This window comes from Pistacia vera, unplaced genomic scaffold (genome assembly GCF_008641045.1).
Source record: "Pistacia vera cultivar Batoury unplaced genomic scaffold, PisVer_v2 Contig555, whole genome shotgun sequence".
In the NCBI taxonomy this organism is placed as follows: Eukaryota; Viridiplantae; Streptophyta; class Magnoliopsida; order Sapindales; family Anacardiaceae; genus Pistacia; species Pistacia vera.
In genome coordinates, this window is record NW_022196396.1 from 18,859 (window position 1) to 90,947 (window position 72,089).

General features: G+C 34.4%; 3 protein-coding genes and 1 pseudogene across 3 annotated transcripts in view; 3 read left to right on the forward strand and 1 right to left on the reverse strand.

The window, feature by feature from the left end:
- Nucleotides 1-24,943: 24,943 nt before the first annotated feature.
- On the reverse strand, nt 24,944-26,443 carry LOC116108150 (zinc finger CCCH domain-containing protein 20-like). Its single transcript, XM_031394426.1, has one exon. The coding sequence runs from the start codon at nt 26,438-26,440 to the stop codon at nt 25,280-25,282; it is 1,161 nt and encodes a 386-aa protein (XP_031250286.1). The 5' UTR covers nt 26,441-26,443; the 3' UTR covers nt 24,944-25,279.
- Nucleotides 26,444-36,256: 9,813 nt separating this feature from the next.
- On the forward strand, nt 36,257-38,361 carry LOC116108155 (transcription factor RAX2-like). The gene is made up of 4 exons (XM_031394431.1): nt 36,257-36,296; nt 36,376-36,526; nt 37,326-37,455; nt 37,585-38,361. Exons 2-4 carry the CDS (start codon nt 36,391-36,393, stop codon nt 38,219-38,221), a joined length of 903 nt encoding a protein of 300 aa, XP_031250291.1. The 5' UTR covers nt 36,257-36,296; nt 36,376-36,390; the 3' UTR covers nt 38,222-38,361.
- A 6,096-nt stretch (nt 38,362-44,457) lies between these two features.
- Nucleotides 44,458-52,153, forward strand: LOC116108133 (annotated as a pseudogene).
- Nucleotides 52,154-69,860: 17,707 nt separating this feature from the next.
- LOC116108166 (clathrin interactor EPSIN 1) overlaps nt 69,861-72,089 on the forward strand; it is a 5,367-nt gene continuing 3,138 nt past the window's right edge. Inside the window, exons 1-8 of the mRNA XM_031394437.1 lie at nt 69,861-69,903; nt 70,006-70,056; nt 70,156-70,207; nt 70,982-71,061; nt 71,156-71,234; nt 71,366-71,449; nt 71,567-71,712; nt 71,823-72,050. Of these exons, the coding sequence (XP_031250297.1) occupies nt 70,016-70,056; nt 70,156-70,207; nt 70,982-71,061; nt 71,156-71,234; nt 71,366-71,449; nt 71,567-71,712; nt 71,823-72,050 (710 nt within the window). The 5' untranslated portion in view covers nt 69,861-69,903; nt 70,006-70,015. The remainder of the gene's footprint in view (nt 69,904-70,005; nt 70,057-70,155; nt 70,208-70,981; nt 71,062-71,155; nt 71,235-71,365; nt 71,450-71,566; nt 71,713-71,822; nt 72,051-72,089) is intronic.

Sequence of the window (72,089 nt, forward strand, 5' to 3'; positions counted from 1 at the left end):
CTACACCCCTAACCTAGGTATTTTCTCATCCTTTTGGTCGCCAGTGGTAGGTGCTTTCTAAATGTAGCGGCTGCCATGGCACACCCACGCCCTCCTTGGTCCACGAAGAGGCCACATCGACTACACACAGTGGTGCGGTGGGCCACCCACAACCTAAATGACATCTTCGATCTTCACCCTTGTGGTACTTTATGGTTCATTTGTCAGGATGACTCAAATATGATGCCTATGTGAAGATGCATCGAAGATGTCATTCTTTGATGAGGAAATCCCACAAAAACAACTTTGCTCTTGTATGATGGGGATGCTTAGAATAAGGTCAATGGTGTAGAAATTAGTATGCTTGTCATGGGTTGATTTGAATTTGTTTGGAGGTATCTAGAGACTTTGGTGTGTTACACTGCCTAGATGGTGTTAATGAATATAGAAGTTTTGATATGTAATCACTTTCAAGTTAGGTTTTTCTAATGCATAATTGTAATGCAAAGTTTTGTTTCAGTCTTATGGTGTATCTTTTAAAGGAATTAAGAAGGAAGACAAAAGGGACCAGAAACAAATTTTGTTATTCTTTATTTTTGAGCATGTGTTAGAGAGGTATAAGTCCAAGGATCTAATTATGGTGAATGAAAAATTCTATCTTTAGCGATGGATGTTCATTTTCTTAGAAGAATGTTATGTTGTGTTGGTGTGTGTTCCACTAATTTTTCTTTCATAAAAAGTGTTTGTTATGCTTCAATGATTGGCGTTCATTCTAAGCTATTCGATTTGTAAATTTCTTGTTGGATGTTATGCTTTTTTGCGCCAAAATCTTGATTAGGGGATGATTTAAGCATCCTGTATTAGTTTAGCTATTAAAATACTCCAAGTCCACCCATACCGCATAGGGTAGCGTGCAGGTCAAATTTTGGACCGTTTTGGGCCCATACCGTTGTACCTGCACTCATTTGGAACACCTATCGGCCCGTATGTCAAGTCAATACCAGCCCTCAAACCCTTCTCCCCATGATTAGTATCAGTTGCTGGAACATTAGAGGTCTTAACTAGCCTATTAAGCAACAAAAAAAAAAAAAAAAGTTAGGGTCCTCATTAAAGATAAGAAGCTACATATGTGTTGTGTTGAAAACTCGTTTTGCAAGATCGAATGTGAAGCGTTTTTTATGGCGTTTAGTAGATGGGAGTAGGTTTCTAATGGTGAATATGAGTTGTGGAGTTGTCATATTGCTATTAGCTGGGACCCTTCAGTTTAGTGTAGGTGACTGTGGGATGACAAATCAGGTTATCCATTGCTCCATTAGGTAGATTACTGATAGGGATAGTTTCTTCTCTCTTTTGTTATGCGATAATGATTACTTAAAAGGTGGGAGTTATGGGAGTGTTTGAAGGCTCACAAGATTACCACACAGGGGTAGCCCCTAGGGATTCTGGGAGATTTTAATGGACTCTATTTCTTAGTAAGAGCTTAGGGAGCTCATCTGTTGTTCTTCAAGGATGTTTGATTTTCGGAATTGTTGAAGACTTAGAGGTGAGGATTTGAGTCAAGTTGGTATTATGTTTTCATGGAGTGGAAAACCTCATGGCAATAATTGGGTCCTTAAAAGCTTGATAGGGTATGAGTAATTCTTCCTTTGTGAGAAGGTTTCCAAGGGTAGGACTTTTTTAGCCACAAGGTTAGTGACCGTAAGCCCCTTTAATCTTTCTCTAAGAATTGCTCTTTGAAGGCCCGTCCTTTTAAATCTTCAACTATCTAGTGCATAAACTTAAGGTTGGATGGTGTAAAAGAGTTAGGATGTTTGTCATGTGGGGGTGCAAATGTGTTTGTTGTCAGTAAGTTGAAATCCTTAAGCCTTTTTTAGAAATGTCAATAGGAAGCAAGGTCATCTTAGTAGAAAGTGGAGATTCTTAGAAGGGAGGTTGAGATGTTACAGCTTTTGACATGACCCCATAATTGTGAGCTTGGTCAGCATGAGGTTGGTGTTTGTTGGCGCCTCAGAATGACCTACTTGGATGAAGAAAGATTCATTAAATAGATATCTAAAGTGCACTGATTAAGTACGAGTGAACAGACTCTAACTTTTTTCAAAGGTCTCTTCAACCTCTCAGAGAGTTAAAGAATTGCCAAAATTCTCTCTGGCCCAAGTGATTGAGAATAAGGATTTGGTCAACGCCTTTGGTATTTCTACCAGAATCTTCCAAGTACAGGCCCTTTGTTGTTTGTTTGGAGAACAATTATGACATTTTCCCTTGCAGAATTTCAGAAGAGCACCATGCTTGTATGATACAAACTGTCACTACGGATGAAGTTCGAGGTTATCTTTTCGATTGAGGATGATAAAGTCCGCGTCCTAGTGGGTTCTCAGCAAAGTTTTTCAAGGATTCCTGGGATACAGTTAGGCCTGAGATTTAGATGGCAATCATTGATTTTTTTTAGGTATGGAAGGATGCTAAAGGAAGTTAATGCTACCGTTATTGCTTTGGTTCCGAAAAAGATGTCCGTTAACTATTTTTGATTTCCATCCCATCTCATGCTGCAATGTTGTGTATAAGTACACTTGAAAATTAGTTAATAGAATCAAAGACAGTCTGGGGATATTATTGACAAGACGTAATCTGTGTTGTTCCAGGTAGGAGAGTTAGTGACAATATGCTACTGGCCCAAGGAATTTTTCATGACTACCATAGGGTATTGGTCACATAGATGTGCTTTAAGGTAGACATTCACAATGTTATGTAGTGTTGATTGAGGTTTCCTTATTCACACTCTGAGCTTGTTTGGGTTTCCTCGTGGCATGGTGGATTGGATCCGTGAGCGTGTCACTTCGTCGACTTTCTTGGTGTCTATCAATGGAGAGATCATGGGTTCTTCCAAGGAAAAGAGGTTTGAGACAGGGTGATCTCTATCACCCTATTTGTGCACTATGTCATGCAAGTGCTATCTTCCGTAGTGGTAAGAAAATTGATGAGAACCTAGGTTTTCAATTCCACTATAGATGCAAGAGTCAAGAAATTAGCCACCTTTGTTTGTGCGGATGACCTCTTCGTGTTTTGCATGGTGATATTGTTTCAGCCAGAGTTATCCATGATGCCTTAAGTGACTTTGTTGGGTTCCCTAATATGATGAAAAGTGTCATGTTTTCTTGTAATGTGGGACTAATATTAAGATGACAATCAGAATATTAGGGTTTCAATGAAGGGCAGCTCCCAATTCATTACTAGGGATTCCTTTGATTACTCGCGACTTTGCATGTTGATTGTCTCTCCCTTATTGATAGAGTTAAAAAAAAAAAAGCTCAAGTCTTGGACTAATTGTGTCTTCGTATGCTAGTCACCTTCAATTGGTTATCTCGGGTGTAGCCTTTGATAGGAACTTACCAATAACTCAACAAAATCGGCTTGCCAAGGGAGAGTGCCCAAGCCTTAAACTACATGCCTACCCTTTTCCTTTTCAATGTGGGATCCTAACATCCCACGCTTCGAGACCCACGCTCGTTGGTCTTCTTTCTAAAGAGTGCCCGCCCTCATCAGCTATCCGCCCTCATCGACCTTATAGCCCTCCTTGGGTCTTACTTCGCCTAGAAGTCTGTCAGGCCCTAAAAGCCTATCAGCAACTCTCTCTCGACCCCTCGGGGGACCCACTAGGGCCTGTGTATGGGCTCCACGTCAGCCTCTTTACCCCATGGGTGACTTCACGAATCCCCTTTCTTTGGGGCAGCAGCTCGGGCCCAAGGTCAGCCTACCACGCGTCCGCAGGATCATACTCTGATGCCAATTGATAGGGGCCCACTCCAATAACTCAACAATTTAGGCTAGGCCATAGGTCTTTCATGGGCTTAGGTAAACTCTCCTTAGAAAACCGGCTTGCCAAAGGAGGGTGCTCAAGCTTTATAACCCATATACCTACCCTTTTCCCTTTCAATGTAGGATCCTAACATTCCAGCTAGACTTTTGAGGCGAGTCCAAGCAAAACAAAGATTGAATTCCTTTAGCGGACCAATTCTCGAGAGTTTACCGCTGTTCCATCCCCATGCTTCGAGACCCAACGCCCTCGTTGGTCTTCTTTCCAAAGACGCTCGCTCATACGACTTTTGCTGCCCTCCTTTTGGGTTTTACTTTGCTAGAAGCCTGTCATCAACTCTCCTTCTCGACCCTCGGGGGGCCCACTAGGCCCTGTTGCGTGGGCTTCACTAGGCCCTGCTGCGGGCTCCACGTTGGCCCCTTTACCCCTGGGGGACTTTGCGGATCCCCTTTCCTTGGGGTAGCAGCCCAAGCAAGTTAGTTTGCCACGCGTCCGCAGGATTAGGGTGTTCAAAAAAATGCAAAAACCGAACCGAACCGCTAACCGAACCGGTAACCGAACCGAAAAAACGGTTAACCGAAAAAACGTTCGGTTATGGTTCGAAAAATCAAAAAACCGAATTTTTGGTTCGGTTACCGGTTTGGGAAAAATTAGAAACGGTTAACCGAAAACCAGTTTTCTAAACCGGTTATATATATATATATATATATATTATATATATAATATATATATATATATATAAAATAACCTAAACTAAAATAAATCCCTAATTCATTCAATCTAAAATCCCAACCCAAAATTTTTTTCTTAGTTTCCAATGTATTGTCTATATTTGCAATTTAATTTAGGACCAAAAAAAAAAAAAAAGTTTTATAAAAAAAAAAAGGGAAAACCGGTTCAAAACCGGTTAACCGCTTTTTTTAAAACGGTTAACCGGTTTTTCGGTTAACCGAAAAACCGGTTTTCCCCAAAACCGGTTCGATTTCGGTTCGAAAATTTTTCCGAACCGAAAATCCGGTTCGGTTTTTTGAACACCCCTACGCAGGATCATGCTCTGATACCAATTGATAGGAACCCACTCCAATAACTCAACAATTTGGGCTGGGCCATAGGTCTTTCATGGGCTTGGGTAAAACTCTCCTTGAAAAACCGGCTTGCCAAGGGAGGGTGCTCAAGCCTTTATAACCTACATGCCCACCCTTTTCCTTTTCAATGTGGGATCTTAACATTCCCCCACGCTTCGAAACTCAACGCCCTCGTTGGTCTTCTTTCCAGAGAGCACCCGCCCTCATCGGCCTTTACTGACCTCCTTTTCGGTCTTACTTCGCCTAGAAGCCTATTAGCAACTATCCTTCTCGACCCCTCGAGAGGCCCACAAGGCCCTCCTGCATGGGCTCCACATCAGCCTCTTTACCCCTTGGGTGACTTTGCGAATCCTCTTTCCTTGGGGTAGTAACCTGGGCCTAAGTTCAGCCTACCACGCGTCCGCAAGATCATGCTTTGATACCAATTGATAGGAACCCACTCTAATAACTCAAAAAATTTGGACTGGGTCATTCATGGGCTTAGGTAGAACTCTCCTTGAAAAACTGACTTACCAAGGGAAAGTGTCCAAGCCTTTATAACCCACATGCCCACCATTTTCCTTTTCAATGTGAAATCCTAACATTCTCCATGCAAGTCTACTGAACTTCTATATTCATTCTCCCTAGTTTAGTTACTAAAGCCATGGAAAAACTGATGAGAGCCTTCCTCTAGACGGGTAATGATATGGGAAATGGTAAGGTCAAAGTGGCTTGGAATGATGTTTGTATGCCTAAGGCTGAGGGTGGTCTGGGGATTCGCCCACTCAAAAATTGGAATCAGTCTCCCATGGCCTATCACCTATGGAGCATTGTGTCTGGTCAGCACTAGCTATAGGTATATGGATCCATACGATACGATCACGGGATAGGAACTTTTGGAGTGTAAAGATTTCTTGGGTGCCAGTTGGTGCTAGCATAAAATTCTTAGGTTAAGGGAGAAGATGAGAAGGCGTGTTGAGTTTGCCATTGGTAGTTGGCAGTCCACATCTCTTTGGTATGATCCAGACATTCTTTGGGTACTCTTGACAAGATCATTCCAAGCAGGACAGTTTATGCCTCAAGATTGGGGCATAATGCCAAAGTAAGTGAGATCTTTATTAATGGTCAATGGATATGGCCTGAGGTTATTCAAGAATGCTTCCCCTAAGTGGTGGAAAATACTCCTGGGGTTCCTTCTAACACTATTAATGATGAAATTTTTTGAAAAACTAAAGATGGTAAAAGAGTCAAGTTTGGTTAGTCAAGCTTCTGTGGACTTGTCCTGGGAAGTTGCCAGGTGCCTTGGTTCCATCTCACATGGTACGGTGGATGTATCCCTCATCATTTGTTCATTCATTGGCTTGCCATCAAACGTAAGCTTGTTACTCACGATAGGATGGATTTGTGAAGGGCCCCTATGAACTTGAAATGTGTCTTATGGATTCTCATGACCACCTTTTTTTCGAGTGTTTTCGAGTGTAGTTTCTCAAAAGCAATTTGGAAAATGGCTTAGACTAAAGGAAAGTTCTCAGCGTCGATTAGAGGGTGGGACACCATAGTCCTTTGATGTGCTAATTCCTTCAGAGGAAAAGTATTAGGACTATCATTTGTCGTCTTCTCCTTGCGGTTGTGGGCTACTGTGTGTGGCAAGAAAAGAACGCTCACTTCTTCCACGGGTTAGGGGAAGCATTGGTTTTGGGTGGGCCAACGGGTTGTTGGGATTGTTAGACTTGGATTGATGAGTTTGCTTATGAAGGACAATTCTAAAGTGCGTAAAACGCTGGAAGAGTCGGAAATCCCTATGTCTTGCTTAGGGTGGGGTAGGGTTGGCCAATGTTTGTGAGTGTTATGGGGTTTGGTGGTGTTTGTGGAGGGCCTGTTTTAGGCCTTGTTTCTGTGGGTGGGGTTGTCCGTGTGGTTGAGGTGGGGATGTGGAGATGGGTAGTGTTCAGCTGGTGGTGCGATCTTTTCTGGCCTTGTGATGGGTTTGGGCGGTTTCTATTGTTCAGGCATGGATGGTTTGTCCTTGTGATTGGGTCTGTTTTGTGCGTAGTGATCTTGTTGTGTGATTAAGGCTTTGGTGCCTGGATGTTTTTGATTTTGGGGACCCTTTTCTTGGCTGCTCTTGGATGGGCTGCTATGTGCTGTTGGAGCAGTCTTAATTCCCTCCTGCTATGTTTCGTGCACTGCTGCTCCAATTGCAAAAGCTTTGGGTTGTTTGGTGAGGTCTGGGAGATTTTAATGTGACTCTTATTCTTAGTAAGAGCTTAGGGAGCTCATCTGTTGTCTCTCAAGGATGTTTGATTTTCGGAATTGTGTTGAAGACTTAGAGGTTGAGGATTTGAGTCAAGTTGGTATTATGTTTCATGGAGTGGAAAACCTCATGGCAATAATTGGGTCCTTAAAAAGCTTGATAGGGTATGAGTAATTCTTCCTTGTGAGAAGGTTTCCAAGGGTAAGACTTTTTTAGCCACAAGGTCTTAGTGACCGTAAGCCCTCTGTTCTTCTTTCTCTAAGAATTGCTCTTTGAAGGCCCGTCCTTTTAAATTCTTCAACTATCTAGTGCATAAACTTAAGTTTCTGGATGGTGTAAAAAGAGTTAGGATGTTTGTCATGTGGGGGTGCAAATGTGTTCTGTTGTCAGTAAGTTGAAATCCTTAAAGCCTTTTTTAGAAATGTCAATAGGAACAAGGTCTCTTAGTAAAAGTGGAGATTCTTAGAAGGGAGGTTGAGATGTTACAGCTTTTGACCATGACCCTCTAATTGTGAGCTTGGTCAGCATGAGGTTGTGTTTTTTGTGGCCCTCAGAATGACCTACTTGGATGAAGAAAGATTCATTAAATAGATATCTAAGTGCACTGATTAAGTACGAGTGAACGAACTCTAACTTTTTTCAAAGGTCTCTTCAATCCTCTCAGAGAGAGTAAAAGAATTGCCAAAATTCTCTCTGGCTCAAGTGATTGAGAATAAGGATTTGGCTAACGCCTTGTGGTTTTCTACCAGAATCTTCCAAGTACAGGCCCCTTTGTTGTTTGTTTGGAGAACAATATGACATTTTCCCTTGCAGAATTTCAGAAGAGCACCATGCTTGTATGATACAACCTGTCACTACGGATGAAGTTTCGAGGTTATCTTTTCGATTGAGGATGATAAAGTCCTGCGTCCTAGTGGGTTCTCAGCAAAGTTTTTCAAGGATTCCTGGGATACAGTTAGGCCTGAGATTTAGATGGCAATCATTGATTTTTTTTAGGTATGGAAGGATGCAAAGGAAGTTAATGCTACCGTTATTGCTTGGTTCCGAAAAAAGATGTCCGTTAACTATTTTTGATTTCCATCCCATCTCATGCTGCAATGTTGTGTATAAGTACACTTGAAAATTCTAGTTATAGAATCAAAGAAGACTCTGGAGGATATTATTGACAAGACGTAATCTGTTGTGTTCCAGGTAGGAGAGTTAGTGACAATATGCTACTGGCCCAAGGAATTTTCATGACACCATAGGCCTATTGGTCCACATAGATGTGCTTTAAGGTAGACATTCACAATGTTATGATAGTGTTGATTGAGGTTTCCTTATTCACACTCTGAGCTTGTTTGGGTTTCCTCGTGGCATGGTGGATTGGATCCGTGAGCGTGTCACTTCGTCGACTTTCTTGTGTCTATCAATGGAGAGATCATGGGTTCTTCCAAGGAAAAAAGGTTTGAGACAGGGTGATCCTCTATCACCCTATTTGTGCACTATGTCATGCAAGTGCTACTTCAGTATTGTGTAAGAAAATTGATGAGAACCGAGTTTTCAATTCCATCATAGATGCAAGAGTCAAGAATTAGCCACCTTTGTTTTGCGGATGACCTCTTCGTGTTTTGCCATGGTGATATTGTTTCAGCCAGAGTTATCCATGATGCCTTAAGTGACTTTGTTGGGTTCCCTAATTGATGAAAAGTGTCATGTTTTCTTGTAATGTGGAGACTAATATTAAGATGACAATTCAGAATATTATGGTTTCAATAAGGGCCTCCCAATTCATTACCTAGGAGTCCTTTGATTACTCGCGACTTTGCCATGTTGATTGTCTCTCCCTTATTGATAGAGTTAAAAAAAAAAAGCTCAGTCTTGGACTAACGTTTGTCTCTCGTATGCTAGTCACCTTCAATTGGTTTATCTCGGTGTTAGCCTTTGATAGGAACTTACTCCAATAACTCAACAAAATCGGCTTGCCAAGGAGAGTGCCCAAGCCTTTTAACCTACATGCCTACCCTTTTCCTTTTCAATGTGGGATCCTAACTTCCCCCACGCTTCGAGACCCAACGCTCTCGTTGGTCTCTTTTCTAAAGAGTGCCCGCCCTCATCACTATCCCGCCCTCATCGCCTTTACTGCCCTCCCTTTGGGTCTTACTTCGCCTAGAAGTCTGTCAGGCCCTAAAAGCCTATCAGCAACTCTCCTTCTCGACCCCTCGGGACCCACGGCCCTGTTGTATGGCTCCACGTCAGCCCTTTACCCCATGGGTGACTTCACGAATCCCCTTTCTTTGGGGCAGCAGCTCGCCCAAGTCGCCTACCACGCGTCCGCAGGATCATACTCTGATGCCAATTGATAGGGGCCCCACTCCAATAACTCAACAATTTAGGCTAGGCCATAGGTCTTTCATGGGCTTAGGTAAACTCTCCTAGAAAACCGGCTTGCCAAAGGAGGGTGCTCGCCTTTATAACCCATATACCTACCCTTTTCCCTTTCAATGTAGGATCCTAACATTCCAGCTAGACTTTTGAGTCGAGTCCAAAGCAAAACAAAAGATTGAATTCCTTTAGCGGACCAATTCTAGAGTTTACCGCTGTTCCATCCCCATGCTTCGAGACCCAACGCCCTCGTTGGTCTTCTTTCCAGAGCGCTCGCCCTCATCGACTTTTGCTGCCCTCCTTTGGGGTTTTACTTTGCCTAGAAGCCTGTCATCAACTCTCCTTCTCGACCCCTCGGGGGGCCCACTAGGCCCTGTTGCGTGGGCTTCACTAGGCCCTGCTGCGTGGGCTCCACGTTGGCCCCTTTACCCCTTGGGTGACTTTGGCGATCCCCTTTCCTTGGGTACAGCCCAAGCCCATTTAGTTTGCCACGCTGCCCGCAGGATTAGGGGTGTTCAAAAAAATGCAAAAACCGAACCGAACCGCTACCGAACCGGTAACCGACCGAAAAACCGGTTAACCGAAAAAACGTTCGGTTAGGGTTCGAAAAATTCAAAAAACCGAATTTTCGGTTCGGTTACCGGTTTGGGAAAAATTAGAAACGGTTAACCGAAAACCAGTTTTCTAAACCGGTTTATATTATATATATATATATATATTATATATTATAATATATATATAAAAAACCTAAACTAAAATAAATCCCTAATTCATTCAATCTAAAATCCCAACCCAATTTTTTTCTTAGTTTCCAAGTGTATTGGGTACGTGAATTTTGGTGGTGTACTTGTACAAAGAACAGGAGCAAGCCTCAGTTGCTCTAATACTCCCATTGCAAGTCACTTCACTTCCCCAGTAGCAACAAGTTGAAGTTGTTAATAAATTCTATTTGAATGAAAATCTGAAACTGAGAATTGCATTTAAGTGAAGTTCAGATGTTTGTTAGGGAATAAAGCAAATGGGCCCTTTTTTTGTTATGAAAAAATTACAAAAACACTTTCAAATGTTATGTTGATCATTTCCGTTTGAGTGTTTGTAAACACAAAGAGTCACCCATAAATGTTTGTATTTCATTACTTTGTGATACACTGGTTTTGTGGATATTGTGTGTGTTGGGAAACGAAAGAGAAGGATGAAAGCTAACTTTTTGCATAATCTTGAAAAACTAGTCGTGTAGGATGAAAGCTTGTCAAAGAAGCTTGCAGCAATCATAAACTCTGATGTAGTCCCTCCAATTTCCAATGAAAAAATGTCACATTTCTATCTCTTTTTTTGGCAAGTCACCTTTTCATCTTTTTTTTAATTTTTTTTTTTTGACAGTCACCTTTTCATCTTCATTGTTGACCAATGTTTTAAAAGATTGGTCAACAAGTCAACAAATTTTAAAAGATTTGTTTTAATTTATTTATATCATGTTGCTCTACCCTTTTTAATTTATTTAATGTCATACCTAATTAGATTTTAAGAGTATCTGCTGTAATATATATTTTAATTTTGGGACTAATTATGGGATATGTGCATATTGTAGCCAACAAAGCAATTAATTAGAAATTTTTATGCAAAAAGAAGAATAAAAAATATAAATTAGATTATTAGTATGTACATCAACATGTCTCAGTAAATAATAATCAGAACTAAAAGTATTTTCCTAATTTTGTTATCTTTTTTCCTTAATAAGAAATAAAGACCCAATCAAATGTAAAAATAAATAAATAAATGAAAAAGACAATTTTGACTTAAACAAACCTCACAAGTAGTCAAGGACTCAAGGGGCATAAAATGAATTGAACACACTACACCCCTAAACCTAGGTATTTTCTCATCCTTTTGGTCGCCAGTGTAGGTGCTTTCTAAATTGTAGCGGCTGCCATGGCCACAACCACGCCCTCCTTGGTTCCACGAAGAGGCCACATCGACTACCACATCGTGGTGCGGTGGCCACCCACAACCTTAAATGACATCTTCGATCTTCACCCTTGTGGTACTTTATGGTTCATTTTGTCAGGATGACTCAAATAATGATGCCTATGTGAAGATGCATCGAAGATGTCATTCTTTGATGAGGAAATCCCACAAAAACAACTTTGCTCTTGTATGATGGGGATGCTAGAATAAGGTCAATGGTGTAGAAATCTAGTATGCTCTGTCATGGTGTTTGATTTCTGAATTTGGTTTGGATGGTATCTAGAGACTTTGGTGTGTTACACTGCCTAGATGGTGTCGATGAATATAGAAGTTTTGATATGTAATCACTTTCAAGTTAGGTTTTTTCTAATGCATAATTGTAATGCAAAGTTTTGTTTCATGTCTTACTGTGTTATCTTTTAAAGGAATTAAGAAGGAAGCAAAAAGGGACCATGAAACAAATTTTGTTTATTCTTCTATTTTTGAGCATGTGTTAGAGAGGTAATAAGTCCAAGGATCTAATTATGGTGAATGAAAAATTCCTATCTTTAGCGATGGATGTTCATTTTTCTTAGAAGAATGTTATGTTGTGTTGGTGTGTGTTCCACTAATTTTTCTTTCATAAAAAGTGTTTGTTATGCTTCAATGATTGGCGTTCCACTTCTTAAGCTATTCGATTTGTAAATTTCTTGTTGGATGTTATGCTTTTTTGCGCCAACATCTTGATTAGGGGATGATTTAAGCATCCTGTATTAGTTTAGCTATTAAAATACTCCAAGTCCACCCATACCCGCATAGGGTAGCGTGCAGGTCAAATATTTTGGACCCGTTTTGGGCCCATACCTGTTGTACCTGCACTCATTTGGACCCAACCTATCGGCCCGTATTGTCAAGTCTAATACCAGCCCTCAAACCCTCTCTCCCATCCATGATTAGTATCAGTTGCTGGAACATTAGAGGTCTTAACTAGCCTATTAAGCAAAAAAAAAAAAAAAAAAGATTAGGGTCCTCATTAAAGATAAGAAGCTTACATTATGTGTTGTGTTGAAAACTCGTTTTGCAAGATCGAATGTGAAGCATGTTTTTTATGGCGTTTTTAGTATATGGGAGTAGGTTTCTAATGGTGAATATGAGTTGTGGAGTTGTCATATTGCTATTAGCTGGGACCCTTCAGTGTTTAGTGTAGGTGACTGTGGGATGACAAATCAGGTTATCCATTGCTCCATTAGGTAGATTACTGATAGGGATAGTTTCTTCTCCTCTTTTGTTTATGTTGATAATGATTACTTTTAAGGCGTGAGTTACGGGAGTGTTTGAAGGCTCACAAGATTACCGCAGGGGGTAGCCCCTAGGTTATCCTGGGAGATTTTAATGTGACTCTTAATCTTAGTAAGAGCTTAAGGAGCTCATCTGTTGTCTCTTCAAGGATGTTTTATTTTCGAAATTGTGTTGAAGACTTAGAGGTTGAGGATTTGAGTCAAGTTGGTATTATGTTTTCATGGAGTGGAAAACCTCATGGCAATAATTGGGTCCTTAAAAAGCTTGATAGGGTAATGAGTAATTCTTCCTTTGTGAGAAGGTTTCCAAGGGTAAGGACTTTTTTTAGCCACAAGGTCTTAGTGACCGTAAGCCCTCTGTTACTTCTTTCTCTAAGAATTGCTCTTTGAAGGCCCGTCCTTTTAAATTCTTCAACTATCTAGTGCATAAACTTAAGTTTCTGGATGGTGTAAAAAAGAGTTAGGATGTTTGTCATGTGGGGGTGCAAATGTGTTCTGTTGTCAGTAAGTTGAAATCCTTAAAGCCTTTTTTTAGAAATGTCAATAGGAAGCAAGGTCATCTTAGTAGAAAAGTGGAGATTCTTAGAAGGGAGGTTGAGATGTTACAGCTTTTGACCATGACCCTCATAATTGTGAGCTTGGTCAGCATGAGGTTGTGTTTTTGTTGGCCCTCAGAATGACCTACTTGGATGAAGAAAGATTCATTAAATAGATATCTAAAGTGCACTGATTAAGTACGAGTGAACAGAACTCTAACTTTTTTTCAAAGGTCTCTTCAATCCTCTCAGAGAGTTAAAAGAATTGCCAAAATTCTCTCTGGCTCAAGTGATTGAGAATAAGGATTTGGCTAACGCCTTTGTGTATTTCTACCAGAATCTTCCAAGTACAGGCCCCTTTGTTGTTTGTTTGGAGAACAATTATGACATTTTCCCTTGCAGAATTTCAGAAGAGCACCATGCTTGTATGATACAACCTGTCACTACGGATGAAGTTTCGAGGTTATCTTTTCGATTGAGGATGATAAAGTCCTGCGTCCTAGTGGGTTCTCAGCAAAGTTTTTCAAGGATTCCTGGGATACAGTTAGGCCTGAGATTTAGATGGCAATCATTGATTTTTTTTAGGTATGGAAGGATGCTAAAGGAAGTTAATGCTACCGTTATTGCTTTGGTTCCGAAAAAAGATGTCCCGTTAACTATTTTTGATTTCCATCCCATCTCATGCTGCAATGTTGTGTATAAGTACACTTGAAAATTCTAGTTAATAGAATCAAAGACAGTCTGGAGGATATTATTGACAAGACGTAATCTGTGTTGTTCCAGGTAGGAGAGTTAGTGACAATATGCTACTGGCCCAAGGAATTTTTCATGACTACCATAGGCCTATTGGTCCACATAGATGTGCTTTTAAGGTAGACATTCACAATGTTATGATAGTGTTGATTGAGGTTTCCTTATTCACACTCTGAGCTTGTTTGGGTTTCCTCGTGGCATGGTGGATTGGATCCGTGAGCGTGTCACTTCGTCGACTTTCTTGGTGTCTATCAATGGAGAGATCATGGGTTCTTCCAAGGAAAAAGAGGTTTGAGACAGGGTGATCCTCTATCACCCTATTTGTGCACTATTGTCATGCAAGTGCTATCTTCAGTATTGTGTAAGAAAATTGATGAGAACCTAGGTTTTCAATTCCACTATAGATGCAAGAGTCAAGAAATTAGCCACCTTTGTTTTGCGGATGACCTCTTCGTGTTTTGCCATGGTGATATTGTTTCAGCCAGAGTTATCCATGATGCCTTAAGTGACTTTGTTGGGTTCCCTAATATGATGAAAAGTGTCATGTTTTCTTGTAATGTGGAGACTAATATTAAGATGACAATTCAGAATATTATGGGTTTCAATGAAGGGCAGCTCCCAATTCATTACCTAGGGATTCCTTTGATTACCTCGCGACTTTGCCATGTTGATTGTCTCTCCCTTATTGATAGAGTTAAAAAAAAAAAAGCTCAAGTCTTGGACTAATCTGTGTCTCTCGTATGCTAGTCACCTTCAATTGGTTATCTCGGTGTTAGCCTTTGATAGGAACTTACTCCAATAACTCAACAAAATCGGCTTGCCAAGGGAGAGTGCCCAAGCCTTTATAACCTACATGCCTACCCTTTTCCTTTTCAATGTGGGATCCTAACATTCCCCCACGCTTCGAGACCCAACGCTCTCGTTGGTCTTCTTTCTAAAGAGTGCCCGCCCTCATCAGCTATCCCGCCCTCATCGACCTTTACTGCCCTCCCTTTGGGTCTTACTTCGCCTAGAAGTCTGTCAGGCCCTAAAAGCCTATCAGCAACTCTCCTTCTCGACCCCTCGGGGGACCCACTAGGCCCTGTTGTATGGGCTCCACGTCAGCCTCTTTACCCCATGGGTGACTTCACGAATCCCCTTTCTTTGGGGCAGCAGCTCGGGCCCAAGGTCAGCCTACCACGCGTCCGCAGGATCATACTCTGATGCCAATTGATAGGGGCCCACTCCAATAACTCAACAATTTAGGCTAGGCCATAGGTCTTTCATGGGCTTAGGTAGAACTCTCCTTAGAAAACCGGCTTGCCAAAGGAGGGTGCTCAAGCCTTTATAACCCATATACCTACCCTTTTCCCTTTCAATGTAGGATCCTAACATTCCAGCTAGACTTTTGAGTCGAGTCCAAAGCAAAACAAAAGATTGAATTCCTTTAGCGGACCAATTCTCGAGAGTTTACCGCTGTTCCATCCCCCATGCTTCGAGACCCAACGCCCTCGTTGGTCTTCTTTCCAAAGAGCGCTCGCCCTCATCGACTTTTGCTGCCCTCCTTTTGGGTTTTACTTTGCCTAGAAGCCTGTCATCAACTCTCCTTCTCGACCCCTCGGGGGGCCCACTAGGCCCTGTTGCGTGGGCTTCACTAGGCCCTGCTGCGTGGGCTCCACGTTGGCCCCTTTACCCCTTGGGTGACTTTGCGGATCCCCTTTCCTTGGGGTAGCAGCCCAAGCCCAAGGTTAGTTTGCCACGCGTCCGCAGGATTAGGGGTGTTCAAAAAAATGCAAAAACCGAACCGAACCGCTAACCGAACCGGTAACCGAACCGAAAAACCGGTTAACCGAAAAAACGGTTCGGTTATGGTTCGAAAAATTCAAAAAACCGAATTTTCGGTTCGGTTACCGGTTTGGGAAAAATTAGAAACGGTTAACCGAAAACCAGTTTTCTAAACCGGTTTATATCTTATATATATATATAATATATATATATATATATATATAATATAAAAATAACTAAACAAATAAATCCCTAATTCATTCAATCTAAAATCCCAACCCAAATTTTTTCTTAGTTTCCAATGTATTGTCTATATTTGCAATTTAATTTAGGACCAAAAAAAAAAAAAAAGTTTTATAAAAAAAAAAGGGAAACCGTTCAAAACCGTTAACCGCTTTTTTTAAAACGGTTACCGGTTTTTCGGTTAACCGAAAAACCGGTTTTCCCCAAAACCGGTTCGATTTCGGTTCGAAAATTTTTCCGAACCGAAAATCCGGTTCGGTTTTTTGAACACCCTACCAGGATCAGCTCTGATACCATTGATAGGAACCACTCCAATAACTCAACAATTTGGGCTGGGCCATAGGTCTTTCATGGTCTGGGAAAACTCTCCTTGAAAAACCGGCTTGCCAAGGGAGGGTGCTCAAGCCTTTATAACCTACATCCCACCCTTTTCCTTTTCAATGTGGGACTTAACATTCCCCCACGCTTCGAAACTCAACCCCTGTTGGTCTTCTTTCCAGAGAGCACCCCGCCTCATCGGCCTTTACTGACCCTTTTCGGTCTTACTTCGCCTAGAAGCCTATTAGCAACTATCCTTCTCGACCCCTCGAGAGGCCCACAAGCCCTCCTGCATGGCTCCACATCAGCCTCTTTACCCCTTGGGTGACTTTGCGAATCCTCTTTCCTTGGGTAGTAACCTGGGCCTAAGTTCAGCCTACCACGCGTCCGCAAGATCATGCTTTGATACCAATTAATAGGAACCCACTCTAATAACCAAAAATTTGGACTGGGTCATCATGGGCTTAGGTAGAACCTCCTTGAAAAACTGACTTACCAAGGGAAGTGTCCAAGCCTTTATAACCCACATGCCCACCATTTCCTTTTCAATGTGAAATCCTAACATTCTCCATGCAAGTCTACTGAACTTCTATATTCATTCTCCCTAGTTTAGTTACTAAAGCCATGGAAAAACGGATGAGAGCCTTCCTCTAGACGGTAATGATATGGGAAATGGTAAGTCAAAGTGGCTTGGAATGATGTTTGTATGCCTAAGCTGAGGGTGGTCGGGGATTCGCCCACTCAAAATTGGAATCAGTCTCCCATGGCCTATCACCTATGGAGCATGTGTGCTGGTCAGCACTAGCTATAGGTATATGGATCCTACGATACGATCACGGGATAGGAACTTTTGGAGTGTAAAGATTTCTTGGGTGCCAGTTGGTGCTAGCATAATTCTAGGTTAAGGAGAAGATGAAGGCGTGTTGAGTTTGCCATTGGAGTTGGCAGTCCACATCTCTTTGGTATGATCCAGACATTCTTTGGGTACTCTTGCAAATCATTCCAGCAGGACAGTTTATGCCTCAAGATTGGGGCATAATGCCAAGTAAGTAGATCTTTATTATGGTCAATGGATATGGCCTGAGGTTATTCAAGAATGCTTCCCCTAAGTGGTGGAAAATACTCCGGTTCCTTCTAACACTTTAATGATGAAATTTTTTGAAAAACTAAAGATGGTAAAAGAGTCAAGTTTGTTATCAAGCTTCTGTGGACTTGTCCTGGGAAGTTGCCAGGTGCCTTGGTTCCATCTCACATGGTACGGTGGATGTATCCCTCACATTTGTTCATTCATTGGCTTCCATCAAACGTAAGCTTGTTACTCACGATAGGATTGTTGTGAAGGGCCCCTATAACTTGAAATGTGTCTTATGATTCTCATGACCACCTTTTTTCGAGTGTTTTCGAGTGTAGTTTCTCAAAAGCAATTTGGAAAATGGCTTGACTAAAGGAAAGTTCTCAGCGTCGATTAGAGGGTGGACACCATAGTCCTTTGATGTGCTAATTCCTTCAGAGGAAAAGTTTAGGACTATCATTTGTCGCTTCTCCTTGCGGTTGTGGCTACTGGTGTGGGCAAGAAAAGACCGCTCACTTCTTCCACGGGTTAGGGGAAGCATTGGTTTTGGGTGGGCCAACGGGTTGTTGGATTGTAGACTTGGATTGATGATTTGCTTATGAAGGACAATTCTAAAGTGCGTAAAACGCTGGAAGAGTCGGAAATCCCTATGTCTTGCTTAGGTGGGGTAGGGTTGGCCAATGTTTGTGAGTGTTATGGTTTTGGTGTTTGTGGAGGCCGTTTTAGGCCTTGTTTCTGTGGGTGGGTTTGTCCGTGTGGTTGAGGTGGGGATGGGAGATGGGTAGTGTTCAGCTGGTGGTGCGATCTTTTTTGGCCTTGTGATGGGTTTGGGCGGTTTCTATTGTTCAGGCATGGATGGTTTGTCCTTGTGATTGGGTCTATTTTGTGCGTAGTGATCTTGTTGTGTGATTAAGGCTTTGGTGCCTGGATGTTTTTGATTTTGGGGACCCTTTTCGTGGCTGCTCTTGGATGGGCTGCTATGTGCTGTTGGAGCAGTCTTAATTCCCTCCTGCTATGTTTCGTGCACTGCTGCTCCAATTGCAAAAGCTTTGGGTTGTTTGGTGAGGAGCTGTTGCATGGCCTGGTTTAGTGTTTTGATTGGTCCTTATGGAGGTTCAACTGGGTGGGAGTTGGGGTTACTACAGATGTAGGATAAGGTTGTTTTTGCTTGCCGTTTGCTGATTTTTGAGTTGTTCAGTGTCCTGCTGCGGTTTTCCTTTGTAGTTTTATTGATTGTGTTTTGGTCTTTTTGCCAAGTTATTTGAGCTTGTTTTGTGCTGGTTTGGAAAGTACAGGTTTTCCTTTTGTGTCTGCCTCAATCAGTAATATGTGCTGTGTTTTTGAGGATTGTTTATCCGGGTTACTTTGGGTTTTCTTTTGTTTTGAATGGACACTTTATGTAGGGTTCAGCCCTTTTATTGTATTATTTATTCTTTTATATAATCAAAAATAATAAATTAATAAAATTAATAGAGATAGTGAAATACGTATTCTGATTGAACATGGAAACGGGAAAGTCATAGAGAGCTCTTTCATTTCTGACACGAAAGTCAAGGCAGAAGCCCAAGAGATGCAACTAATCTATCAGAATGGGCCTATAAAGCCACACAAATAAAGCAAATAGTCAACTAAAACTTATCCGGTCGTTGTCAAAATGCTAATTCTGGGTGTCATGTCCCAGACACTTCACCCAAAAACACGGTCCGAGGAGATCCACTTGCCACCAACTTTACAAATCAACAATCATTTACTATAAAGAAACTAATATAATATTCTATTTTTTTTATTAGGACAACCTAAAGATTATTTAAGGTTATCAAGATATTAAATTAATTCAATTTGCACTATGTGATATTCCATCGGACAAGCATGTGAAGTGTATTTTCATGCTTATCTAAAACCAATTATGCCTAATATTTATGAAAAGACTATCCAACTAAAAAATAAAGTGCCCATTTATATTCACCATCTTTCATCAAACAAAGACAATAAAAAAGAAAAAGAAAAGTGTAGTGCATGAAACACTTGGACGTTACATCTTCCAACTTTTCCTTCTTCTTTTTCCTTTTATTATTATTATTTTTTTTATATATATAACATCACATTTATATAAGGTTAGTTTAATTTTACAGGACAAAAAAAAAAAAAAAAACTTTTTTGATGCTATGCTTATTATGTATAAAAAGATAAAACCAAAAATTGAAACAATTTTTATTGTAATAAAAATACTAATTTTTTTTGTGTGTTCTAAAAGACACTTGAAATAATCTATTAAAATATTATAAAATAAATTATCTTATGAAGCATTTAGTTCCTTCTAAAACATCGTTGATCTCTTATACAATTGACCATTAGCATAATAAAAAAATATATATATTGAGTAAAACTTCTTTATAGTGATACCCTATATAAGAATAAATTATACATAATCCTATAAAATTCTAATCCTAATTTAGAATAGTTATAGATCAAACTCTACATTGTAATATATTATAATTTTTTTAATTCTCACCTAAAGTAAAGTTGTCTCCACCTAGTAATAATTATTTGTATATTACAAAACATATATATTATATTATATTAAAGGTTTAAGATGAAATAAAATAATTATCTAAAGTTATTTAGGACAATGATTTATGCTTTATAATTGTTATCACATATTTTAACTTGCGAGTATGTAATAACTCGCTAACATGGACACATTCTTGTTAAAGCTAAAATCTTTTTAGCTTCTCAAGCACGTTTAGAGTTTTATGGCACGAAATTTTTTGTATCTCTATACTACCATCTTCAAGATTATTTCCTTTATCTTCTTGTCTTATTGTAGCAATGATTTTCTCTTTAGTTAAAGCATACATGATTTGTTGCTCATTTGGATGATTGAATGAAAAAAATAATATCCATTTGATTAGTGCAGTGAAGTTGTCGAATCTGATAACTCAATTCCGCAATAACTCTTTTATTCTCTTATCCACCTCATTTGTAACTTGCAATTCATTGACATTGAGGGTCCTAATTTTGCAGTGCTTAAAACCATTGGCAATTGTTTGTGGTTTTACATCAATTGACCATTGGCAATTGTTTGTGGTTTTACATCAATTAACCATGCATCAACTGCATTTACAGTTCCATCAATGACACTTATCTTTGCTGGTTCTAAGACACGATATTCTATTTGTTTTAAAAGTAGGCAATTGAAGTACTTAATTGAAATCTTGATCCTACTAAAATATGAATTGAAATCCTAATACTATATTACTAAAACATGACACAAAATAAGAAATAAAAAACCAACAATGGGTTGGTCGAGTGATAAAGGCTTAGGGCCAAGAGGTTTGCTCCTCCTGTGGTCTCAGATTCGAATCACAAGAACGGTTGCTAATATTATTGATCATAGACTGTGGGACTTACCCTGTTTTGAAAGTCTTGTTCTGGGACGGGATACTAGTCGAGGTACATGTAAGCTGGCCCAAACACCACCGATAATAAAAAAAAAAAAGGAAATCAAAACAATAATTTTAATTTTTGTAATTACACATCTATTAAATTATAACTTCTTCATAATAATAAAATTAGTTGATCTTACTATTATGACTATATCGAAGTTTTACTCTGTATATATTTAAGATATTTCTTATAAAATATCTATATTTGAGATATTTTCCGTAAAATATCTATATTTTAGATATTTCCCATATAATATTAGAAAATCTAAGCAAGATTTGATATGGTTGAGTTGGCAATGATATTGTTAAACCGAAGAAAATACGAATCTGAGGTTACATATACAATGAGAGGTTGATAAAAGTCGTCTCTATTTTATGACCCATAAAAGGTTCCCTCTGTCAAATTGAGGACCGCTCATACTGGAACAAGCATACGAGTAATGCATATAAGAATTCCTATTGGATAATGATGAAGAAGCATGAGTCAAAATAAAGAAAGTTAGAAACAAATATATAAAACAACAAAAACAGTAAAAGCGAGGTCAAAATCATGGGGATCTCGAGAGAGAAAGGGACAGCCATAGCCATATCCATCTTTATCTTAACTTGTCAAGTCACATATGGGATTTACTTAGCACCTGCACCTCACTGTGACACCAACCACGTGTTTTGGTTTTTTTATTTTTTATTTTTTATTTTTTTTGGTGGTTTTGTCACGTGACATCTCACACGTGTTGTTCGTACAGATTTTATTATTTGCGACGCCGCTCACTTTTTTGTTGCATGGATAGTTGGCTCTATTTTTTGTCTGGTTGTGCCCCAACTCCGAGAACCGGAAGTGGTGCAACTGCTCGCCATCAGACATTCAGAATTCTTTTAGTTTCTACAGTAAATGAGTCTGGCATATTCGCATGAGTTAATTGAGTTGTTTTATGAATTTGGTAGCAGTACTCTTATTAAATCAGTAATTATATTAATTAATTATTAAATATATTTGCCTGGAGTGGCACCCATGGGTGCTCCTCAATAAATGAAGAAAAACAAAAATCAGTTATATATATTTATTAGGTAATAAATAATTTTTCTCTTTTTTATTGTCATGATTATTAATAACGGATAATCATTAGGGGGCATTTGGTTCAGGAATTTTAGATTACTAAAAATGTTGGATTACTGGAAAAATAGATTATTAGGAATCTTTAAGAAAATATGTTTGGTTAGTTAGTGGGTATGTTATATTAATATGTTTGGTTATGCGGAATAAATTGATGGGTATGTTATTTAAATTACTAAATTGTCCTCCTTTTAAATATTAATATAATATTATTTTTATTATTAATTTTTGAATAATTTCTTTTAACCTCCAATATTTCAGATTTAGCTAAAATACCCCCGCTTATATAAAACTTTAATTTATGACGAAATCACCCCCACCTCCTGCTGCCACCGCAAACCACCGCCGAAGTCCCTAAAAAAGAAGAAAATTATGTGGGAGGCTCCAGGAGGCTTCGATATGGCCGTTTCCGGCCATATTGATGGCCGAAAATGACCATATCAGGCCAGATCTAGCCAGAAATGGCCAAATCTGGCCGTTAACGGCCATGGACCTGGCCGTTAACGACCAGATCTATTCCTGCCAGATCTGGTCCAGACCTGGCCGTTAGCGGCCAGATCCATCGATCTGGCCTCATATGGCCGAAAACAGCCATAGCGAAGCCTTCCACATAATTTTCTTCTTTTTTAGAGACTCCAGCGATTTTCCGATGGTGGTCCGTGGTGGTTGGCCTATTGTCGGCGGTGGTGGCTGGGTGGCAGTGGTGATCTGTAAATAATTTTAAATATAAGGGCATTATTGTCTAAAATTTTAATTAAACAAGGGTAAAATTGAAATAAGATATTAATGTAAATTTGTTTTAAAGTAGGGGTATTATTGTCCAAAATTTTTATTAATAAGGGATAAAATTGTAACAAAAAAAGATAACCCTGATAATCTCAGAATACCTAAAAAAATGAAGGTAATCAGATTACCTCAGATATTACCAATAGTAACTACTATTGGTATTTGAAGATTACCGTATCTTATATTACTTGATAACCAAACATGGTAATCAAGTAATATAAGATGACATTACCCCAGTAATCCCAGTTAACCCCTAACCAAACGCCCCCTTAGAGGTTTACGCAAAAAACTAATTGAGGTGCACCCGAAAACCCAAAAAATAAAATGCTTAACATATATTTCAGAGTCCAAGTGAAGGTTTTATTGTCAAACCATTACATATTTCGCTCTTTGATTTGATCCCTTTATTAATACACATTTCTCCATCCATAACTCTAGCAATAGTGTTTGACAGGTTCAGTGCCATTTTTAGGACTATGTTGATTGAATAGTTTCCATTTAGTGAAGGAAATTTATAATTTGTCGCATGTTCCCCTAATTCTGTCAAAATTAATTCATGCTTTTATTTATGAAGCCCATGCCAATTGTAAACAGAGATGCAAATAATAGAAAATATGGAACTATTAAATTAAGGACAAATGTATAGGGTAACCGATTTAAACTAATTATAATTACAACGTGTTTTATTATAAATTATATATAAGATAACAAAAATAAAACACAATATAATGTATAATTATGCTCCATTTGTTTTAATATTTTTATACTATTCTATTCCTATAATTCTGAAAATACATATTTGTTTCTGACAATTTTATTCTATTTTATTCAATTACTTTTAAACCATTTGTTAATTTAACATAACACCTTCAAAAAAAAGTTAAAAATTGACAAAAACACCAACATCCACCCACATTTGCCAAATTCTGACTACCACCATAAGAATGTGACCAGAATCTAGTAATAATGATATATTACCAATTGGATCTAACTAGTAGTACACCGATATAGCTTTTTTCGATCAGATCCACCATAGATCTGACTAGAAAATGTCAGATCTACTACCAAAGATATGACTGTTTATGACCAAATCTTTGGCTGTAACTAATCATCGACGGCGACTAAGATGTAGCCGTCATGGATTTGACCGAGAAAGGCCATCTTGACCAACGATTGACCAGATCCAATCAATCGAATATAGATACAGTGACTCCGACCACCTTCTGATGGTGATAACCAACTGACGATATTTAATAAGTGTGTGGATGTGTTTTTTATAATTTTCAATGTTTTTATTAAAGGGTGTTTAGTAAATTAACAAATTTTAAAAAATATTTTTGTTAATTTTTAAATCTTACCTCGTTATTTCCACCAAACTCTTATTTTTTCAAAAATATTTATTAAAAATACTAACACCCTATTTATAACTTATTGCTTAATTAGTAAAGTGGCCTAAATACTTAATATCGGACAAAAAATAAATATATATATTAAATTTTAATACGTAAAGAGTACCATTATCATTGAAAGAATCATAAACGTACCATTTGAGAAATGAGGTCCCACTCCCAGTCATGGATAGGAAAAGGATATCAATGTATCCAAACAAAACCCCACAACAAACCCACCGTCAAAGATATGAGAACTTTAGTGATGAATATTGATGATTATAATAAGGCCGATTTGACGCACACTCACTGAAACAATTTTGAAGAGCACGCCACCACAGAATCTCTCGCTACTCCCAGTAACTTTTAGGCCTAGTGCTTCAGCAACAACTTAAAAATGAACCAAATCTTGGAACTACCGTCTCCTCTGTCGGCCGCTTTCATTCCCTATCCCTCTACTCAATTCTTTCTAAATTCTAATGTAATAAAAAACTCCATCTCCAACAGTTCCGAGATTTTTAAACGGTCCGGTCCCTACACCGTATCCAATCTCCTCAAGACTTTCACATCAAGTGTTTATCAACTACACTTAGTCAACAACAAGTGGCAACAAGTAGATAAACTAAACTAAAACATTTATCTATTTTTTTTTGTTTTTTTTTTTTTTTTACGGGCTTATCTGTTTAAACCCACGTCACATACATGATAACATTGGATTAATTTCTTTAAAGAAGATTATGCAGATTAACACGCTGATATTCTTCAGGATTTGCAGAAATGGAAATCATATTTACATTAATTAAGGATAAACATACAATCGACAATATTTTTCCGAGAAAATTAGACATAATGTCCAAAGAAAATACAATTCAAAGATGAAATAATAAAACAAACCGCCATCCGTTCTTCGGCAGCCTGACAAATCCTTCCCTGTACAAAAGTTGCAATCTTTCTTAACCAAAATTAAAAGCACCACAAAATGGAGAATTAACATCCTCTCAAGCTGTCAGGATATTTACACAGCAATATCCAAAATCCAACTGCATATTCACAAAGACAGAAGAACAAAGGCCGCCGATTATCACGATTTCCGAAATTAGCCAACAAAAATTCAATCAAAACGGAAATGAATCTATACAGATTCACTTCACCAGTTCCGATATCCACCCAACATCAGGAGCTGACGAGGCCGAGTCAACTCGATCAAGAGAATTATCCTTACTCAGTTTAGCATAAATCTTTGCCCTCAAGTCTCTTCCAGATTCGACCCTTTCCATGGATGGCTCTTCTTGGCAGGGACTTTCCCAGAGATCGAATTGACTGGGTCCGGAACGAACCCGGGTCTGGGTCGGAGTTGAAGGAAGGCTATAAAAACCGGGTTTAAGCATTGAACCACGGGGCGACAAGTAACCGGGACCCATTTGTAAACCCCAAGCAGAAGCTTTACCCATTTTAACCTTCCCAATCTGCAAGCCTCGCATGGAACCCACGACTTCACTCACAGAGTTAAACGATCCGTCATAACTCGGCGAGGTTGGTGGCGAGTCAGAAGGCGGAGAAACAGGAGGCGATGTCAAAATAGAAGTCGGTGAAGAAACAAACGAGCCACCACCATACGAGTCAAAATCAAAACGGCGGCGAATAGGAGACCCATAATCAAAATCAGTCGACACATTTGGATTCCCCTTGGGGCTCTGCTGTGGCAAAACACGAAGCTGTTCGGGTGTATGAGCAAAGAAACAAACGCGGCGGGAGCAACCCGAACCATCCTTGCATGGCTGAGTCCGATACCTGGCTGGGTGGAGCCAGCACTCGAACACTCCATGAGCAAATTCGCAAGAGTCGCCTTTTTTGCACCCGCCTTTGCGATAGTCGGGACATGCCGTACCCGAATAGTGGTACTTTCTCGGGTCACGTCTCCTGGCCTTCTCTCCCGGATGGGCGTACGGACACTCTGTCCAGTCATGTGACCTGCCACGTGCGCACCTCCGTACTTTGAATTCGTACATGCGAAAGAAATCGCACGAATACGCATCCACCGGCAAGTCCAAGTCATCACTCAATGAGTCCGACTCTTTGGTAGAAATGAACTCGTTTGACGGCAGGTACCGGTGGAAAGCCATCAGAGAATCCAGACCATTTTCATTGCCGTTGAAGTTGACGGAAGGGTTGATGCCGTGGTAGGAAGGAGACAGGATAGCCGCCGGATCATCATATGGGTCCCATGGGGGAATTTGGATGGTGGGATTTGGTCTAGTGGGGACTTCGCCGATCATCATCATCTTTGGACATTTACAAAACATAGGCTGATCTCGGCAATATAAACTACTTCTTTAACCGTGGTTGGGTTTAAAATAACTATAGTTAGGTTGCATAATCTACCTTCGGTTAAAAATTTGGATATAAGAATAGCGTTGTTTGCCAGTTTGACAATATTTGGTCACAGCCAAATGGTTTCCGTTGATTTCAATCATAAGACTTTGGTGGTGGGTTTTACCATTTGTGTGAGTGGGTCCAATTTTTAAATAAAGATTGTCTGAGGCTCTGAGCTAAGGAAATTTTGGTCCTCAAGATTTCTTGAAATTACCAGTGGGTCCTCAAATATTTAGAAGTGACTTTTAAATTTTAATTTAGAGTAAATGACGTATCCCCACCCAAGATTTGATGAAATCCTAAGTTGGTATTTTAAGTTACATTTATTCCAATTTTTTACCCTGAAAATAATACTGTTTGCAATTTTTAGGGTATAGAGGATGCAATTATCATAATGTCATTGAATACCATCAAGACATTTTAAAAAAATATAAAAATGATCAGACGGTCTCTATTCTGGTAAGGTGAAAGTATCCGTTCAGTCCTCAGTTTTTCGAAAGAACATATAATCCAAAATTTAAGAATAGTGACATTTACCACCTTATCCTAAAATTTGTGTCTAAAATCAATAAAATCATCTTAACGCACTTTTGATTTGATCTTATTAATGTGACTTGTTAAGTTTTTAGCATGGGGAAAAGTAATAAATTAAAGAGTAAACGACATATTCCCACCTAAGGTTTGACAAAATCTCAAGTTAATATCCCTGGTTACATTTATTCCAGATTTTTATCCTTAAATTGACAGAAACATGTTTGATATAACGTTAAAGGGGTAAATTAGTCATTTTATATGGATGACGCACATTAACAGATCACTGTCTTTAACAGTCCTTCGATACACATTAGCAGACGGCGTCTCTAACATTTTTTACCCTTTTTTCAGTGATTCTTCTACCCAAAATCACTCTTATCACCACCATTGGAACCCCCATCTTCCCCTCTATAAAACCTTACCCTTCACAACCCCTCATCACTCGCCAATCGCCGGTCACGACATGCAACTAGTTTTTACTGGTTTTTGGCCGTTTTGAACGGTAACAACCCTAACCACCGCCACCATTTGACTCCTCACACCGTCTCCTATAAAATCCCTAACCTTCTCAGCCACGATAGCTCATGTTTGTCGTCCACCACTTCACCAAAAAATGGTTGATGAACATGAACTCTCAGCCCGCGAATGATGACTAAACGATTACTGGAGACATAGGGGTTCTATAGAGTTAGAGACGCTGGTTGCAGTGGTAGTGTCCAATTGGATTTTTTACGTCGGAATCAACCATAATCTAGCAAAGAATAGAGAAACCCTAATCCTAACGACACTAGCAATTAGAGGGGCCAATGAGTTGGGAACCAAAGAGGTTTTGGATGAAAAATTTCAAGAAAGGTGATGGAGGTGACCAAGGGGTTCGACGCTGTCGAAAACAGCCCAGATCGAGCAAAAATTGAGAAGGTGTGTAGTGATTGAGGGTGTTATTGAGATAATTTGAAAATAAAATGGTAAAATAATTTTACTAATTTAGGGGGTTAAAATATAATTTATCAATTTAGGGTCAGACAATTAGTAGTTTAGTACTGTCTCTCTCAGACGGCTTGGAGATGTAAGGATATGTTGGGTAATTATCACATCTCGTGAGAAAATAGGTGAAAATATCGTTGATTTTTATGTAATAAAAACTTATCATCTAAGGAGAATTGATACATACCGACCAACTGAAATGATTAAATGCGCTTTATCATTTTAAAGTAGCATCAAATATCAAGCCGAATAGCCGATAATCTTAATCAGATAACACTGTTAATATTTAATGGCTAACCAACAAAATACGTAAATATAAAATGTTATGAAGTTATAAGTGGATAATTATAAGGAATGTTTATAGTGTAGTAATAATGTTTATTTATTAATATATAAATAAAATTGATAAAAGAGATTTTTAGAATAATTCGAATGTTATGAGTAAGTCTTACCTTCATTGTTATTTTATTATTCTCTAATTGTTTTTTAATATTATTAGTAAGACGTACAAAGATAAGGTAATGTTTTATTTAAAAAAAAAAATAATGACTTAAGCTCGGTTGTATATCTAACCCTCATTTATCAAGAACATTGCTCATTTATACAGTCGAGTTTAATGTGATGATTACTTAGCAAAATGTCTACTTATATGCAGAATTCTCCTTAATTCTATCAAAAAATCTAATAGTGTTAAGACATGTGGAGATATTTTGACTAAATTGATGATTGCTCACACTTTCTAAACTTTAATTATTGTTTGATTTTAATTGGTGACTAATACCTTATTATGATTGGTGATTGATTTTAGCACAACAACATTTACTCACGGTAATTGTTTCCTTCATCGGGCAAAGGAATTCTGATGAAATCTTTCCAAAAATTTTCGTCTTTTTTTTTTTCTATTGGATATACTTTATATTGCTAAAGAAGCTTTTAATGTAAGAATTAAATAATTCACATCTGGACATTAATTTATACATGTCATTAAACAAATAAACGTGAAAAGAGAAAAGATAGCTCACGAAATTTTGTGGAAGACACGAGAATCTAACAAGAAAAATGAGAAATATGAAAATCTAGGGGGTGACATAAAGGTCAGTCTGATGGCAGCGAGTGGCAACCATGCACAAGAAACTTGTGATTTGGTTTCATAGGTTTAAGCCAACTGTGGTAAACTATTTGCTTATCGAGAACCACTTGGCAGTTTCTGCGGCGGGGCTACAGGCTACAGGCCAGCCTCGGTGCATTTTAGCAATTCTCTATTTTATTCTTGTCAGTAAGTTGTAAAAGCACGACGAGTTAAACTGTAATATTTGAGTAAACAGTTGCAGCATTTAAAGCTAAAAAACAGGGAAAGTTTGTGATATCTACAGCTTTAAATTAAGCTGACCGAAGTCTGAAGTCTGAACGACGGTATTAACCATTTATTAAGTCTCAGACGTTAGAGTCTATGCCTATGACTCCTTTATCTTTCGTTTACGTTGTGGTAATCCTTTGCTTCTTCAGTAATTATTATACCTATCTTTGGCGCTACTGAACCCTGGTCCTAATGTTATCCATCCCAGATCGTACGCCACCACTTAGACTTTATACATTTGGATAAAGTCTTTTTTTTTTTTTTTTTGGTTAAATAATGGATATGGACAGTTTTGGTTTTTCCTTATTTCACATCAAACTGGTTGTGTAAATTAAAAAGAAAATTAAATTTATTTTCCAGTTTAAAAAAGACAAATCAAACTTTTACGGTTTTACTTATTCCATATCCCGAAACATTAGTTGAAAAATATGTATAAACTAATTTAAATACTTTGATGATAAAAAAGAAAAAGAAAATTTATTATTTGGAGAGAAATATCACATAAATTCAATTGGGCGTAAGATTTATTTAAAATTAGACTTACAAAAAATAATAATAAGTAAAACTTAAACAAGAAAACAAAGTGTATTTGTGTCTGGTAATGGTAGAGCAGAAACATAGACAGTAGCTGTTATGATTTTGGGGCCAAGGTGTCTGATCCGGGGGCATGTATGTGGTGGTGATATGGTACTACAACTACAATATTAATGGTGCCATCATATTGGACAAGTAGCATGGGACCTAAGTCATTTTCATCGTGGCTGCTACATTCTCCTACACCTCTTCTCTTCATATCCTTATTGTGCGGCCCAACACCACAATATCGGACCCACTTAACCATTTCATTTCCAGTCTTAAGGATTGGGACCAGACTATAATAAATTTAAGGTTAGCTATACCAACATAGAAAGAATTCAAATATATATATTATATAGAGGATAAAAAAGAAAAATAGAGTAACATTTGATTAATTATATAAAAGAAATTAAATTCATAACCTAAACTTGAAATTTCTTCTTCTTCCTTTTAATTTTTAAAAGCTATCAAGAATTCAATGATCAGACTATAATATATTTTTGTAAATAATTGATTTTTAATTTTAAAAACAGAAGAAGGGAATTTTAGGTAAAAGTGAGTTTTATATACGAGTCATGACTGTGTGAGTATATGTACAAAAGATAATAGTGGATTATTAATAGGAAAAACGAGAACATGATAAGTTTTGCCACGTCATAAGTTAAGAAAAAAGGTTTTTGTTTGTTGTTTCATAAAATCCAAGTTTTACAAGCAAAAACTCTACCAAAATACTAGTTCATAACTCAATTTAACAACTTTTTCTAACAACTCTAACGTGATAATAAAGTTGACACTACCATATCAACTAACGATTTTGACTAAATATGAATAGTCATTTTTTAGAGACGAACGATCGTTCATTCATTAAGAATTGTTGATCCTTCGTGAAGAACAATCGTTCTTATGAAAAAATGATCGTTCGTTACTAAAAAATGACTGTTTATATCTAATTAAAGTCATTTAATGCCTTGAATATGGTGGAAGCCAACTCAATTATCACATTGAGTTGTGAGATTAGGTTTTCATGTCGGTATTACTCAAAACCCTAAACCACACGCTCCAATTCTTCAAAAAATCAACTTTGAAAAAGATTGATAAGAGATGGATTGGTTTAACTCTGGTCCAGATAATGATTCAATTCCGGTCCAATAACATCTGTGGATGGGGCCTTTGGGCAGTCACTTCTGTCAAATTGACATTTCACTAGAGAGTTACAAAGGTACACCTAAACCGCTATCTTCTTGCTTTGATTTCCTATCTCTTCTCAAATTTTATTCATTGAATTCGACTAAATTATTGTTCACTCACTTTTGACTCCATGAATGATTTTGCTAAATTATTGCCTGGAGTTGGGCCCTAGTGCGCTAATTCCTACCGTTTATACTGCAAACAAATTGTACTACCACTGAGGGGTGTGACCTAATTAACCTCTAATGCAATGTTTCCTGCGTTGTCACTTCAATTTGTTTGTACTCCTTTGTTGAATCAATAATGTTTATATAATTGAGATTTCAACTATTGATTTTTTTTTTTTTTTCTTTTGATGATGGAGGTATCCGCACCAATTTACGTCTCTCAACTAATTTTCAAGACCCTGAAACTATCGATCAGGTATGAACTTCAGTGACTATCTTTATTAACAATCGTGAGGACTCGAATTCGAGAGACCATGTTAGATCATTCTCTTGCTCTTTTACCTCTAAGGGGACTTGAACTCCTTTGTTGAATAAATAATGTTTATATAATTGGGATTTCAACTATTGGTATCTTTTTTTTTTTTCTTTTGATGACGGAGGTATCCACACCAGCTTATGCGCATTTCAACTAATCTTCGGGACCCTGAAACTACCGGTTAGGTACAAGCTCCAGTGACCACCCCTATTAGTAACCGTGGGGACTCGAACTCGGAAGATCATGTTAGATCATTCTCTTGTTTTTTTATCCCCAAGGGGACTCAAACTTTGGACACTATGTTAGATTATTCTCTTACTCTTTTACTATCAATGTGACTCGAATTCGGGAGATCATGTTAGATCCTCCTTTACTCTTTTACTATTAAATCACCCAGAGATGGTTAATTATTAATATCACTCGATGTAATTATTAATACGGTGTTGTTATCTCATCAACTATAATAGTTAAGATACTAATTTTATAAGTCATACAAATAATGAATGAAAAAAAAAAAAATTAGAATAATTGAATTTGAAAATCATATAACTGTCGTCGTGTAAAATACGGTATAAAAAACACATTTAGGTGTATTTAGAAAACGGATTATGTAAAATTTTGTAGAGCTCCACTGGCATTTAAATTTTAAAGCTGTTTATGACGTATTGTAAAAACAATTAGGTATTAATTTGGGCCTCCAAACAAAAGATATACTGTTGCGCTCTAGTTGGGCTCTGGTTGGGCCATGCAACTGGCCTTGCCAATCCTATTAGCCTTTAGGTTGTGACTCCGTTTTAGGTTTTCATTTTGCCTAATCCCATTCATTGTCTATACATACACAAAAATAAATAAATAAAAAATTACACATCTTAAGTGATGTAATATTCACATGCCTTATCATATCACTTGTTACAGAGTCCATCATCTACACAACTGTGTAACTATATTACAACCTCTTTATAATAATACTTTATATAGTCAACAAAAATTTAAATCATAACTTAAAATAGTTATAAACAGAAATAATATTTATATTGTAATAAGTTATAATTTTTCTTATTCTCGTCTTAAAAAAGTTACCTCCACATAGTTACTTGATAATGTGACTGATTAATAAGGTAATTTTACCTCTTACAACCGTTTTGTACTTGTATTTTTATATTTATTCATTTATTTGTAGAATTTATTATTATTTCCTTTTAAAGTATCATAAAATAACATATTTCTCCCTCAGGTATCTAAAATAACAATTTATGTTTTATAGTCATTATTTTATTAATGTTTCCATCATCTAACTAGTACTTTATACTTAATATGTTATTTATGATATCTAAGGGGGGACACTGCTATTTATTGATAACTCAGGGGAAATTAAAAAGTCTTACATGTGTGTGCTGAAATTAGAGAAACATTTTATATGCAGGGCCAGAGCCAGTATTGGGGATGGGCCAATGCCATCCGTAAAATTATGAAAACCCATGTAATTTATAAAATTACAATTACACCCTAAATAGTGTTTATATATATTTTTAAATTATTTAATCCAATAATCATGTCCAAACACAAAATAAATAAGATAGTTAGATTATGAATAAATAAAGCCCATGTTATAGAAATTTAATTCAACTCATTGCATGGGAAAAAATTATAGAGCATAAAAATTTGCCCCTCCTAACTTGAATTCCTGACTCCGCCTCTACTTATATGAGTTACTCAGTTTTGTGACATGGTAAGACTGTCCAATAAAATAAATAAATATATTATTAGTTTTCAAAACCACCTCTTATAATGATAGTTATTGATAATCGATAACATATAGTTACTAAAAAATCATGATGATGGTTGAATAAAAGAGAAAATGTTACAATATGTCAATATTTATTAATGATCTTACTACATCATAAAGTAGATAATAAACTGTTTTGGATAACTTTTCTCCATAACTAAGAAATGAAAACATAAAATGAATAAGTCTTCGTATGAAGTACACATTGTATATGCTAGAAGAAAAAAATTCAGTTTTTTTTTTTTTTTTTTTGAAAAAACCCTAACCTACTCATAATGGCTCAGGTCACCCAAGAGCCTATATTTGGGAATTTGCACCCGGACTCAAAAGTAAAAACTAAAAAGCTGACAATGTTAACAATAAGGGTATATTTAGTCGTATTGAAAGTTAGATAACATGAAAGTTGAGTTGAATTCAAAGGGTAAAAATGTATATCATGTCCTTTCATGTCATATCACCCAACATTTAGCAATATGGTGTTGAAGGTAAAACAATTAGCAAGCTCGAATAAGTCTTCATATGAACATTACACATTATATATACTAGAAGAAAATAAGTTCAGTTTTTTTTTTTTTAATTTTTTTTTAAAGCCCTAACCGACTCATAATGGGTTAGGTCATCCAAGAGCCTATATTTGGGAATTTGCTGCCAGACTCAAAAGCAAAAAGCTGACAATGTTAACAATAATGGGTATATTTAGTCGTATTGAAAGTTGGATAAGATGCAAATTGAGTTGATTTCAAAGGGTAAATCAGTAAATCTATACATATCATATCATATCATATCATATCACCGAACATTTATAAGTAGAATTTGAGTTTGATAGAGAGTTGTATCCATTTTGAGTTGTTAATGCTGCGAAAAAGACATTATTCTCTCCGTCAGACTCCATATATTCCAGCCTTTGAAAAACATTTTGCATCATTTAGTTTGGGAATTGAGATTAAAGAAACCAAAAAGAAGCTCAAAGAGGGACCTTTCTTTGTTTGGGTATCAACGGTCATGAACCAGCCAGCACACTTCAACTACTTTACTATGAACTTGGTCAATGCTTTTGCATGCATGCCCACTTTGTTACTTTGATCAAATCCCACTATCTCTACTTTCCAGTTTCCTCTCCATGTGGATTTTCACTCTTAAAAAAAAACCTTCATTCAGATGAAAAATGCCAACTCCAATTACTCCTTCAATGATCCTACAGATCACACACACAGACGCCATTCTCGTGGCCCATTTTGACAATCTGAACCCTTCGGTTTTTTAATTTCCGAAAACATAAAAAACATTTCGAACAAGATTCACAGCATTTTCAAAAGGAGAAAGCAAAATACGTGGGTCATGGCCGGTCTTCTGAGTTAAAAAAGAACCCGGTATTATTACAATAATTACTCTAAATTCAATATAATCAACACAATTATTGTTACAGTATCTGCAATTTAAATGACATTTAAAAAAAAAGAAAAAAGAAAAAAGAAATAGCGACAAAAATGGAAAGAGTTAGCAAATAGACTGAACCAATTGTCATATCAATACGACCTGTTTTTAAGTCGTATATATATACAATTTGTGTTTTTCATATTGAACATGATAATGTTATGTTGACAGTTGTATCCTACTATACCATAATTTGAAAACAAATGGGACTTACATCCATATCATTTTGCCTTTTCATCAAAATGCCTAAACCGTTTTAAGCTCCTGTCTTGCTTCAAATTATTAATACGTATATTACAATAATTTTAACGGTGAAAGATCTATTAAATTATAGATCAGTCCCTTTTATTAGTTTACAGGACCGACAATTAACTTAGTAGGAACTTGAGAGATGGATGATTAATTTGTGGAGTAAACGACAAATTCATGTCAGAGGTTTAGCGAAATCCCAAGTTGATATCCCTAGTTGTATTTATTCCAGATTTTCACTCTTAAACTAATATCGTTAGTGGCTATTGGAGGTGATCGGAAACGATAAGTGAGGTCAACAAGTGAATGAAAGTGATTTTGGACTTCAAAGTTGGTTGATAAAAGCCAAAATCTGTTGGCTTGGAAGCTACTAACTTGAACCCTTTTTTTGCTAATATAAGCCAATTTTTTGCAGAAGAAGGCGTCGGTGCACTTTAGCGTGCTAACGGGCGTTGTAATGAAAAATTGAGAATCTGTTAAAATAAAGGAAATAATGTTATTTTAAAGGTGAGAATATAGAATAAATGCAATATAAGATATTAACTTGGGATTTTGCAAAACCTTAGTGAGAATATGTCATTTGCTCTTAATTTGTGTGTGAAGCCATTTGACATTAATTATTTTAATCTTTTAAGAATCAAGGGTGATCTGAAGAGAAGTCAGACATTATGTTTGGTATTATTGAAACATAAGATTAGCATCATCAGTGGCTGCTAATTAAACAACATATTTTCTAACCATCATTAACTTTATGTCAATTATAAAGAAAAGAGGTTTTATATACATACCTTTGTGTCCATTTAATCATGCTTGAACAAAGAAATAAAAATTGGACCCTCCTCAAGTCATCCCAAACATTTATTCCTTCATCCCCACGTATTTCAAGTTCAGCCGTGCGATTTGCATACTTTGACAATCAGTTGGGTTACTGAAAGGTAATACTAATTTTATAATCTGATCAAACATAAAGTCAGTACATCACGTGGTGTGATTTATTGACCAGGTCCTACTATCTTAACACACAAGGAAGAAGCCCAACAAAAATTAAAAAAAAAATAAAAAATAAAAAATAAAAAATAAAAAAATAAAAGGAAAAGGCTTTTGTTTATACTTTATATATAGAGAGAGGTCATCGAAAGTCAAGCACTCAAGCTTAAAAAGGCGCCATCAATATATAAACCCTTAACCAGAACAGGTACCCACTGTTTTTGTTTTTTTTACTTCATTCAAACGTTTGCGTGTTAAGATTTTCTTTGTGGGTTCTTTGTTTCAAGTGAGCAAGAGCAGCCATGGGAAGAGCTCCATGTTGTGACAAAGCAAACGTGAAAAGAGGACCATGGTCTCCTGAAGAAGATGCTACTCTCAAACGCTACGTTGAGAATCATGGCACTGGTGGTAACTGGATTGCTTTGCCTCAGAAAGCAGGTCTCTCTCTCTCTCTCTCTCTCTCTCTCTCTCTCACTCACACACTCACACTAACAGGCAAACAAACTTATCTCACGAAATGAGAGTTCAAGTCCTTGTTTTCAACTCAAGAAATGAAGATTTCTTATTTTTTATTTGTGGTTTTAAGCAAAAGAATCGATCCATGGATCTATTACTCATTCGGCACTGATAATTTTTTTTCCTTTATATATATATTTTGTTATTCTTCTTTAATTTCTATATATATCTGATGAAGGTTTTATGAGTTAGGCTTTTAGTTTCTTTAATTTTTTCACAACTTGACAGCAGTACAAGAACGAGAGAGCCAGTGTTTTTCATATTCTTTTTTTTCTTTCCCATTTTCTCTTCAAGTTTTTCCAGATTCCTGTAGCTTTTCTGCTAATTCTTATATGGACTGCAAAGTAATTTTCTTTACCCTTTTGAATTTGTACTATACATTGATTTCATAAGAAATGTAGACAGGCAACTGGAGTTTGTCTTCTTGTTTCTGATTTTTGTTCCAGGACCAGTTTCAAGTCCGTACATCATTGATCGCTAATTGTATATATTATACAAATATACATAGCTGGTGTTTCCATAAGCCAAGTTATTGATTGGTTTATATCGTAAAATTTCATAGAAAAAGAGGTTATTTTCCTGAAAATATTCACTTTTATATATACCTGTAATTATGCATTAAATGTCAATGCTAATTATTTCTATAAACAAATATTCATCGGCTTAATGGTTTCTAGTTTCCACTTCTTCAGTCTCATCTTAATCTTTTTTCGTGTGACAGGCCTTAAACGATGTGGCAAGAGTTGCCGTTTACGGTGGCTTAATTACCTCAGGCCTGACATCAAACATGGGAATTTCACTGCAGATGAAGATCAGATTATATGTACTCTTTATAGTCAAATGGGAAGCAGGTAGATTTATTTTCTGTTACTTAATTAGCCTTGATTTTTTCTCGTAAAGTATAGTAAGTATATTATTTATATAGATATAAAGTTTGATTTTTCAACAAATAATTATGTCCCACTTGTGATTTTTGTTAGGTGGTCGATCATAGCTTCTCATCTACCTGGAAGAACTGACAATGACGTGAAAAATTATTGGAATACCAAGCTAAAGAAGAAGCTACTTGCAGGAAAAATAAGCCTCATCACAAACAGGAGTAACAAGTTCCCAACTAGCAATCCCACTGCTTCTGCTTTTCTTGACTCAACACCTTCATTGCCTTCTGTACCAAAACCTGAACCCTATGATACCGAATTTTCAGCTTCACAAACTCAGATTTCTTCACCACTATACCCAGTGTTAGGTGATAATGGCTATGGAATGACTGTCAATACTCAAAGCATAAGTACTTTAGACCCAAACCATCATCAGTTTGGTTGCATTTCTGAATTTGGTGGTACAAGCTTGAAGAACAGTCCCATTGTTACATCATCTTCTCAAGAGGGTTCATGTGCTTCAGAATCGAATTCTCTTGCCATGGACAACAGCGGTTACATGGATTTCAGCTTTGGAGTTCCTCATGAGTTTGTGAGTAATGGGTTTTGGTTTCAACAGAAAGCTGGTCATGATCATCATCATGAAGTGCCTCTAGTCTGGTATCCAAACTTAGATGATTCTTCATATGCTGACATAAAGCCACGAGGACTGAATCAAAGTGTTATTAACCAATATTGAAAGTGAGAGACAGCTAATTAATATAATGTAGAGAGACTTTCTTCTCAACATTCAAATCATGCATGTTTGTATGCATGGTTTATATATGACATTAATTCAAGAGAAAGATATATGGAATTTTTAGTTATTGTGATCATGAATTTAAACCTTATCTTGGCTATGTATTAAGATATAATGTAAATTAAATCCATGTCAAGGAAAATGAGTAGAAAATTAATATTTAAGCAAATAACAATCACTGGATAACACTGATAGTAAAAGAGCAAAGAGGTTCAACATGAGTTATCGAATTCGAGTCTTTTCTGACACTAATAGAGATGACCATTAAAGAGATTTATTGAATCGTTCGCTTAAAGGTTTTGGGGATTAATTAAGGTGCACACAAACTGATTGGAAAGTTTTAATCACTAAAAAAAAAGAAAAAAAAATAGCAACTATAATATATTGATTATGTGGAATATATATAATGGTCATTATCAGTGTGGGTTAATTTCTGAAGAAAATTTGGTTTTACTTTTTCTGAATGGAGATTTGAATTCGAGTGAGGACTGAGGAAAAGGTGGCATCAGCATGTCTGCCTGTTCATTGTTTGTCAGTGGTCACGAAAGTTGCATGAGGCTCACGGTCATGGATGGCTTTTTCAAACCTCCACTATATATATATATATAAATAATAAATTACTCAAAACGTCTCCTTCAAACATTAACCACCAAAGATTCTCTCTCTCACCGCCTAATATTATTTATTTGAATTTGTATCTTAAATTCTGAAAATTGGGATAACGAAATAATATTGAGAATTATTTATCAACGTTGACTGAGAATAAAGTAACCTTTAAATAGCATCACATTTACAATACAAAATTTATTTTTTCCCTTTTTATTTTCTAAAACAATTGTTTCAAAAACACCTAAAACACTCCAATTCTAAACGCTTTTAATTTAAAAATAAATAACCAGTAAACGCTGTGAACAATCATATTCAATTGGGGTTCATTTTTTTTTTAATATTAAGTAAGCCATGCTAAGTGATAACTACCTCTAAGTGGTTGAGCTGTTTGATGAGGATTTTTAAGTGTATTATTCAACAGATCTTGAGTTCAAATCTCTTATTGGGTGTTAATAGGGATAGCCAATCGAACTCTTATTCGACCGGTAATTCTAAGATTTCGGAGAATTAGTTGATCAGGTATACGTAAGCTAGTTTAGACTTTGGATACCCCCGGTTATTAAAAAAAAAAAAAAAAAAAAAGTACGCTATGCTTTAGGCGGCCTAAGATTGATGATGGTCATGGGTATTATATTCCTAAGCTTTAAGAATTGAAGAAACTTCTTCAAGAATTCAAAGGTGAAATTGGAGCTAGGTTTGTTTACATTAACCGGAAAGCCACTTAAGATGGCCTGGCAAGACATTATTTTGTTGTTTCTTCTGTCTGGACCTTGGACTTCTGACATTGATTCATAATGCATTTCATCGACTTCTTGGTGGCATTACTTGGACATGAATATTCCCTTCTTAATTAATTAGCTCTATTTAACAAGACAACCATATCAACTCTATGAGATAAGCCACTATTTAGGTCACTATTCCCACGGGCACTTAATACCCTTTCACACATGAATTATTTTACTCTGAAGAGACGAATAATTCCCAGAATAGACAAATTAAACGAAGAGATAGACTAGTTAAAACCCTAAGTTTGTCAGCTAATAAATATTTAATGATATTACCAACAAAGAGTAAATTCAATTGATATTTATTTATATGATTATTTTATTGGTATACTAATAAATTTGAATTTGTCTAAACGGTCTACGTTATTTAAAAAATAGACAGCTTGCTCCAAGTCAATTAAATGATAATCTTTATAATATATATGGATACTCTTAGAGAAATATTATATGCAGAGACAGAGCCAATGGCCAGGATGGGTCAATGCCATCGTTAAATTATTGAAAACCCATGTAATTTATAAAATTACAATTACACCCTAAATAGTGTTATATATATATTTTTAAATTATTTAATCCAATAATCATGTCCAAAAACAAAATAAATAAGATAGTTAGATTATGAATAAATAAGGCCCATGTTATAGAAATTTAATTCAACTCATTGCATGGGAAAAAATTATAGAGCATGAAAACTTGCCCCCTAATTGAATTCCTGACTCCGATCGACTTATATGAGGTCTCATTTTGTACAGTAAGACTGTCCAATAAAATAAATAATATATTAGTTTTCAAAACACCTCTTATAATGATAGTTATTGATAATGATAACTATAGTTACTCAAAAATCCTGATGATGGTTGAATAAAAGAGAAAATGTTACAAATATGTGACAATATATTTAATGATTCACTACATCAATAAAGTGAGATAATAAGACTGTTTTGGAGAACTTTTCCCATAAACTAAGAAATGAAAACAATGTGGTGTCGAAAGTAAAATGAATAAGTCTTCGTATGAAAAGTACACATTGTATATATAGAAGAAAATAATTCAGTTTTTTTTTTTTTTTTTTTATTTAAAAAAAAAAAACCCTAACCAATCATAAGGGTTGGTCACAAGAGCCTATACTGGGAATTTGCACCCGACTCAAAAGTAAAAAGCTGACAATACAATAAGGTGTATTTAGTCGTATTGAAAGTTAGATAACATGAAGTGAGTTGATTCAAAGGGTAAATGCATTTAAAAAAAAAAAAACCTAAACAATCAAATGGTAGGTCACCCAAGAGCCTATACTTGGGAATTTGCACCCGGACTCAAAAGTAAAAAAGCTGACAATGTTAACAATAAGGTGTATTTAGTCGTATTGAAAGTTAGATAACATGAAGTTGAGTTGAATTCAAAGGGTAAATGCATATCATATCCTTTCATGTCATATCACCCAAAATTTAGCAATATGGGTGTGAAAGTAAAATAATTAGAAAGCTCGGATAAGTCTTCATATGAACATTACACTTTATATACTAGAACAAAATAAGTTCAGTTTTTTTTTTTTTTTAAATTTTTTTTTAAACCCTAACCGACTCATAATGGGTTAGGTCATCCAAGAGCCTATATTTGGGAATTTGCAGCCAGACTCAAAAGTAAAAAGCTGACAATGTTAACAATAATGGGTATATTTAGTCGTATTGAAAGTTGGATAAGATGCAAATTGAGTTGATTCAAAGGGTAAACCAGTAATATGTATATCATATCACCCAACATTATAAATAGAATTTGAGTTTGATAGGAGTTGTATCCATTTTGAGTTGTTATGCTGCAAAAAAGACATTATTCTCTCCATCAGACTCCATATATTCCAGCCTTTGAAAAAACATTTGCATCATTTGTTTGGGAATTGAGATTAAAGAAACAAAAGAAGCTCAAAGAGGGACCTTTCTTGTGTTGGGTATCAACGGTCATGAACCAGCAGCACTTCAACTACTTTACTATGAAATTGGGCAATGTTTGCATGCATGCCCACTTTGTTACTTTGATCAAATCCCAATCTCTACTTTCACGTTTCCTCTCCATGTGGATTTTCACTCTTAAAAAAAACCTCATTCAGCTGAAAAATGCCAACTCAATTACTCCCTCAATGATCCTCAGATCACACACACAGACGCCATTCTCTGGCCCATTTTGACAATCTGAACCCTTCGGGTTTTAATTTCCGAAAACATAAAAAACATTTCGAACAAGATTCACAGCATTTTCAAAAGGAGAAAGAAAAATACGTGGGCCATGGCGGTCTTCTGAGTAAAAAGAAAACCAGTATTATTACAATAATTACTCTAAATTCAATAATCAACAACAATTATTGTTACAGTATCTGCAATTTAAATGACATTTAAAAAAAAGAAAAAGAAAAAAGAAATAGCGACAAAAATGGAAAGAGTTAGCAAATAGACTGAACCAATTGTATATCAATACGACCTGTTTTTAGTCGTATATATACAATTTGTGTTCATATTGAACATGATAATGTTATGTTGACAGTTGTATCCTACTATACATAATTTGAAAACAAATGGGACTCATCCATGTCATTTTGCCTTTTCATCACAATGCCTAAACCGTTTTAAGCTCCTGTCTTGCTTCAAATTATTAATACGTATATTACATAAATTTAACGGTGAAAGATCATTAAATTATTGATCAGTCCCTTTATTTTACAGGACCGACAATTACTTAGGAGAATTGACGAGAGGATGATTAATTTGTGGAGTAAACGACAAATCATGTCAGAGGTTTAGCGAAATCCAAGTTGATATCCTAGTTGATTTATTCAGATTTCACTCTTAAACTAACACGTTAGTGCTTTGGAGGTGATCGGAAACGATAAGTGAGGTCAACAAGTGAAGAAAGTGATTTTGGACTTCAAAATTGTTGATAAAAGCCAAAATCTGTGAGCTTGGAAGTTGCTAACTTGAACCTTTTTTTGCTATATAAGCAATATTTTGTCAAAGAAGCTCGGTGCACTTTAGGGTGCTAACGTGCGTTACAATAAAAATTGAAATCTGTTAAAATAAAGGAAAAACGTTATTTAAGAGTAGAAATCTAGAAAAATGCAATGGATATCAATTGGGATTTTGCTAAAACCTTTGTGAGAATAAGTTTGCTCTTAATTTGTGTGTGAAGCCATTTGACTAATTATTTAATCTTTTAGAATCAAGGGTGATCTGAAGAGAAGTCAGACATATGTTTGGTATTATTGAAAACATAGATTAGCATCATCAGTGGCTGCTAATTAAACAAAATATTTTCTAACCATCATTAACTTTTGTCATATAAAGAAAAGAGGTTTTATATACATACCTTGTGTCCTTAATCATGCTTGAACAAAGAAATAAAAATTGGACCCTCCTCAAGTCATCCCAAACATTATTCCTTCATCCCCAGTATTCAAGTTCAGCCGTGCGATTTGCATACTTTGACAATCAGTTGGGTTACGAAAGGTATACTAATTTTATAATCTGAACAAACATAAAGTCAACATCACCTGTGTGGATTTATTGACCAGGTCCTACTATCTTAACACACAAGGAAGAAGCCCAACAAAATAAAAAAAATAAAAATAAAAATAAAAATAAAAATAAAATAAAAGGAAAAGGCTTTTGTTTATATATATAGAGAGAGGTCATCGAAAGTCAAGCACTCAAGCTTAAAAAGGCGCCATCAATATATAAACCCTTAACCAGAACAGGGACCCACTGTTTGTTTTTTTTTACTTCATTAAACTTTGCGTGTGTAAGATTTTCTTTGTGGGTTCTTGTTTCAAGTGAGCAAGAGCAGCCATGGGAAGAGCTCCATGTTGTGACAAAGCAACGTGAAGAGGGACCATGGTCTCCTGAAGAAGATGCTACTCAAACGCTACGTTGAGAATATGGCACTGGTGGTAACTGGATTGCTTTGCTCAGAAAGCAGGTTCTCTCTCTCTCTCTCTCTCTACCCACTCACACACTCACACTAACAGGCAAACAAACTTATCTCACGAAATGAGAGTTCAAGTCCTTGTTTTCAACTCAAGAAATGAAGATTTCTTATTTTATTTGTGGTTTTAAGCAAAAGAATCGATCCATGGATCTATATTCGGCACTGATAATTTTTTTCTTTATATATATTTTTATTCTTCTTTTAATTTCTATATATATCTGATGAGGTTTTAGAGTTAGGCTTTAGTTTCTTAATTTTTTCACAACTTGACAGCAGTACAAGAACGAGAGAGCCAGTGTTTTTCATATTTTTTTTTTCTTTCCCATTTTCTCTTCAAGTTTTTCCAGATTCCGTAGCTTTTTGCTAATTCTTATATGGACTGCAAAGTAATTTTCTTTACCCTTTTGAATTTGTACTATACATTGATTTCATAAGAAATGTAGACAGGCACTGGAGTTTGTTCTTGTTTCTGATTTTGTTCCAGGACCAGTTTCAAGTCCGTACATCATTGATCGCTAATTGATATATTATACAAATATACATAGCTGGGTTTCCATAAGCCAGTTATGTGAGTTTATCGTAAAATTTCATAGAAAAAGAGGTTATTTTCCTGAAATATTCACTTTATATATAACCTGTAATATGCATTAAATGTCAATGCTAATTATTTCTATAAACAAATTCATCGGCTTAATGGTTTCAGTTTCCACTTCTTCAGTATTTCTTAATCTTTTTTCGTGTGACAGGCCTTAAACGAGTTGGCAAGAGTTGCCGTTTACGGTGGCTTAATACCTCAGGCCTGACACAAACATGGGAATTTCACTGCAGATGAAGATCAGATTATATGTACTCTTTATAGTCAAATGGGAAGCAGGTAGATTTATTTTCGTTAATTAATAGCCTTGATTTTTTCTCGTAAGTATGTAAGTATATTATTATATAGATATAAAGTTTGATTTTTCAACAAATAATTATGTCCCCATGTGATTTTTGTTAGGTGGTCGATCATAGCTTCTCATACTATTTCTTTTTTTCTTTTGATGACGGAGGTATCCGCATCAGCTTAAGCGCATCTCAACTAATATTCAGGACCCTGGAACTACCGGTTGGGTACGAGCTCTAGTGGTCATCCCTATTAGTAATCGTGGGGACTCGAACTCGAAAGACTATGTTAGATCATTCTCTTGCTTTTTTATCCCCAATGAGACTCAAACTTAGGAGACCATGTTAGATCATTCTCTTACACTTTTACTATCAAGGTGACTCGAATTCGAAAAACCATATTAAATTCTCCTTTGTTCTTTTACTATCAGGCCACCCAATGGTGATTAATTATTAATATCAGTCGATGTAATTATTAATACAGTGTTGTTATCTCATCAACTATAACAGTTAAGATACTAATTTTATAAGTCATACAAATAATGAATGAAAAAAAAAAAAATTAGAATAATTGAATTTGAAAATCATATAACTGTCGTCATGTAAAATATGGTATAAATAACACATATAGGTGTATTTAGAAAACGGATTATGTAAATTTTGTCGAGCTCCACTGGCATTTAAATTTTAAAGCTGTTTATGAGGTATTAATTTGGGCCTTCAAAACAAAAGATATACCGTTGCGCTCTAGTTGGGCCATGCAACTGGCCTTTCCAATCCTATTAGCCTTTAGGTTGTGACTCCGTTTTAGGTTTTCATTTTGCCTAACCGCATTCATTGTCTATACATACATAAAAATAAATAAATAAAAAATTACACATCTTAAGTGATGTAATATTTACATGCCTTATCATATCACTTGTTACACAATCGCATCATTTACACAACTGTATAACTACGGTCAGTGGCGGATCCAGGATTTTTGTCGAGGAGGGGCTCCGCGGCTCGGCCATTATTTGCTAAATAATTAGTAAAAACTTTAAAAAATCACCAAACCTTAATAAAAAAAAAAAATAATACAATATTAAGAACCTGAGAAAAAAGAATATACATTAACACAATATTTTCTTACTTGAATAAATCTATGAGAAGCAAAATTTTGAGTAAAAGTGTTGAGTAAACCTTGAACAAAACCTTCTTTTAATATTTTTATTTTTGGCTTTCAAATATTATAATATAAATTTTCATAGCGTTGATCAAACATAGCCTAATTAAATTAAAATCAACCAAAACTTAAATCAAGTTAACGTTACGTTGACTTTTAATATGAATTAATAAAAGAGGAGAACTTTTTTTAGTATAAACATAGATAGTAACTCAAATTTCTTTAATAATTTTGAACAACTGAACAGTGACGTTTAAAATGCAGGAAAGTGGTGGGTGAAGGGTGAAGAATAACGTCCTTTAAAATACAATTAAGGTTTTAATTTGAGAAAGTAGGTTCATTCTTAAACAGAAAATACAAAATAAACTCACAAGATTAATATTTTTTTCTCTCAAATTAGAATAAAAGACCTCAAAAAGAAAAAAAAAATGATTCAATTCTTAAATAAACTAAATTGAAATGAATAATACACATACCTAAAATCTATAAAATAGAAAACGGAGCTAATTATGACACCTTGAGTAGTGAAAATTTAATAATTTTAGTCTCCAAAATTTTTAAGAGAGAATAACATGAGAAAGAGAGAGATAGTAAAGAATTTGTAGATAAAATCATAAAAAACAGGTAAAGCTGTGTAGAAAAATACTAGAGAGAGTTTTAAACTTTTAATGTGATGTGGGCTTGGAATATATATATATTAATAATAAGTTTTTTTGTAGACCTAGATATGCAGTATGTATAATAGTTCTTATTTTTAAAAAATCTAAAAGTGGGTCTGGTATATATGTTAATTAACAATTTTCTATGGCCTGTATATTAATAATTTTTTTTTCAAATCCGAGGGTAGGCCTGGAGAGGCTTAATCCGCCCCTGACTACAGTACAACCTCTTTATAGTGATATTATATATAGGAATAATTTCTATATAGTCAACAAAAATTTCAGTCATAATTTGAGATAGTTATAAATAAAAATAAACTTCATATTGTAATAAGTTATAATTTTTTTAATTCTCGTCTTAATAAAGTTGCCTCCACATAGTTACTTGGTAATGTGATTGATTAATAAGGTAATTTTACCACTTACAACCGTTTTGTACTTGTATTTTTATATTTATTCATTTTTTTGGAGAATTTATTATTGTCTCCTTTTAAAGTATCATAAAATAACACATTTCTCCCTTAGGTATCTAAAATAACAATATATGTTTTATAGTCATTATTTTATTAATGTTTCCATCCTCTAACTAGTACTTTATACTTAATATGTTATTTATGATATCTAAGGGGGGACATTGTTATTTATTGATAAATCAGGGGAAATTAAAAAATCTTACATGTATGTGCTGAAATTAGAGAAACGTGAGACAGCAAAAACCAAATAGAAGAGTGAAACAAAAAGTTAAACTCATTACATTTACTATTCTATTCATTTTTTGTCACATCACTTTGTACGGAGATCTTTGTAAGTGTAGCATTACTCTTAGAGAAATATTTATATGCAGAGACAGAGCCAACATTGGCCAGGATGGGTCAATGCCATCCGTAAAATTATGAAAACCCATGTAATTTATAAAATTACAATTACACCCTAAATAGTGTTTATATATATATTTTTAAATTATTTAATCCAATAATCATGTCCAAAAACAAAATAAATAAGATAGTTAGATTATGAATAAATAAGGCCCATGTTATAGAAATTTAATTCAACTCATTGCATGGGAAAAAATTATAGAGCATGAAAACTTGCCCCTCCTAACTTGAATTCCTGACTCCGCATCGACTTATATGAGGTCTCAATTTTGTAACAGTAAGACTGTCCAATAAAATAAATAAATATATTATTAGTTTTCAAAACCACCTCTTATAATGATAGTTATTGATAATCGATAACATATAGTTACTAAAAAATCATGATGATGGTTGAATAAAAGAGAAAATGTTACAAATATGTGACAATATATATTAATGATCTCACTACATCAATAAAGTGAGATAATAAGACTGTTTTGGATAACTTTTCTCCATAAACTAAGAAATGAAAAACAATGTGGTGTCGAAAGTAAAATGAATAAGTCTTCGTATGAAAAGTACACATTGTATATGCTAGAAGAAAATAAATTCAGTTTTTTTTTTTTTTTTTTTTATTTAAAAAAAAAAAACCCTAACCAACTCATAATGGGTTAGGTCACCCAAGAGCCTATACTTGGGAATTTGCACCCGGACTCAAAAGTAAAAAGCTGACAATGTTAACAATAAGGGTGTATTTAGTCGTATTGAAAGTTAGATAACATGAAAGTTGAGTTGAATGTCAAAGGGATAAATGATGTAAAACAAAAAAAACCTAACCAAATCATTAATGGGTTGGTCACCAAGAGCCTATACTTGGGAATTTGCACCCGGACTCAAAAGTAAAAGCTGAGCAATGTTAACAATAAGGGTGTATTTAGTCGTATTGGAAGTTAGATAACATGAAAGTTGAGTTGAATTCAAAGGGTAAATGCATATCATTCCTTCATGTCATATCACCAACATTTAGCAATATGGGTGTTGAAAGTAAAATAATTAGAAGCTCGAAAGTCTTCATATGAACATTACACATTATATATACTAGAAAAAATAAGTTCAGTTTTTTTTTTTTAATTTTTTTTAAAACCCAACCGACTCTAATGGGTTAGGTATCAAGAGCTATATTTGGGAATTTGCGCCAGACTCAAAGAAAAGCTGACAATGTTACAATAATGGTATATTTAGTGATTGAAAGTTGGATAAGATGCAAATTGAGTTGATTTCAAAGGGTAAACCAGTAAATGTATCATATCATCCCACATTTTAAATAGAATTTGAGTTTGATAGAGGTTGTATCCATTTTGAGTTGTATGCTGCAAAAAAGACATATTCTCTCTCAGACTCCATATATTCCAGCCTTTGAAAAACATATTTGCATCATTTAGTTTGGGAATTGAGATAAAGAAACCAAAAAGAAGCTCAAAGAGGGACCTTTCTTTGTTTGGGTATCAACGGTCCTGAACCAGCCAGCACACTTCAACTACTTTACTATGAACTTGGTCAATGTTTGCATGCATGCCCACTTGTTACTTTGATCAAATCCCACTATCTCTACTTTCCAGTTTCCTCTCCATGTGGATTTTCACTCTTTAAAAAAAAACTCATTCAGCTGAAAAATGCCAACTCCAATGCTCCTTCAATGATCCTCAGATCACACACACAGACGCCATTCTCTGGCCCATTTTGACAATCTGAACCCTTCGGTTTTTTAATTTCCGAAAACATAAAAAACATTTCGAACAAGATTCACAGCATTTTCAAAAGGAGAAAGCAAAATACGTGGGCCATGGCCGGTCTTCTGAGTTAAAAAAGAACCGTATTATTACAATATTACTCTAAATTCAATATAATCAACACAATTATTGTTACAGTATCTGCAATTTAAATGACATTAAAAAAGAAAAAAGAAAAAAAGAAATAGCGACAAAAATGGAAAGAGTAGCAAATAGACTGAACCAATTGTCATATCATACGACCTGTTTTAAGTCGTATATGTATACAATTGTTGTTTTCATATGAACAGATAATGTTATGTTGACAGTTGTATCTACTATACCATAATTTGAAAACAAATGGGACTTACATCCATGTTTTTGCCTTTTCATCAAAATGCTAACCGTTTTAAGCTCCTGTCTTGCTTCAAATATTAATCAGTATTTACATAATTTTAACGGTGAAAGATCTATTAAATTATGATCAGTCCCTTTTTTTTTACCGGACCGACAATTAACTTAGTAGGAATTGAGAGAGGATGATTAATTGTGGAGTAAACGACAATTCATGTCAGAGGTTTAGCGAAATCCAAGTTGAATCCCTAGTTGATTTATTACAGATTTCCCCTTAAACTAAACGTTAGTGACTGTTGGAGGTGATCGGAAACGATAAGTGAGGTCAACAAAGTGAGAAAGTGATTTTGGACTTCAAAATGTGATAAAAGCCAAAATCTTGTAGCTTGGCGTGCTAACTTGAACCTTTTTTTGCTAATATAAGCAATATTTTGTCAAAGAAAGCATCGGTGCACTTTAGGGTGCTAACGTGTGTTCAATGAAAAGTTGAAAATCTGTTAAAATAAGGAAAAAAGTTACTTTAAGAGTAGAAATAGAATAAATGCAACCTAGGATATACTTGGGATTTTGCTAAACTTTAGTGAGAATATGTATTGCTCTAATTTGTGTGTGAAGCATTGAAATATTATTTTAATCTTTTAAGAATCAAGGGTGATCTGAAGAGAAGTCAGACATTGTTTGGTATTATTGAACAAAGATTAGCATATCAGTGGCTGCTAATTAAACACTATTTTCTAACCATCATTAACTTTATGTCCATTATAAGAAAAGAGGGTTATATACATACCTTTGTGTCCATTTATTGCTGAACAAAGAAATAAAATTGGACCCTCCTCAAGTCCCAAACATTTATCCTTCATCCCCACGTATTTCAAGTTGCCGTGCGATTTGCTACTTTGACAATCAGTTGGGTTCGAAAGGTATCAATTTTTTCTGAACAACATAAGCAATACATCATGGGTGTTTATTGACCGGTCTCTATCTAGAACTTAAACACAAAATAAAAAAATTAAAAACAAAAAAATAAAAATATAAAAGGCATGTTAAATGTATATAGAGAGAGGTCATCGAAAGTCAAGCACTCAAGCTTAAAAAGGCGCCATCAATATATAAACCCTTAACCAGACAGGTACCCACTGTTTTGTTTTTTACTTCATTAACTAGCTTGTGCTGTGGTAAGATTTTTCTTTGTGGGTTCTTTGTTTCAAGTGAGCAAGAGCAGCCATGGGAAGAGTCCCTGTTGTGACAAAGCAAACGTGAAAAGAGGACCATGGTCTCCTGAAGAAGATGCTACTCTCAAACGCTACGTTGAGAATCATGGCATGGTGGTAAATGGATTGCTTTGCCTCAGAAAGCAGGTTTTCTCTCTCTCTCTCTCTCTCTCTCTCACATCACACACTACACATAACAGGCAAACAAACTTATCTCACGAAATGAGAGTTCCGTCCTTGTTTCAACTCAAGAAATGAAGATTCTTATTTTTATTTGTGGTTTTAAGCAAAAGAACGATCCATGGATCTCCATTCGGCACTGATATTTTTTTTCCTTTATATATATATTTTTTATCTTCTTTAATTCTATATATATCTGATGAAGGTTTAGAGTTAGGCTTAGTTCTTTAATTTTTTCACAACTTGACAGCAGTACAAGAACGAGAGAGCCAGTGTTTTTCATATTTTTTTTTTCTTTCCCATTTTCTCTTCAAGTTTTTCCAGATTCCTGTAGCTTTTCTGCTAATTTATATGGACTGCAAAGTAATTTTCTTACCCTTTTGAATTGTACTATACATTGATTCATAAGAAATGTAGACAGGCACTGGGTTTGTCTTTGTTTCTGATTTTTGTCCAGGACCAGTTCAAGTCCGTACATCATTGAGCTATTGTATAATATACAAATACATAGCTGGTGTTCCATAAGCAGTTATTGATGGTTTTTATCGTAAAATTTCATAGAAAAAAGGGTTATTTTCCTGAAAAATTTCACTTTATATATACCTGTAATTATGCATTAAATGTCAATGCTAATTATTTCTTAAAACAAATATTCATCGGCTTAATGGTTTCTAGTTCACTTCTTCAGTTCATCTTAATCTTTTTTCGTTGGACAGGCCTTAAACGATGTGGCAAGAGTTGCCGTTTACGGTGGCTTAATTACTCAGGGCTGACATCAAACATGGGAATTTCACTGCAGATGAAGACAGATTATATGTACTCTTTATAGTCAAATGGGAAGCAGGTAGATTTATTTTCGTTAATTAATTAGCCTTGATTTTTCTCGTAAAGTATAGTAAGTATATTATTATATAGATAAAGTTTGATTTTTCAACAAATAATTATGTCCCACTTGTGATTTTTGTTAGGTGGTCGTCATAGCTTCTCATCTACCTGGAAGAACTGACAAGACGTGAAAAATTATGGATACCAAGCTAAAGAAGAAGCTACTTGCAGGAAAAATAAGCTCATCACAAACAGGAGTAAAAAGTTCCCAATAGCATCCCCACTGCTTTTTGACCAACACCTTCATTGCCTTCGTACCAAAACCTGAACCCTATGATACCGAATTTTCAGCTTCACAAACTCAGATTTCTTCACCACTATACCCAGTGTTAGGTGATAATGGTATGGAATGACTGTCAATACTCAAAGCATAAGACTTAGACCCAAACCATCATCAGTTTGGTTGCATTCTTGAATTGGTGGTACAAGCTTGAAGAACAGTCCCATTGTTACATCATCTTCTCAAGAGGGTTCATGTGCTTCAGAATCGAATTCTCTTGCCTGGACAACAGCGGTACATGGATTTCAGCTTTGGAGTTCCTCATGAGTTTGTGAGTAATGGGTTTTGGTTTCAAAGAAAGCTGGTCATGATCATCATCATAAGGCCTCTAGTCTGGTATCCAAACTTAGATGATTCTTCCATGCTGACATAAAGCCACGAGGACTGAATCAAAGTGTTATTAACCAATATTGAAAGTGAGAGACAGCTAATTATAATGTAGAGAGACTTTCTTCCACATTCAAATCATGCATGTTTATGCATGGTTTATATATGACATTAATTCAAGAGAAAGTATATGGAATTTTTAGTTATGTGATCATGAATTTAAACCTCTGGATATATAAGTATAATGTAAATTAAATCTAGTCAAGGAAAATGAGTAGAAAATTATTTAAGCAAATAACCACTGGATAACCTGATAGAAAGAGCAAGAGGGTCAAATAGATTTCGAATTCGAGTTCTCTAACATAAGAGATGACCATAAAGAGATTTATTATCGTTATTTTAAAGGTTGGATTAATTAAGTACGTACAAACTGGTTGAAAATTTCATACAAAAAGAAAAAATAGCAACTATAAATATTGATTATGTGGAATATAATAATGGTCATTATCAGTGTGGGTTAATTTCTGAAGAAAATTGGTTTTACTTTTTCTGAATGGAGATTTGAATTCGATGGAGGACTGAGGAAAAGGTGGCATCAGCATGTCTGCCTGTTCATTGTTGTCAGTGGTCACGAAAGTTGCATGAGGCTCACGGTCATGGATGGCTTTTTCAAACCTCCACTATATATAATATATAAATAATAAATTACTCAAAACGTCTCTCAAACATTAACCACCAAAGATTTCTCTCTCACCGCCTAATATTATTTATTTGAATTTGTATCTTAAATTCTGAAAATTGGGATAACGAAATAATATTGAGAAATTATCAAGTTGACGAGAAAAAAGTAACCTTAAAAGCATCATTACAATACAAATTTATTTTTCCCTTTTATTTCTAAACAATTGTTTCAAAACACCAAAAACACCAATTCCAAACGCTTTAATTAAAATAAAACCAGTATACGCTGTGAACAATCATATTCAATTGGGTTCATTTTTTTTTTTTTAATTTAAGTAAGCACTAAGTGCTAAATACTTTTAGGTGGTGGGCTTTTGATGAGATTTTTAAGTATATTATTAAAGATCTTGAGTTCATCTTTTTGGGTGTTAATAAGGAGATCACCGAGCTTTATCGATCATAATTCTAGGTTCAGGAGATTAGTTGCAGGTGTGTGTAAGCTAGTTTAGTTTGGATACCCGTATTTAAAAAAAAAAAAAAAAAGTAGCCATGCTTTAGCGGCCTAAGATTGATGATGGTCATGGGTATTATATCTAAGCTTTAAGAATTGAAGAAACTTCTTCAAAATTCAAAGGTGAAATTGGAGCTAGGTTTGTTTACATTAACGGAAAGCCACTTAAGATGGCCTGGCCAGAACATTATTGTTGTTCTTCTGTCTGGACCTTGGACTTCTGAACATGATTCATAATGCATTTCATCGACTTCTTGTGGCATTATGGACATGAATATCCTTCTTAATTAATTAGCTCTATTTAACAAGACAAACATATCAACTTTGAGATAAGCCACTATTTAGGTCACTTCCCACGGGCACTTAATACCCTTTCACACATGAATTATTTACTCTGAAGAGACGAATAATTCCCAGAATAGACAAATAAACGAGAGATAGACTAGTTAAAACCCTAAGTTGTCAGCTAATAAATATTTTATGATATTACCAGAGTAAATTCAATTGAATATTATATGATTATTTTATTGGTATACTAATAAATTGAATTGTCTAAACGGTCTACGTTATTTAAAAATATGAAGCTTGCTCCAAGTCAAATAAATGATAATCTTTATAATATATATGGACCTATATCATATTGTTTCTTCTGGAAAGAGAATCTTATCATTCGCAGAAATAGGTTTATTTGTTTGTCTTCCCCATTGAAACATTCATAGTCGTATTTATAAGACAGTTGTTTTGTATAGTGGCAAGTCAATTGCATTAACTAACGCCTTTTCCATAATCATGAAATAGATTTTGATTAAGCTTAAGAGTTCAGGAATGATCTCAGTACTGAAAGATCTCTTTCTCTTATCCAACATAGTCTGTGACATACAGTGTTATGGAATTTTGATTCCAGATTTTCTCACGAATCTGTAAAATGTAGAATAGAGACCAGAAAGTTTAATATATTGAGATTAAAAATGTTACACTTACAAAGAGATCTTACAAAGATCTCATACAAAGTGACATGACAAAAAATGAATGGAAGAATAAATTAATGAATTGACTTTTTGTTTCACTTGTCATTCATTTTTGATTACTCACTTTGTATAGAAATCTTGTAAGATTTATTTGTAAGCATAGTATTATTGGTTGAGATTCATTAAATTGGCAGTAAACTTGCATATATTGAGTATGCGTTGGATGCATCCTCTTCTGTCATAGGGCTTTTTATCTTGATACAAGCTGATCCTCCAAAATTGAGTAATTTCAAGTTAACTTTGCAATTAATGTCATCTTTGATGTATCAACTCATGATTCATACATACTAAATTATAATTGAGAGTACATATTGAAAGAGAAGCACCAGCAGAATATGTAAGATAAGTAACAACTAGTATTCAGGACTTCACTCCTTTGCCCTCTTGGGTCTTGGTAGTACAGCAAAGCTAAAAATCACTATTATGCCTGAAAAAGTAGGGTGACGCGAAGTCTTGTCAGCATGGGATGGTAAGAACTTGGAAGGTTCCACGACCGTTCAGATGCAGCCACGTTACATGATGACGTGAGTGGCATGCCCTTGTCAGTGCAGTGGGTGAATGCCAGGGTAGCGGATGGTTGGAAATGTTCACGTGTCCAATCCTCCGCCAGTATAGGAAATCACTCGGGCATGTGAACAATGGAACGCAGAGAAGGATTTGCACGGTACCACCCACTTACAAATTTAGTAATCATTACCTGATTCATCCCATAAATAGATGACTTCTCTCTCATTTGGGGGTTGACTAATTTCACTCTGGAATAGCATACTCTCTCTCTTGTATTCTCAAGCTATAACTCAGCTCGCTGAACGCGATTTGACTTTACTTTCATTAATACAATATCAATGGACGTAGGATTCGCCTTTGAGCATCTGAACCACTTTAAACATTGCTCTTCACCCTTTATTAACTATATAAAATATCTCATATCGCGTGTGACTTCTTTCCGCTTAGCATTTCTCACGTTGGAATAGTTGGTGTCAAAATCAGTATCACAAGCACTACAAGAACTTTAGCGAAAAGACTTGACAATATATAACAAATTAAACAGGATGCCGAAATATAAGCTACCATTTTATTCAGAAAACCAACAGTTAGATAAATATCATCATGATGTCTGATAAACTTAGTGAGTGTGACCTACACAAGAATGCCTTATTCTAGTCAAATGCATGGAGAGAATTTCTTGTGGAAATTGATGGAGATCTTATTTTGCCAACCAACAACCTCCATCATGTATTACAACAACTCTAGTCTACAATGTAATCTTCTCTCTGTCAGCATTCATGACCACAAGGGCAGCAAAAATCTTAATCAGTTCATGCTTGCCAAATTGACCAAACAATATATATATATATATATATATATATATTTTGTTGATGGTTGATTTTGACACCAACGACTCGCATGTGTAAAGTGCTAAGTTGTTCTTAGAAATTACACGTGAATAGTTGCGATAATCTAATGCAAAGATTGAATAATAAAACGAGAGATGATTTTTAAAGTAGTTTGGATACTTAAAGCGAATTCTACATCCACTGTTTTTTTATATATGAGAGATTACAAGAGGTCGCATATAACAAACAGCAGACAGAGGTACAATAACTGAGTATTCCGACAGAATATCAAGTTAGTCTCTTTTTCGCAGGTTATTTTTGCTCTGAAAGTTAAATATTACAATCAGAATGAGGGTTCAGTATCAGAGTCTCAAAAATAAGAGGGAGAGTCCTCTATTTATAGTAGAAGAATTCAAAGTAATTATTACAAATCTGCAAGTGGATACGTGTCGTATAAGTCCTTCCTTGCGTCCCATTGGCTAATAACTTAGGAAATATCTTCAAATTACCTGGGGCTTGGACAGGTGTGCGACTCTCATTCACTCATAGACAAAACCTAAATCTGTCAAGTTGGTGACAGTCATATTCTTCCTATCTTGGGACGACGTGGTAACTCTTGGACGGCGCAAAACCTTCCTAAACTCTTATTGGTGCTTACTAATATAAGCTTACGTCAGCTTTGATTTTTAAGACATAATATATATATATATATATATATATATAAGTGAATCATGTTATAATAATTACATTTTCTTTTATTTGGCTTAATGAAACATTGCAGGTTCACCAATAAAATCCCTTGAATCTCATTGTCCAAACGAAAACTCCAACTATATTGATTTAGTTTCTCAATGAAATCTCAGCATGTTGGGCCACAGACTTGTTCTTCAGTTGTATTCTTCTGAGAGGAAGCTGGGCTGGGTGGAGAAGCTCCTTCCAATTCTTCAAGCTCAGTTTTCAACTCATTTTGTGGGGGTAAAATTGAATAATCTAAAACCGTTAAAATTAATACAGTATATGCTTCTAATATATCTACCAGAACAAGAGGGCGCTAAAAATTCCTGCATGGAATCTGTTTCATGTTCTATCTTTTAATTAGTTCGCATCAATACTCAATGCATCCATGCAAAATAAGCCCGATCCATTATGAAATAGTCCAATATAATATCGAAAAGAGTAATGTTACAGTCACTGGGAGTAGTGTACCAAATTTATACACTGAATGACGTAACGAAATCCTAACCGTCGATTAATATTAAATTAGAATTAATCGATGGTCAGGATTTCGCTACGTCATTCAGTGCACATATTCGGTGCATTACTCTCAATGTCTCCATTATTTTCCTATCGAAAATCATTATGTATAAAGAAGTGGAATATAACAGCTCAGTACTGAATTAAGAGAGCAGAACTCTGTATAATTTGTAGAACAGTTTAAAAAATGGAATAATCAATGGACCTAGATACTGTAGAATGCACAATGCGAACTCATGAGAGTCCATATACTGGATATCTGAATTACCTAGCCCTTGTGCATTGCAGTTGCTTAAAATGACAGCAGCTAAAACCCTGGCCAAACTATATGAAATCTAAAATGAGCTCTTATGGCTTGGAATTCAATTAAAAAATGATACTGCACCACCTGACCATGAATGCCCAATTGATATTTCCAAGTGCTCCATTGTCTCATTCCTTAGGGGTGAGCGGTTTCGGGGGAACCAGAACCGGAACCGCATAGTGCAGGTTCCCAAAAAAAGGAACCGCAACTAGAACCAGATAGTGCAGGTTCTTAAATTCAAGGAGCCGGAACCTAAAATACAGGTTCTGGTTCCTTTCCCGGGTACCTTGTAAAAAATAATCACCCCCTATTAGTTTAAAAAATGACAAAAATTCCTTAAAAGTTTACAAATACACCCCTAAAAAATTTTAATTACTCATTCATTTGTGTCCAATGTAACTCATAACCTGTAATCGATAGGCAACACTTGAATTCAATCAATTAGTAATGTTTATAATGTAATATACTAATGTTGTAATTATTAATCTATAATCCTGATTTTGAGGTTGATGATTGTCCTACAGTTTCTTTGGAGGCTTTTAAACATAATAAATCTGTCTTGATTTCAATATTATCATTTTGTAATTCTTTAACTTGATTTTTCAGAATATTGATTTCTTCTTGTAAATCACTTAAAGTAACTTGTGTGGGTTTATCAAATCTCTTTAATATATCTTTTAAATTATAAGAATCTACATCTTTTTGTTTTTCTTCGGATAAAATTAATTCTTTGAGTTTTAATAAATATTCTCTTTTAATGTCTTCATCCTGAATTTTGTCAATAAAATCTAATAAAAATTCTTTTGATTTGGTGATAATGTTTATTGACTTAGGTCTAGATGTTGATATCATATTTATTGATTTCATTGCACAGTAGCATGGCCCCATGCAATCACAATCATCAGAGTCTTGACGACCACTCATGATTCAGAAGAATTTTCTTGAATTTGAAAATCTGTCTTCATTATGTATGTAACTAGATTCTTCTTCAGAGTCTGTTGAATAATTTTATATTGTTGTTTTAATTCTAATCTATTTCTAATTTTTGATTTGATTTTCATAGGACCCTTAGTTGGTAATGACCTTGTTGTTTACATTTCCAACATTTTTTATTCTTTTATTTTTTTATATAATAGAAAGCTTTTTATACCTTGTTCTTTGATTAGGGTTGATTTTGAAAGGACATTAAGTTTGATTTAGAGGATGATAATTCACTAAGTTTTTTACTAATGTTTTCAAAAGTATTGTGATTATTGAATTTAATAATTTCCTCTTTTGGAATGTCAAGGGTTCAAAAAATGGTTTAACATATTTTTGTGAATAAAGGAGTGTTGAAGTTGATGTTAAAGTTGATGTTGAATTTATAAGTTGGTGAATTTGTTGAATTTTATTATCTCCTTCCGGGGGGTTTTTGAAATCTTGGTGATTAGTGGGGTAGTATTATCTTCTATCCTATTCATTTGTGATTAATGGTGTGAAGAATTGATTTAGAGTAATTATTTGATGTTGAATATTTTTAATGTCTCTTAAAGGGGTTGTTTTGATCATCATCAATTCTATTAATTTTCTAAATGGTGATGCTATTATTTCTGCTTGTTGATGTTCTATTTTAATTTTCTAAGGTGGATGGGCAGATGTAATAGTTTATTGTTGTGTTTTGCCAATTTTTTGGCATTAGTGGTAACAAAAATAGTTTTCTTTTCACTTAAATCTTGATAACATTTTCTATTTTCTAACCAATTAAAGAAATAAATATTGTTTTAATTTTTGTGTGGTATTGTACCATTAGATCTAAGGGTATTTGTTCTTCTGGACTAAATTTTGTAAGAATATTTGTCGTTTTTCTTTATTATAATCTTGTAAGAATTCTTGTTTTAATACTTTGTTTATTTCAAAGGTTTGTTATTGTGTTAATTTGATTATGTTTCCTAATACTTCTGATTGTGTTGGTGAACTAGGTGGACTTGTGTGTTTCGTATACCGGTTTTGGTTACAGCAGGGGAAATTTACTCCTACTAATTTACTGTTGAAGTTGTTGACGAAGGGCTAGGTGTTGTAATTTCTTCAATCCTAGGGTTGTGATGATTTTGTTAGTAATTATGGGTGATTTTGTTCTAAGGATGTTTCTCTAAATTTTATTTATTGCCGTCTGGTTCTTGTATTATTTGTTGTATCTCAGATTCAATTTGATCATGTAAAGGTTTTGGAGGGCAAATTTTCAATTTCCAATGTTTGTTAATAATTTCCACAAGCTAATCTTTTGGTGTAAAAGTTTTAGTTTGTTTTATCGGCTTCCATATAACTGTGTGTTTCTGGTGGGGACATCCTAATGGGCTTGGACTTATTGTGGGCTATAATTTGTAATAATCCTTATTTAATGCTACGGTTGGGCTTTATCTTGAAAGTAAGATTAGAAGCTTTAATATTAATGTTAGATAGTGATTGTGGGATCATGTAAACTAAGAATTAAATGGGTAACAATCAAAAAAACGGGACCACTTTCTAATTAAAATTTAGTACTGCTAATAAAGGGTTTTCACGTTGTTGAAACTTTTTGTAAACAATTGATATCCTTCCAAAGACCGAAGGTGGAAAGATTTTTTATTTAACCGAAAAATTAAACCATTGTTGAAACCATTTTGGAAACGTTTTTGGGCAAGTTTTGTCAAAATGAAAAACCAGGAGTGTGTTGTATGAGTTAAACAGAAAGCATAAAACCAAGTTTTGATATCTTTATAAGAAAATCTTGGGGATGAATGATGAGAAAATTGGCGTTTTTGATCCATTCCCGTGCGTCAGTCTTGAGGTCTTAAAACCTTTTTTATTTTGCTTTGAAAAAGCAATTCATTGGGATCATTTCTATCGGATTATGGGTAATCTCTATTGAATCAGTATCAACTAAAATAAATTATAAAATGTTCTTGTTTGTATAAATCATAGGAATAAAATAAAAATCTGGAGGAAATTTTTTTGATAAAGTTTCTTACATAGTTTGTCCACGAATTCGGGTTCAATAATGCAAATTGATTGACATAAATCTTTCTCAATGTATTGAAAAGTGGAATTGATGTTGACAGGTTTGTGGAGAAGGTGTATAGGTTGTGGTATTGTAAGGGTTGTTGGTAATTCTTGGTGGAGATGAAGAAACAGATTCTTCATCAAGAGAGTAAATTGATTTGTTGGGTGATAATGTTTTTTCTGTTTATTGGGCTTTGAGGATTGATTGTGAAGTTTTGTTTGTAGGGTAATAGGTTGTTGAGGTGGTAGCTCACATACGATGCTTAGATTTTGGATTGTTTTTGGGTTTGATAAGAGTGCCTATCTTTTCCTCACTTTCACTCTTTCCTAATAAATCTGTGTCCTGAAAGTTGTTGGATGAGAGAGACTTTAGAAGAAAACTTTTTGATTTTTGCTTCAATTGAAATAATTTTGAAACCTTTGAAATCTTAAGCAAAAGTTAAAACCAGTTTTTGTAATTCAAGCATCGAAAATTTTGTGAATCGAGCCATTCTTTGGGGGAACAATTTCTGACTCTTAATTTGGTAATAGTGTTTATCTTAGATATTGAAATGTTTTTAACTTACTAATTATCTTTATTAATGGTGAGTTGACGAATTCAAATGAACATTTTGTCCTAAAATATGGTTGCAACCTTTATTGGTTACACTAAAAGGGTAAATTGAGTGATAAAAGGTGTACCTAATATAACGTCTTGATCTAAATCTTGCTAGAATAAAGGTACTTTTAATACAAAAATTTATATACAAACATGAGCATTAGATATTTATAATTAATGTTTAATGTGTGATCATTAGCTCCATATAATTCTCTTTGTCTTTTCTAATATTTTGTTGGAATTAATCATCTCTTATACAATTTTGATCTGCTCCAGTGTCTAACTAAGCTTGTGTAATAATATCTAATTCATGATAATATGATCCTAAGTAAACATGCCATTTTTTTAAATTGATCTAGAAATTTATTAATAATGCTTCTTCAGTTTCTTAGGCTGTAATCATATTTGGGGTTGATGTTGTCTACGGTTTTTGGAGGCTTTTAAACATAAATATGTCTTGATTTCAATATTATCATTGTAATTCTTTAACTTGATTTTCAGAATATTGATTTCTTCTGTAAATCACTTAAGTACTTGGTGTGTGTTTATCAAATCTCTTTAATATATCTTTTAAATTATAAGAATCACATCTTTTGTTTTTTCTTCGGATAAAATTATTCTTGGGTTAATAAATTTCTTTTTAATGTCTTCATCGCTGATTTGTCAATAATACTAATAAAAATTTTTGATTTGGTGATAACATTTACTTAGGTCTAGATGTTGTGTATTATATTAATTGATTTCATTGCACGTAGCATGGCCCATGCAATCACAATCATTAGAGTCTGTGAAGACTCAATCATGATCAGAAGAATTTTCTTGAATTTGATAATCATGTCTTCTATCTGTATTGTAACTAGATTCTTCTTCAGAGTCTGTTTGAATAATTTTTAATAATTGTTGTTTAATTCTTAATCTATTCTAATTTTTGATTGATTTTTCATAGGACCCTTTGTGCGTAATGACCTGTTGTTTATCATTCCAACATGTGATAGGTTTTTAGATATTCTTATTAGAAGATTTTTTCTTTTATAGTTTGTCATAAGATTTTTGTTCGTATTTGTAATTTTTTGTAATAAGGTTTTCTATATTGTTTTGTTTTTTATTTTTTTTTACCTAACAGAAGAGGTAATATTTTTCATAACCGTATTGGCTACAAATCCACTTAATATGTTTCTTATGTTTTAATTCATTTTTTAATTTAGCTTAATTAACACATGCAAATATTAAAGTTCGTATATAATAAACTAATTAAATCTCCATATGTTAAGTCTTCATAAGGTATATTTCCATCATATTTTTGTATATCATTCTTGATAGGTTGACTAAATAATCTAAGTAGACATCTAGGAACCTTTCTTTCCAATAGGGTTTCCTACAGTCTGTTCTTGTGAATACTTTTGTAAAAACATATCCTTATACCATCTAAAATCTGCCATGGTTGGACATCTTAAGTTTGATTATTCTTGTGATTTTTCTGAAAGCTTGTTGGGTCTCTACAAAGTTTTGGTTATTGCATAAATTAATGTGGCACAGCATCTCCTTCTTATGTTCATACTCTACTTGCCTAGTACTTCTATTTTGACTTTCCTAGTCTTTTTTGTTGCGTGTAATATGTGATGTTTATGTGATTCTGATAAATCATTATCCACCAATTTTTAACATTCCCGTAAATCCTGAGACCAATATTTTTGCTATTTGATAATCAGTGTTGTCATGTGATATATGAGCTAATGCTGCCATAGTCATTTCTTGTAAAAAATATAATATTTGATGTTCAGCTAATCCGTCTATATTCCATTCATCTATTCTGTTCAGTGTAGGAACATCTTGCTAGTGTGCTATATCTTCAAATTGCATATCTGGCAAAGAAGGTCTTGGAAAAACTCTGCTATATAATTAAGACATCCTAAAAATCTTTGTAATGTGTGTTTATCTCTTAATCATCAGGGAAATTATGCGAATTCTATTGTCCTATCAATTGGTTTATAGTTCCTTTTAAATTTTCTAATCAAAACTGATTTTTGCTTGAAATAATTTCATTTTTGTGGCTGAAACAACTAATCCATTTCTTTTAATAATTCTTCAAATATTTTTAAGTGTTTAATGGTGATCTATTGATTCTGAATAAACAAGCATCGTCCATATATACTATTGTAAAGTGTTATAGGGATTAAAGATATCATTCATAATTGTTTGAAATTCTGATGGTGCATTTTAATCCGAAAGGTATAACGTTCCATTCATATTGACAAAAGGAACATTAATGTTGTTTATATCTATCTAATTCCTATTTGGACTTGCCCCATCCTGAGTTCATATCAAATTTTGAAATATTGTTGCATTATTAGTCTATTAATAAATCTTTTGTTGGGATGGGATATCTATCCATGAATACTTTGTTATAGTTTATAATTGGACTAATCTGGACTCTCCTTCTTTTTTCTGCCGCAGTATTGACATAGAAGGCAGCACATTCATGGGATTTACTGGTCTAATTATTTTTTTCTTGTAATCTTTGATTTCTTTATGGCAGTGTTCGAGTATTCCTTTATTTGGTGGGTCTAGCTTTTGTTGGTTATTTTTCTCATCACAGTTTTTATATGGAGACAGACTACATGTTTGTTTCTATTCAAAAGGGGTTTGGAATTGTTGAGCATAGTCTTGTGAAAATCGCTTTTCTATTTTAATAATTTCTTGAATTTTTGGAGTTTCTAATTGTTTTTATCCTTTCAGTTTCTCTTTTTTAAGAAATGAATTTGTCTTTTCTTATGTTAACGAGATTATTTTTGATATTGATAAGTCTTTTAAATTATTAATATCTTTTATAGTGGAGGTAACGAATCATGTTACTTCTTGTCCTAAATATTTGTGTAATTCTTTATTGGTTACACTAAAAGGGTAAATTTGAGTGATAAAGGTGTACCTAATATAACGTCTTGATCTAAATCTTTTGCTAATAGGACTTTTAATATCAAATTTTGTACATCATGAGCATTGATATTTATAATTAATGTTTGTTGACCTAGCTCCATATAATCTTTTTTTGTTTTTCTTCATTTTGTTGGCCTTTGTCTTAAGTTTTGACTTGCTCAGTGTCTACCTAAGCTTGTGTCAACTATCTATTCTGTTCATCTTGAGCTCATTGTACCTGCTTTTGACACTGGAATTTTGAGCTTCATTATACTGTTTTGGTGTTTTTTCCTTTCCTTCGGGTTGTGGTTGTCTTAGTTTTTTGCGGCTTTTCCCCCAATTCATCGTTTAAATAATATTATCGTTTTGATTTTTGTGTTTTCCAGGACCATGTGTACTTCGCATACTGTTGTTCGTTAAATCATTACCGTACTGTGTGGGTGGCATCGGGTTTTTACTCTGACATTTACTGTTTTGTAGACGACTTCCTACTCCAGGTGTTTCTACGACTCAAGTTCATATTGATTGCGTTTCAGTGACTGGATCCCGTTGTTGTTAATGTGTGTTGTGTCTCTGGGGCCCTTTTTTTCTCCACACTTGGTCACATTTTTGTTTTGTGGTTCTATTTGTTATGGTGTGTGTAGAGGCTTTTCCTCACACTTGATTATTGCACTAGTTAGCTGGGCTTCTGAATTTTGTCGCATGGTGTCACTGTGCCGTTCTCTTTGTTGGCTGCGTCACCACCTCCCTCTTGGTTGTGGATTTTCGAACGATTTTTTGAATTAATAATCGTTCTTCCTTCTGTATGTGATGAGGATCACTACTTGCTTACTTTCGGTTTTTTGTTTGGAGTGTGTTATGAATCGGTTTTTGTGTGTCTTGAGTATAGTGTAGTAAATAATTGGGTTGTGCACGACAATTCTGTATTTGTGTCCAGCGATTTTGTTGTCTGTTGTTGTTACGTTTGCACATTTGTGTGTGAAATAACTTTTTTACGTCTGTTCATTCGATCTGTTTTGTGCTCCCACACCACCTTCTAACCAGCACAGACCTCCCGCCCGATTTATGGCCATATGTGTGGGCAGTTCTCTCCAGATTAATCCGTTTTTGACAGACATACAATCCAGCTGTCCACATGCCCTACGTGGATTGAACCGATAGGCCGTGTGCGAAATCTTGATATGAAACAGACCTGCTCCATTGCGACTAACATCTAGGAGTCGTTTTTTACAGCCAACTATTTGCTAAAATAAGCTGATGGTGAATTATGGGAATCTAACTAATTCCTCTATTCGCGAAATGTCAAACAAGGTGGGTCAACAAATAGAATGGTATTAATAATTTTTGTGAATAAAGGGTGTGTGAAGTTGATGTTAAAGTTGATGTTGAATTCCAATAAGTTGGTGGATTGAGATTTGTAATTTTTATATTTGACCGGGGGTTTTTGAAAATTTTGTATTATGTGGGTAGTATTATCTTCGATTCTATTCATTTGTTGACTAATGGTGGTGGAGAATTGATTAGAGTAATTATTGATGTGAATATTTTTAATGTCCTCTTAATGTTGGTTGCTTTTGATCATCATCAATTTATTAAAGTTTTTTAAAATGGTTGAGTATTATTTGTACTTGTGTGATGGTTATCATTTAATTCTTCTAAAGGTGGAGGACAGATAGTAATAGTTTTATTGTTGATGTTGCACATATTTTTTGTCGCTCTAGTGGTAACAGAAATAGTTTTCTTTTCACTTAAATCTTGTAACATTTTATTTTCTAACCAAATAGGAAATAAATATTTTGTTTAATTTTTTGTGGGTATTGTACCAGAAGATCGATAAAGGGTATTTTGTTCTTCTTGGGACTAAATTTTGTATAAGAATATTTGTCGTTTTTCTTTATTTAATCTTGTAAGAATTCTTGTTTTATAATTTTGTTTTTATTTCAAAAGGTTTTGTTATTCGTGTTAATTGATTTAGTTCCTAATACTTATGATTGTGTTGGTGATAGGTGGACTTGATGTGTTGTTCGTATGCAAAGTTTGGTACAGAAGGGGAAATATTCTCCTACTATTTATTGTTGAAGTTGTTGACGAAGGAGGCTAGGTGTTGTAATTTCTTCAATCCTAAGGTTGTAATGATTTTTTGTTAGTAATTATGGGTGATTTGTTTAAGGATGTTTCTCTAAATTTTAATTTTATTGTACCGTGGGTTTTGTATTATTTGTTTGATCTAAGATTCATTTTGATCATGTAATAGTTTGGAGGGGCATAATTTTTTTAATTCTAATTTGTGTTGGTTAATAATTTCAACCCACAGTCTAATTTTGGTGTAAAAGGTTTAGTTTGGTTTTTCGGCTTCTATTAATAACGTGTGTCCTGGTGGCGACATCCTAATAGGCTCTGTTGGATTATGTGGTATCATAACTTTGTAAGTAAATCGAATATTAATGCTATTGGTTGGGCTTTCTTGTGATAAGTAAGATTAAAAGCTTTTAAAGTATAAGTTAATGCAGACAGTATTATGGATCATGTAAACTACTGTAAAAGTTGTGGATACAAACAAAATAAAAAGACGTGGACCATTTGATAATTTAGATGGTTTAATATAATGTCATAATCTAAGGTAGTAATCAGTAAATAATTAGTATGACTATAATATTATGTGATCATACTATAGGACTGTTAGGATAAGAATAAGTGATACTATCAAATCTAAATACATTTAATCATTGTTAAATATAATTGATAAGTTTAGTAATATTAATTATATACATGCTTATAATGGAAGTCATAATGATAAGTAATCATACTATAAATATATGAAGATATATTAATAATTATTAAATTTTTAATCATTGAATTAAGTAATGTAATAAATGTAGTAAATTATAATGTTATATAAAGGCATAATAATTAGGTAATCATATTCAACGGTTATATACAATACTGTAATAATTAACGTGATCATAATATAATTAATATCAATATGTTATAATTTATAACGTAATAATAGTTAACCTATAATGTACATCGGTAATTAATTGAAATTCTTTGATCATTAATAGATAATATCATTTATAATGGAATAGTTACAATTAATGGTTATAATGATATGTCATAATCAATATAAAGATATCTAAAATTCATGTACATTTGTTGATAATTATACCTATAATAAATACTACATAAGTATGAAATTTTAATCTATTAATATATATTAAATATTCTATTAATAGTTGTTTATAAATATAAGTGTTATAATTAATTAAGTATGTAATTTAATTATCAATGTAAGTTACATATTAATTAAGGATGTAATACTATAATTATAATGTAATGTTATAATAATGTAAATTATCTATCATTCATTTGCAAGTATTAGTGCCTATGTTATGTAGTAAATAGTAATTACTAATGTTGGTAATATACATGTCGTAATCAATTAAGTATATAATTGTGAAATAGTCTAACCTTAATTATGTGATCATAAATAATGGAAATGTTAATAGTAAGATTAAGTACAGTCAGAGATACGAATCTTAATGTAATATTTAAGGAAAAATTCACATCATTTAAGTAAAATAAGGAATAATGTAGTAAATTATGAAGTTTATAATGCAACTGTTATAAATTTATAATAAATTAGGTAAATCATGAGAAATATGTACATCTATGTATAACATTAATTAAGTAATCATAAATGAGCAATGTCAGGCACATAAATGTAGGAATGATAAACAATTGTAAAGCTTAATGTATATGTAACTAGAGAGGTAATGTTTAATTCAATTTAAAGTTTTAAAATTTATTATCAGGATTAATGTTATAATTAATTGTTTATGAATACAATGTCTTAATAGCAATAAACTATCATCTAAATTAGGTAATGTTATAAGTAATTAAAGGAGTCACTTACATATATAAGGTACTGCATCCAGATTAAATTGACGTAATCAATACTTAAAGTTATAGAGGTAATGTTGTAATAAATGATATTCTAATCATTATAAGTAAGTATGTGCTAATGTAGTAAGTTTATGTAGTAAATAGTAATACTAATATGTTGATTAATATACTATATATAATCAAAGTGAGAGAGTAATATTTATAGGTAAGTAACTGGAATAATGTATGATTTAGGACCTTATAGGAATTAGTAATCATAAAAAATTTTTTAATGAGATATATAATTGAATTATAATTTTAATAATTCAATTAAGTGTGTATACCTGTTTTAATGAAATTGTAGAATGATAAGTGGATTAGACTATAAATCTATAATGAATGTTATAATTAATTAAATTTCTACTATTTCCATTAAATAATCTCTTAAATGTTATACCTCAATATAGACGGCCATGGCCTTCAAATTAATTCGGAGATCAATTTAATGTAATCCTCGCAAATTGAACGTATGATTACTATAAAGTAAGTAAGTCATGTTTATTTCAATTAAAATGTAATAAGTAATAATTTAACTAGAAGATAATGTTTATAATGAGTAAGGTATGTATATTTAAACTAGTAAGATAAATTTGCATTCGTTTAAAATTATCAGCTGTATATTAATATCTTGCTACGGTTACTTATTGAGATTTTATATTAAGGTAGACTTTGATATTTATTGAAAAATAAAAATTTGAACTATTTATATACGTATTATTAATTCCCAATCACAATATACATATTTTAAGCTCACACCTACTTCTTAATACCACTTCATAACTTATTTAATTGGCTATTCTAATTCCAATTCATGTCACTTCATTATGTCACAACAAACTTTAAAATATAATATATATAGAATATATTAAGTTTTATAATGGGTCATTTGTCTGTAATAGTACTAGTTGTATGCTTCTTTAATACGGTATTCTGAAAACTTTTACAGGTTCTATTTTAATTTTAGGAGTAGTAGGATGTAAAATAATGAAACCACCAATTATTTCATTTCGAACAAATAATGTCAGGAATTAAGTTGTTCAGTGCTGAGTCTAGGTTGTGATGACCAAACACAAGGGTAATTCAAAGAATTACACAGAATACAGGTTCATCATACAAAACGGTTTTTTTTCCAGGTTCGGTTCCGGTTCCTCCACAATAAGAACGGAATGGAACCGCACAGTGTCAGTTCCAAAAAAATAGAATCAAAATTACCCGCACAATGCCGATACGGAACTAGAATGTTATTAGGTTACGTTCTCCCCCTAGGTTTCGGTTCTACTCGCTCCGTGCTCACCCTTACATTCCTATAAGCTTTTGTTTAAGGCCTAAAACATTATGAACCCTAATCTGTCAGAAAATAATTTCGCCCTTAGTTTTGGAAACACAAAGTCAACCCCAGTTTTCAATTTTAGAAGTTATTGTTTTGTAAGTAGCAAAAATTAAAATTACAACGGGATGGAGGCAAGTAATTGGCGGGCTTTAGATTTGTTTCTAACAGTTGTATTAAGTGCACCAATTATGTTAATTCACTATAATAATATTTTAGATCTATGATATTACTTTTAAATTATTAATGTTAAGCTCCATCAATTATGTTATATAATTTTTCAAAACTATAATATCGTAAATATAAAGCAAGAGTGATTATTAAAAACCACATTGAGTGGCGAATGGTTGAATAGACTTTGGTTACTAAGAGATCCTAAGTTCGATTCACTTCGGTTTATGTTAGATTGGGGTTTATTTAATTGATTAGTTGAGTGCTTAATTTCTAGACTCTAACACACACAAAAAAAAAAAAGTGTTTAAGACCTCATCATCATTTTTTTTTTATTTTTGAACAAAAGTGATAAAATCCGCGTAATCAATCAAAAACCAATACTTGATTTAATTTAAAATAAAAATAAAAAAAATTCCATGCCAAAATAAGTTTATAATTACCACAGATCAGAGTGGATACAAATTAAAATATAGACGCGAGTAACGTCGTCGTTTCTAAAAAATTTCGTCCGTGTCTCGGTATGTAATAAAACCAACACAATCTGATTACCTCTTCACCCTTGCAACCACATTCAATCCAAGATCTGAATTTCTGCCTTTATAGGTTATAGTTTACAGTTAATTTATTAATGCATTCTTGATCGACAATTATCTAAGATCTAAGGCGTAATTTCCTATAGCATAATTTTGTCTATCAATTTTGCAGATCTATCATCATGGATTTCATGAAGGTCATCGATCAGACAGTTCGCGAAATGTGGCTCCTATCTCCTCTTTACAATTCTATGATTCGATCAGATTTTTCTTCCATCAAATCGTCTTTTATTTTATTATTTTTTTATTAAATTATTTACAGAAAGAGGGAGGTGAATTTGAAGGTTTTGAAGGTTCCGGAGATCGAACAGAAGGTAAGGCATTCAGTTTCTCCACCTTATATTGATTTTTTTTTTTTTTTTTTTTTTTAATTAATCATGAAATATAACTTAGTTGATGATGCATACGTGAGATTTATATTGCAATGAAAAACTCTGTTGAGGTTGAAATTGTTGTATGAAATGTTTAAGGTGAGCTGTTCAGATAGGTTTGCGCAGTTTATGCTACTATCTAATTAACTTATGCTTCAGGTTTTGATTTTGATAGGTGTATTTTATTTCATACATTAATTTCAGTTGGCCATTGCTATTGTTAGAAACTTTGAAACGAATGCTTAGTTTTTATACTCCAACTTTGTGTTCTAAGTTATGGATTGAAGTTCAAGTTGCTATGGTGCCATTAGAAATAGGTTATGTTGAAATTTTTGAAAAGTAGACTAAGGTAATTTATCTGAATGGTCTTACTTTTTTTTGATGTATGGAAGTGCCTATTTAGCGAATCACCATTCATTCTTGCTGTTCTAAAATTAGTTATTAATTTGGAAAGGTATGCTTCTATTTGTCATAATATAATGTCTCTGTCTCATTTTCATTCTCATAATCTGATGGATCAATTTGGATTGATGGGTAATTATAGGTATATGTTACAGTATGCCAAATATACCATAACTTTGTGGGGGCTAGACTGGCTACAGTTGAAGCCTGTGTTGTGTGGATAATATGAATCATTCCTGCCATTATGTGAGTCTTTAAAGTTTTTTTTTTAATTCATTTGTAGTTTATTACATGAATTTATCATTATTAAAACAGGTATTGGATGCGACAGATAATGAACCTTGGGGTCCTCATGGCACTGCATTGGCTGAAATAGCACAGGCCACTAAGAAATTGTTAGTTTGTGTTAACTTTTTGCAAGTATTGATGTATTTTTAAAGAATGATATCTTTATTTTGTAATTAACTGATTAGTTACTATGTCTGGTAGCTCTGAATGTCAGTTAGTAATGAATGTTCTGTGGACAAGATTAGGTGAAACTGGCAAGGACTGGCGTTATGTTTACAAGGTAGCATATTCCTTCATTATTGCAGTATCAACCTAAAGATTCACATATACAAAATCTTTTACATCCATTTCCCATCTTTACGCTTAATTACATTTTTAAAGCACTAATATGTGAAACTGCTCCTGTATCAGGCATTGGCTGTTATAGAATATTTGGTTTCCCATGGATCTGAACGTGCAGTAGATGACATAATAGAACATACTTTTCAGATATCAGTAAGGACTATTGTTTTATATTTTCCTGATATGCCTATGCAATCCTTTAACATGTTCGGAATCAAGTTTTATTTTTTCTTAATTCTGGTTACTTGTTATCTCTTCTGCATTGATTAGTCTTTATCAAGTTTTGAGTATGTTGAGCCAAATGGGAAGGATATGGGAATTAATGTGCGGAAGAAGGCAGAGATCATAGTGACCCTTCTGAACAACAAAGATAAAATAGAAGAAGTTAGAACTAAAGCTGCTGCAAATCGTGAAAAGTAAGTCATAGGTTTAGGAGCTACAAATATGTGGTAAATTTCAGCTTCTACAAATTCTATTGTTGCTTTTGTTTTCAGTGCATTAACTATATCCATGCCACTATCCTTAGGTACTTTGGACTTTCATCTTCTGGGATAACATATAAGACTGGTTCGGCCTCCTCTTATGGTAGTGGTGGCTTTCAAAGTAGTGATCGTTATGGAGGTTTTCAGGAGGATAGTTATAAAGAAAGGGATTGGTATGGAGAGGATAAGTTCGAAAAGGATACATTTGGAAAGTCACGTCGAGGGGCTGCAAGTGAAAATCAAGGGAGCACGTTGAAGAAGGGGTCTTTACGGTATGGCTGGTCTCAGGTTTAATTCTGTTATGATAGATA

Excerpts from the sequence above, each read along its gene's own strand:
- LOC116108155 (XM_031394431.1), top strand. The coding sequence starts at position 36,391 with ATGGGAAGAGCTCCATGTTGTGACAAAGCAAACGTGAAAAGAGGACCA. Across the intron at positions 36,527-37,325 it reads TGCTTTGCCTCAGAAAGCAG|GCCTTAAACGATGTGGCAAG; the intron begins GTCTCTCTCTCT and ends TTCGTGTGACAG. Across the intron at positions 37,456-37,584 it reads TATAGTCAAATGGGAAGCAG|GTGGTCGATCATAGCTTCTC; the intron begins GTAGATTTATTT and ends GATTTTTGTTAG.
- LOC116108150 (XM_031394426.1), bottom strand. The coding sequence starts at position 26,440 with ATGTTTTGTAAATGTCCAAAGATGATGATGATCGGCGAAGTCCCCACT.